This window comes from Mauremys mutica, chromosome 6 (assembly GCF_020497125.1).
Source record: "Mauremys mutica isolate MM-2020 ecotype Southern chromosome 6, ASM2049712v1, whole genome shotgun sequence".
NCBI classification, from domain to species: domain Eukaryota; kingdom Metazoa; phylum Chordata; order Testudines; family Geoemydidae; genus Mauremys; species Mauremys mutica.
In genome coordinates, this window is record NC_059077.1 from 59,894,505 (window position 1) to 59,955,452 (window position 60,948).

The window sequence follows — 60,948 nt, forward strand, 5'->3', positions numbered from 1 at the left end:
TTACAGAAAATCTCCTGTTGACTTCAGTGGGAATTTTGTCATGGTAGGGACTGCAGCCTTGGGCCCATCATGGAGGAGACAGTGATATAAGGTAAATCAATACACTTTTTTATTGACAGTTGGATGATCATTAAAATGAAAGAAATAGGATTTGTAGAGGCTCTGAAGGCCTCAGACACCTTTGTGCAGCATGGATTATTGTTCCAGGAGAGCTTCCTGCATGCTATCACGTATGGGACATTGGCTGAAGGTCAAGGTTTGGCAGAGAGTCAGAGGCACAATTACGTGGCTTCACTGGCTTTGGCCTCCAAGGAACAGAGGTGCAGTAACTTTAGAAATTACTGCAACCTCAGGATTGCTGTGCAACTGTGGAGGGCTCCAGAAACGCTCCACTATTGGGGGAAGGAGATTGTTTTACCCCCCTGCCCCAGAGGAGAATCTTGCCTGTTCAGACTGTGCACTGCTTTCCAAAATGCTTGTCTGAGGTTTCCCTACAGAGGAAGAGGGAGGGAATTGAAAACCTTCTCCTCATTATTAGATGGATGACTATCACATAGACCAGGCATATGTGCATTCACGCTGAGAAGATAGGAGGAAGGATTGTTGAATGGTTAAGGAACTAGCCTTGGACTTGGGAGAGCTGGGTTTAATTCCTTGTTCTGCCACAGACTTCCTGAACATGACCTTGGGAAAGTCACTTTAGTCTCTCTGTTCTTAAGTTCCCCAAATGGGGATGATAGGAGTGTCGTGAGGCAAAATATACTACCCCTATTGTGAGATGCTCAGATACAACAGTGAAGAGGAACCTAAGATGGACAGGTGTAAGTGAAGATGGAATTTTGGCCTCCTGATATCAAAAGGAAGGCTAGGCTGACTGGTTAAAAGTAAGCCTGGGTTGGGATCTGTGGCATTACACCAAAACTGAATTTGCCCTCGGATTCCATCACAAACTGGTGTGCTTGCTCTCTGTTTGCTCCCCTGTGGTCTTTAAATGGTCAGCCAGACTTGATATTTTTAACACTTTTTTTTAAACAAGGACATTTAAAAAATATTTTTAGCGTTGCATTTTTCAGTGTCTCCCAAATTGCTGAGCTAGATCGCTGTTTGATTTAGTTGCAAACTGGCATATAGATCTGAAAAAAATAGGACACTCCAGTGACTTGAAATACCTCTCTGCTCTGCTTAGTGATTACTGAAGTCCTTCAGATGCTTGTAAGTGCTTGACTCTGAAAAGCATAGGAGTTCTAGGGATGTACCATAGGTCGAGTTAAATGTACTGAGCTACTGCTTCAACTTTTTATCAGTTCTTTAGTTAAGAAGTGATGAGGATCCTCTGGGCTTGACCATGGCAGAATAATCTAAAATTATGTGAGAGACACGGTGATTTAAAATGCAAGGAGCTTCTCATTCCCAAAAATGTGGTTACAGTTACAGCACCACAGTATTTAAAAAGTCTGGGAGCGATTAGGACTCTGATGGAATTTTATTTTCTTTACTTAAAACTGTTTTATCTCTATGTCTATAATACTGATAAACAAACAGCGTTTGCTGTCTACTGTTTACACTGTAGATACTGGAAGAATAAACATTACAATAGTAACACACACCAATGCAGTTTATTAATAAACCAATGAGGAGACTAACACTTAAGGCCACAGAAAAAAATGTAAAGGAATGAGCAAATACAGATTCTGATTTATTTTTTAAAAGGAAGTACTGTGTAACTATCTGTTCATGTTTGGAATTAATACTGAATTATGCATGAACACCATATGCTATCTTGGCTATCCAACTTTATTTAGGTGTAGGACCTACAATAAGTGTCATATTTGGTTTTTCTTTGTTTATATTATCTCAATTTTAAAATTAAAACACTGAAAGATAAGCTCATTGAGCCACCTACGCAAATGACACAGCTGTACGGAAGTCAAGGCAGCTATGTTGATTTACACTACTGAGGCCCTGCCTGGCCCACTTTTTCTTATTTTAATATAAATGAATACCTGTGGGGCTATTTTTAATAAATTGTAGGTTGTGACATCAGTGATGCACATGTGAGGCGCACCAAACCAAGCAGAGTTCAGCAGCAATACCTATAAAGGGAAGGCAATTTCAGGCCAGACCCTCAGCTCATGTAGATGATTATACCACTGAGGATGTGACTCTCTAAGAAATAACTCCCAGCAGTGAGTATTAACTTATTACAAACCATCCAGTTCTTTTATGAGTTAATTTATATTACACCAGAAGGCAAACAGTTTGCCTCTTCACTAGTTAGTCAGTCAGTCACAATTTCCCATCATTCCGAGATCTGCGCAAGATGACTCTGTTTTCTCTTCCAGACATAGAAGGAAAACACTTGCCTCAGATTCTCTGTAGAACTTGGAGAGCTGCATTTCCAACACAGCATTCCCATTCCTGAGTGGGTTTGGTAGTGACAGAATGTACGCAGGGTGGAGTCGGGGCCTTCTTCACTAGTTGGGGCCTTTTTCACTTGTAGGCCAAAAATTTGTAGGGGAGTGAATGAGACCAAATGTGATCCTAGCACTGTGAATCTGCAGGCCAAGGGGAAAAGATAGTCACTGGTTCTGGACTGCCCTTTGCCCTTGCTCCTTCTTCCACTCCACAATGGTAACACACCTAGCACAATGCTGTAACTCCTCAAAGGTTGACTCCAGTGGGAACACAGTTAGACTCATTCTGAAGGAATGGTCTTGAAAATCCCACCTGAAGAGATTAGCTAATTCTGCTGCAAGCACCATTAGCAAATCCCTTTTATAGGACTGCAGGTGTGAGGCCACAGAAGAAGGGGCTCATTCCAAGGAAAGTGGCTCTTACTCACCTCCTCCCCCAACCTAGCCAGCACTCCATTTCCTCTGGTGGGTGAGCCATGTGGATATTTGCTGAGAGGCTTCCATAAAAGCAAAAGTGTGAGGCTCCCACCGGGGTTATGTAAGATTTGCAGATTCGATACTTAAGGTTTAAATGCAAGGGACTGCAAGGATGATTAAAGTATAATTTAAAAATTCCCTGTGTGCCAATCCCTGTCTCCCATCCTTTGCCTGTCTTGTCTATTTAGATTGAAGATCCTTGGGGCAGCATCTGTCTCTTAGTATGGGTTTGTAAAATGCTTAGCACAACGGGGCTCCAATCTTGATTGGGGCCTCTAGTCATGCCTGTAACAGAAAACTAATAATGATTGTCATATCCTTGCATTATTCATGTATGACCCTTTTGCCAACATGAGCTGCAAGTGGCCAAAGGAAGGGAGCATATAGTTCACTCTTAGAAAAACAACAACATTAGGGATCCTGAACCCTGGCTGCTGGGGGAAATGACTTATAACACACTAGAAAGCACTAGACTAGGAAAAAACATAGAGCCCAGCGCACAAAGACAAATAAAACTGCTCTGGGCCAGTGGTAAAATGGATGAGGAAGGGGCAAGTGGTATGCTGTGTGCATGACAGCTGCACATACCTCATCAGATGCACCTGGCATCCCAGTTACAGCAGCATCACAGCTGAAGGAATTTGAAACTGAGAAGATTCCAAGCAGCCGCTGCTGCTCTGAGATCACAGTGTAGAGGCTTGTCAGTTTCCAGCCAGTTCAGCAATTGTGTTATGATCGGGTACATCTGGTTTGTGTGGGATGACACAAGTGGGAAAGGGAGGCCACAGAGACAGAGGAGTAGTTCAGGGGAAAAGAGAGAGAGAACTGCTGAAAGGAAGAGAGTCGGAAATAGACAGAGAAATCAAAGGACACTTGAGAAAAAAGGCAAAAGGAGTCTGCAATGAATGGAGAAAGGAAAAGAGAGAGAGAGAGAGAGAATGACAGAAAATGGGGTGAAATGGACACAATGAGAGAGAGACAGACAGGAACAGAAATGGAAGAAACAGTAAAGAAATGCAAAGCAAAAATTGAATGGAGACCATAACAAAAGAGAGGGGAAACAAGGATTTGAAGAGGAAATTTGAAGAATAAATGTATAGGACTAGTAGACAAAATAGGGTCACTTCAATACTTTTTGAAATTTTGAAAAAAAAATAAAAAATGAAATAATTCCCACAGAATTTTGTTAGTTTTTTTTTTCAACCAGCTTTTCTGCTTACATAACGTTTACAATAACAATGTGTCAAGTCTTAGGAGTCTGTTTTCTTAGCTACATATAAAACCACACCTGGTCACTTACCTGGAACTTTACCTATTAAACATTAAAAAAAAAAAAAAAAAAAAAAACACAACCAACCACAAAAACCCAAACCCCCTGATGTTAACATGAAAATAGTAAGGCACAGGCACCATAACATGGTGAAATGCAGAGGCTACAACTTGATTTAAAACTTTAGCTGGTGTTGCCATCCTAAACTATCCAGCAGGGTTGTTCCAGTGCAGTCCTCAAAGATCACTAATAGCCTCAGTGGACTATAAACCTGAGGAGGGATGTGAAAGTCATACCCCCCCCTCTACACCCTCGAGACTGGCCAAGGAATCCTGACTGGAAGCCAGATTCCTACCCAACTCCCCTCTTCCATGCCAGAGGTAGGGGAGCTAAGGGATGCTGCAAGTTGCATGAGATGCAGAGATGTTCCCCACCCTCATCATGCAAGGCCATGCCCAGGGCCAGTTTCCAGGCAGCCCATTGGGTTCAGGGACCTCAGTCAGACACTTTCTAATGCTCCAACCACAATGGAACCCACCACATTTGTGACCATTTTAACCTAATCCTCTAAAATCAGACCTCCTTGATTCCAGGTAGGAGGTGAAAAAAATCCAGGTCGGGGAAGGGTAGAGAGAAGACTAGCCCCTGTACGCAGAAAGGAAAGGGGGCATAATGAACACTGCATCAACTGTTCCCCATCAAGATCACTTTCCACCAGCCCTGTCTCAAGGGTAGCTCCACTGCCTGCAGTGTGACCAAAGCCTCACCCGTTTAGCATAATAAAACATTATTTTTAGGGGAAAAAATCATATTTATTTACAGTTAAATTGTGCCTTTTTGCATTGGCCCTGTCATTGTGTACTTATGAACGGTAAGTTATGCCTTGTAGTGAAGAAATGAGGCCACTGTATTTTGCTAAACTTTTTTTGGTTTTCATGTTATAAAGAAACACTAGCAGATGAAGAGTCCAGTTTTATTTCTCTCTCTGAAGACAGCTAGTTTTCATGAGCCATATGAGAGCAGAAATCATTAATGTACCTTTTATTCCTGACTTTAAAAAAAAAATCAAGTAAAAATTCAAGCTTCACACCCAATTAGTATAGCAGCTGGTGTTTTGCTCTATAGGACACAGACACGTGTATGTGTGAAAGTTTGGGGCTAGAGGTGTGCGACGCCGGCAGATACCAGCCGAGCTCTGAAAAATTCATTGCTTAAAACCAGTCTGTTTCACCTGTGTGTTAATATGGTTATAACAATGAAATGCTTGTAAGTTTCTGCATGCATTAAGCTCCCTTATCGTATCTTTATCACATGCTATAAGGTCATTTTTAAGTTTTTTGCTTTATGACTGTAAAAAATGTTTGCTCTGAAATTGTGAACCAGACAGGAGGGATGGACTTCTAACCATCAAGAAGTCCCATCAAAACTAAATAGGCCATTGTAGGCCGTCACAATACTTGTTAATTTCCCCCTTCACATCCAGAGGAGGCTATGTGCAAAAAGGCTTGTACCGTCAGCTTGAATTCTGGAAGAAGGAAATAAAAACACCTGAGAAGAAAATTTTTCTTTTCTCACTTTTGCTGTTTGGACTCCCATGAGGTTGGAGCTATGAAACCGAAGCAGAGATCCCCAGGGTCTGCCTGAGTTAGTCCTAAAAGCCATTCAGAGCTGAGATTATTACAACGCTATCACCCTGAAAACCATAGACTGCAAGTCATTTGTGTGTATATGTTTTCTTGCTTTAACCTTGTAATAACTCTCATTTAGTTTTCCTAGTTAATAAATCTTTAGTTTTATTTACAGGATTGGCTACAAGCATTGTCTCTGGTGAGAGATCTGAGGTCTGGTCTACACTATGGGGGGGGGTCGAACTAAGGTACGCGACTTCAGCTACGCAAATAGCGTAGCTGAAGTCGAACTACCTTAGTTCGACTGACTTACCCGTCCAGACGCGGCGGGGTCGAACTCCGCGGCTGCAAGGTCGACTCCGCCATCGCCATTCGCGGTGGTGGAGTTCCGGAGTCGACCGGAGCGCGTGGGGAGTTCGAACTATCACGTCTTGATTAGACGCGATAGTTCGAACTCCGAGAAGTCGAACTCACCGCGTTGACCTGCGCGGTAAATATGGACCTACCCTAAGGTACATATTGACCTAAGATAAGTCCCTTGGGACTGGAAGCACCCTGAATCTGTTTGTGATCTGTGGTGTATAGCAACAAGGTATCACTAAGTCCAGCTTGCCTGAGTGGCAAGATACACTGGAATGCCCAAGAGGACTGGCTGGGACTCCATGGTAAGACTGTTTCAGTGCTTTAGGAGTTCACACTTATTACTGGGTTGGTGAAATCTAATTATAGAACATACAGTCAGTTTGGGGTCTCTGCCCTTCTTGACAGTCTGCCCTGAGGTTGGCACTCACGGTGGTGAACCACTTCAGACAGCTTGACAGGGTGCATCTAGCACATCTGTGTGTGCACTGAACATCATCAGAGAACATATATTATTTGCTCATAAATTACTAATGGAGGTTTTGCTTGAGAAGTGTTTATCAAAAGTAGGGCTCAGATGTTAAAGACCATCTCTGCAAAAATCTCACAAGTTTGGCAACATACGTGACATATTCATAGTCAGTCTGCCTAAGGGTAACAGTTTTAGGGAAAACATCTTAACTTGCTTGAAAAGTGAGGACAATTTGAGGCTTAAAGGTGGCCTGTAAAAGGAAAAAATGGGTTTGTGCCACCTTTTGTGCTTCTTTATAGGATATAAATTGTGATAGGGGTTTTGTGGGGGGGGGGTTACATTAGAAACTCAGGGTTTGGCTAGCCTGGGAGACTGTCTCATGCTGAAATGCTGACATCACAAGAATCAAGAGATTGAAAGTTGACTGTTTAAAACTCACTGGTTTTTGTGTGGTAACTTCAGTGACTAATGAACATTTTGGAGAAAATATATTTTCACTAAAGACACACCTGCAGTTTAGAGGCAATTAATCAAAACACATACCTGAGATATCCAGCAAAATCACAGATCAGACTTCACTTTCCTGATATTACCAAGGCATTAAGCAAGAAGGAAAAAAGGAAACAAACAACACAACTTCGCTGGCCTTTTCTGTACTTTACAAAGAGGGTGTGGGGAAAACAAAGATTTTAATCCTTTTCTGGTCACTATTTAGGCCTCAGTCCAGCAAGATACTTCAGTAACTTTAAACATTAGTAGTCCCACTGACCTCAATGGTACTGCTCACATGCTTAACTATACGCATGTGCTTAAGTGCTTTATGGGATCAGAGCCAGAGTGTTCAGCACCTTACAGGGCTGAGAATTTAGACGAGCCAGTCTCCACTGATTCTATCTCAAAATTCAAAATGATGCTGATCATCCCCAGACACTTATTGGTTATACTGTGCTTGTCATCCATAGGCTCAACACGCAATCTAACTAGAATACTTAATTTAAAATAACCATAGAAGTCAAAATTCTCTGTAGATCCCATGGGATTTATGCAGATCTCATGTGATCCATTGACTGTGGGAGCTGAAACTCCTACTTTTCCCCCAGAAGAAGCAAACCCTCACTCAAAGGGAAAACACGAAGGAAACAAATCAAGACTGGGTGCCTTCCTGAAAGAAGATACACTTTAGTCAAACACAAGTTACTGGGGGTCAGACTCACTACAGAGTAACTGGGTGAAATTTAATGGTCTGTATTATGCAGGAGGTCAGACTGTTTGGTCTAATGGTCCCCTTAAAATATGTGCAAAACACCAGAAAGGGAACTTCATGGCATGTGATTCAGAGTGACTGTGAAGAAAGCATCTGAGTTTGGAGAGGATACCCAGTTCTCGGCAGCCTAGCTTTCAGAGTGGGAGGTTAATCTCTCCAGGGGAGATTTTCAATGGCATCAGTAGCAGTTATTATTTGTATTACTGTAGCACCTAGGAGCCCTAGTTGTGGACCAGGATCCCATTGTGTTAGGGGTTGTATAAATCCACAACAAAAAAGAATTTCTGCCCCAAAGAGCTTATAGTCTAAGTATAAGATGAGAATGGATGTTGACAGATTGGGGAGTACAAGGAAAAACTGAGACAGCGTTGTATAAATAGACAAAGCAGAAAAAAGGTGGTGGAAACGCTATATAACACACCAGTAGAGTGAATAGTGGGAAATGCCATGTTAGTGCCATTTAAAAAATATATATATATATTTAAGTCGGATTTACTTAGGTGATCAGCTACATAGGAAGGGAGGTGGGGCAGGAGAGGAGCGGGTAAGAGGGTCAGGTGTGGCAAGATTAAGAAGCTGGTGTGAAGAGGTTGAAGGAGAAGGGGGGTTGCAGCAAACAGCCAGTCCTCATAGGGCAGAGAAAGTCAGAGAACATTCTAGTTTTGACTGGAGTTTCAAAAGGTGCCTAACTCCCATTAAAAGGTGATGGAAGTTACCTTACCTGCTATGTATGCCTTAGAAAATTTCTCTCTCTCTCAAAGACAAAGAATTGACTTTAGCTATAAAAACATTTTTAAAAATATAGAATCATCCTTCAGAAATAATGAAAATATGGCTTTATATGACAGGTGAACAACAATCAAAAATGATAACCTAAGGTTCAAAACACCCCCAAAACAGCTAGAAAATCTTGAGGTTCACCCATCTCCTGCAGCCTGTAACTCTTAGATGGAAAAGTTCACTCATCCCTGCTCCTGAAAAATGTTTTTACAACAATGCTGATTAGCATGTCAGTGCTTCATATGCCATTCACTTGCTCTACATAGCTGCTGTAATATGACACAACTTTCTTTCATCATAGCCTGAAAAGGAAGTTAATAAAGTAGATTTATTAATAACTGTTTGTTTTAGAATAATAGGGTAGGAACTATATATATATATTTTAAATGAATATTTCTTGGCAGCACAGCAGTGCAAAGCAATCAAAGGTAAAGTCTCTGCTAAAGCTCAGGTATGCACACTAGCACTGAGCACAGTGTGTCGCTATATGAAACAATAATTCATAATGTTATGGTATAATCAAAAGCCTTTTTATGTATCTCATAACAATTATGGCATAATTCAGCTAAAAAATAGACCGGAAATTCTGTGACACTAAATTACAATATAGAGATAAAAATGGAACACTCATCAAGCTAATAACAGGAGGATGATTGGAAGCTCCAAGCATTTTATCAGCTGCCTGCTGTTCTTGGAACAAAGGCCAATAATAAAAGGGACGTGACTGCAACACAGAAGCAGTCTTTCCCCTTGCATGTAAGATTGCTTTAGGCTTTTAATTTGCCTGATCAAAAACAATTTTTGTGTTTCATTTTCCCCTGAAAATGTTTTTACTTTCACATTTTAAAAAATATTTAAATAAGTGTTTTCAAAAAAGTGATATAGACGGCAATCTTAAACACCATTCTCTTAATTTCCTAGCATCTGCGTTTAGCTAGTCGTGGAACAGAGCATTCAGATAATAGTGATGGGTGTGGTATAAGTATTTAGATATACAGATTATTTGTCTAAACTAAGATTTTTTTAAATAGCTGGATTTAAAAATGTAAAGAAGAATTGCAGTTTTGTTATTTTTAAGTATCATTGTCATCCTTTTCCTCATGCAAATAGCTCAAAAAACACTGATGGTTCAGTTTACAAGTTTGGTACTGATTTTTCTTTAAAATCACAGATTATTTGGTGTTCCATACAGCCACGAATGACTGGCCTTTGAGACTTGTGAAAATCCTGCCCACACAGGTTCCTTGGTTTCTGGAAGCACCATAGATCAGTTTGTGGGTGGGCAGGCAGGGGAATGGTTGTGCTGCTCAGACTGCTGGTGATGGCCCTCAGGCTGACACATATTCCTTCGTAATCAGTTGCCTACAGCTCAGCGACTCTACTGGTCAGTCAGCACAACCTCTGCTCACAGGAGGGACAGCTCAGTAGCATGAGAAGGAAATACTAGGAGCACAGGTATGTGACTGAATGCAAAAAGTTCCTGCATTCTAAACCCAGTGCTGACACTGACTCCCTCTGTGCACTTGATCAAATCAGTGAATCTTTCTGCTTCAGATTCTCCAGCCGCAATTAAGAAGTTAGGCCCAGATCCCCAAAAGGTATTAGGTACCTAACTCCCATTTAAATGAATGAGAGTTAAGCATCTGAATACCTTTGAGTATCTGGGACTTAATGTTGATAAAGTAATGTATGTGCTAAAATTTACTAGAATGCCACACAAAATCCTCCAGTGGAGGGAGTGAGGAGCAAGCTATGGAGAACGGAATGGGGACTAAAGCCATCCAAGTCCACTTTATTCATATAATTAACCCTAGCAAAATATTTTTAAAATTTGGATGGCAACTATGCACAGGCCCCAGTTCTGCAGCAAAAGGCTGTGTGAATACAAGGACAAACTTGAAGATGTAAGACACTCAGCTATATTTGGAATATGTCCCAAAGAATCCTTCTCATCATCCACAGCCTGGTCCTCTGCCTAATGATGTGATGATCATTATGAGCAGAAGTCACTCACATATGGGAATTAGTGAAGCTGGCTACCAACAGACCTATATAAGTATCATGACACAACACACCCACTCATGAGATAACACAATGTACCTCCAGTCCAAGTTTTAGCTTTCATTTACTCAGTATGAAATTTGTTTATAAGGTAAATTGTTCACAAACAATATTAATTTAATGTTGTATTTAAAACTTTTCCCTGTGAAATAATTAACATTGCTGTAATTACTATTCACTGCAGCACAAAACAAGGGAGAGGAAAAAAAACCCCTCACAATCCTTACACTGCCCTTTTGTATAATGGAAAAGTAAGATTGACAATATTAACATTTATAAACAATGTCACATTAGTTTGCACATTTGTCAGACACTCATTTACTGTTCAGCTTATCAGACAGGACATGTAGTGTTGCTGTTTGTCAACACAATACAATAATAAAATGTTTTAAAATGTATGCAAAGTTACAGATCAGTTATTGGTCAGTCAAAGGCGGATTTACAATGAAACATACAGTGCCCTGGCATGGGGCTCCCCAATCACTGCAGGATCAGAAGCTGTGGGGGTGAGCAGAGAGGGAGCCATTTAAAAGCCATGCTGGACGTGTGGCGTGCAGTGCACTCTCCCAGCCGGTGAGCCAGGCTCCTGCTGCTGGATGGCGCTGGCGGCCAGGTGAGGCAGGCTGGTGAGGGGCTGGCCGGGGGCGCGCTCCCCTGGTGGGGCGTCCGCCCATGCCTGCCCTGCTGCCCTGCTCCTCTAGATGCCAGGCAGCGCAGGTGCAGTCCCTGGCATGCACTGCTGCTGGCGGCCCTTGGATAAAGGCCAAGGGAAGGGAGTGGCACACAGGGGGGCTCAACTCTCACATGCTGCTGCCACCACAGCTCCCTTTGGCAGCAAACAGTAGCGGCGGCAGCAGCGGCGGCGGCGGGGCAGGGCCGTGTTCACCAGCCAACCAGGTAAGGTAACCCAGCAGCTGCAACTGGGACTGCCCCAGCCCCCGCGCACTGCCCCCTATACACACACACACACACACCTGTCCTGACTCCTGAACCCCCCACCCCCACTCTGAGCACCAAACGGGAGCTCCTGCACCCCCCCCCCATCCCCACCCCTCACACCAAACAAAAGTTGCCCCAGGTAAGCGCTCCACACCCCAACCCTCTGCCCCAGCCCTGAGCCCCCTTCCACATCCTAACTCCTGGCCAGCCCCCACAGCCCGATGGTTTTTAATAAAACGCTCTTATCCAAAGCACTTTACAATAGTTAGCTAACAGTACAAACAATATTTGGAAAGATCATTAAGTGGTCCGCTGAGACCCTTAGCAATTTTCAAGTGGTCTGAGGAAAAAAAGTTAGACTACAAAAACAATCATAGAATATCAGGGTTGGAAGGGACCTCAGGAGGTTATCTAGTCCAACCCCCTGCTCAGAGCAGACAGATTTTTGCCCCAGATCCCTAAGTGGCCCCCTCAAGGATTGAGCTCATACCCCTGGGTTTAGCAGGCCAATGCTCAAACCACTGAGCTATCCCCAATCAAGGTATCTCACTTTATTTTCATTTAGTTCCTGTTACTTATAATATAGGAGGAGGATGAAGAAAAAGAGAATGAAAACAGGGGTGGGGGAGATAAGAGAAAATGTTCTTTTTCTTAGCTGGGTCCCGAGAGGGGGCCCAAAAAATGAAGCTGAGCACAGGGCCCCACTAATTCTAAGTCCGCCACTGTAGACAGTGGAAGGACAGAGTAGAAATAGAACATTTTACCATACAGCTGAAACGTTACAAGGACACCATCAAAGCCAATCTGCAGTATAGCAGTAACAAACCCAGGGACCTTGAGGACGCCGCCAGCGAGAGAACACAGTGGCGTGCAACAGTCAGAAATACCTGCATCGCCTCTGAGGAAGACTGCTGCCGGCGTCTACAAGAGGCACGCGAACGACGTCAGAGAGCACCAGCAGCGCACAACCCACTGACTGCGAACTTCCCATGCACCATCTGCAGCCAAATGTGCACCTCTAGAATTGGCTCGTATAGCCATCAGAGGGCACACCATGAGACCAACAATAGATGATTTGCTCAGATTTGTCATCATCGGATCGATGGACTACCAAGATTGAGCAGTGGTACTGACTAATAATTACAACTGCTTGACTAATTTACTTTCAAGCAATAATTCAGTGAGTTTAGTCCTTTGTGCAGAGGCTGGTTTATTTATTTATTTATTTACACACACAAATGTATTCATTTGTGTGTTTGATGGACAGTTCAGGCAGTAGTAGCTTTGGAGAGGCTCATACATTGCACTGTAATTTCAATGAGGATTTCATCCCTTCCACACCATATAGCTCTTTCCCCCAGTAGTCAGGTTTTGGCACTAAAGTTGCCCCTCAGCCCTGCAAACTGATCCACACAGGTAGACCCTTATGCTCACACACAGCCCCATTAAAGTTAGAAAGTCTCCACATAGACACATGGATCGATTCCTGTTCAAGTACCTTGGTGAATGCAAATCAGTGTAGCAGATTTAGTGTGTCTTAATGATAGCAAGACACTTAATATGGTTCCACTGCACAGTCTCACAGGAAAACTACAACAAAAATAATCTGCTATGAAAGGAGAATACAATTAGCTACTGAAAACCAAACACTGAGAATAATTATTAATGGCAATGTGGTCTGGGGGAGAGGGCATTAGATGGAAGTTAGGAGATCTGCCTTCTGTTCCTGGCTCTACCAGTGCCCTGCTTTGCAACCTTAAGTAGGTCACTTCAACCTTCGTCATGTCTATATAGATTGTAAGCTCTGGGGCAGGGATGGTTTCTTGCTATATGTTTGTACAGTGTCTATCACAATGGAGCCCTGATCTTGGGGGTTCTGAGCACTACTGCAATACAAATGGATCATTGTCAGATTGGAGAAGTAATTATTCTGGACGCAGATACTTAAACAACTTAAAGGGGAGAATGCGCTAATCAAATTTAGGGCTGTTACAATTCAATACAATATAGTCTTGAGAAAACGGAGTTAAGATTTAAATCAATAAAGTCAAGGTAAGCAGGAAATTTCCTCAACCTTATTATAGAGGAAATTATTCTGCCCAGAAGCAAGAACCTGGATGATATTCCTCCCCGCACCCACCCCAGGAACTTCTACAAAATTTCAGACCTTAGCCTATAAATCTTACCTGCCAAGGATCATCTACATCATTTCTTCCGGGACGGCCATGCTCTACCCTTCCACTCTTTTTTCCACCCCTTCTTCCTTTTTCTTCTTGCTACTCTTTTACTTAACGTAAAGCACAAAGGGGCCCATAGGTGCCACAGCAATATAAATTAATTAATTAATTAAATAAAGCATTCACGTCAATAACCTCACTGAACTGAAAAGTGAACACATCCAAATTGATGCTATGTGCCATCGCATCAATGTAACTCCAATGAATCCAATTAAATTATACTAGGATAAAACTGCTGTAATAGAGAGGATGATCTGATCCATGGTGCCAGATCTCTTATCCGCAGGTTTAACACCATTGATGATCTGTGTGCAAGTGAGATCAGAATCAGGTGTGATATGTAATCACCTTGTCTATTTTGTATTAATGACTTTATTTTCTGCTTATGTACAGTACATTCTTTATCCCATCTACATATGGAAGAAAGATTTCTTTTGCATTCAGCATTTAATAATGTACCAGATAAATTTTCCTTCCCTAAAACAAAGGGTGAAATCCTGGCCCCATTGAAATCAATGGGAATTTTGCAATTGGCTCAGGTGAAGCCAGGATTTCCCCCAGTTTGTTTAAGGAGCCTTGGTGGAAGAAGTTCAAATAGTGGCCATACTGGCTAGGAAGTACCAAAGAAAGATCTTAGTTTTGTATGGATGATAAAAGAAACATGAGTCAACAATATGATTTGGTCATAAAAGAAAGCAATAGAACCCAATATGACATTTAATAGGAGACTCAGGGGTAAACAAGAGTAATTATTTTGCTTTACTTGTTATTACATAGAGCTCACTTGAAGCAGAACAATTAGTTTTGGGTACCTCATTTTTAAAAATACAGACAAATTGGAGACAATTCAGAAAACAACAAAACTGATCAAAGCTTTGGAAAATAAAAATTATGAGGAAAGGTTATTCTGGGCACTGGGCATCACCAATCCAAAGAAAAGATGAGGAATGAGGTAATATACGTTAATCAGCAACCAATCCATCAAAAGATGCTAATAAGAAACTAGGGATCAGTTATTCCTTCAGTCAATAAGGACAGAAGTTATGGGATTACGGTAAATATTGAGAGAGAAACAATGAAAATAGGAACAGTTATGCAATGGAGCCAGCTGCCAAAGGAGGCTGTGGAATTGCTGTCAGTGCACATATTCAAGGTTAGTCCTGACACTCATTAATTAAAAAGGGTTTAAGAACAATTAAATTAATCCTGCCACAGAGAGATGGACTAGATGTCTGTTCCTTACCAAAAGGATTCTGTGAACTATTTGAGCCAAAATTAATGACATGCTAATGTTGTTGCACAGAAAGTATTAATATTCATTGGTTATCTGACATTCACAAACTAGAGAGAAAGACTCTCCTTTCAAGCAGACAATCAATCTGCCCAGGTGTCTGAAGTACAAAGAACATCTGCAATATAATTTGGAGAAGAAAAAGAAAGTAAACATAGAAAGTGCTAAATGGAAGTTGCACAGTATGTGATTCATCCTGCCAGGTCAGCTGTCACCAAGCAGCTTGAGACACAAGACTTATGTCTCCCAAAAAGAGATAGTTAATTCCATCCTTATTGGAAATACCTCATCTGGCAAAATAGAAGAAGCTAAAATTGTTCATCCTCTGGTTGTGCAACTCCTGTACCTTTCTGGACAGCCTTAGAGTTTTCTGCACTGCCATGTACCCAGGCTGTGATTCAGTAGTGTTAACCCTTTTGGCCTGAGCAATTCACCAATATCCAGGGTCTTGTGGGTTGTTTTCATTAGAAGGAGAAATCAATTATAGATATTTTTCTGATGCAATTCTGTTGATTTCCAGAGAATATACGTAAAGTCCTGTTTCTCTGAACACAGTAGGATCAAACAAAAGCAGGCAGGTTGCTCACAATTCTACACTTGCCTTTCAAGCCAAAACTCTGCCCAAAATGCTGTCTCCTGGTTTTGTCTCAAGGCCACACCACAAATGCTTCTCTTGCTGTCTCCTGGTTTCTGCTTGCCGCTTTTTTACCAACACACAGAAAGACAGTTACAAGCAAAAAAAACAGGAGTACTTGTGGCACCTTAAAGACTACCCAGCCCCAGCATTTGTAATCAGTCTAGTCTGTGGGTGGTGGCTTCCATTGTTTCAGTCACAAAGGGTCATTGTTCTCTCATTTGACCTGAATGGAAGGTGCTAACATGCCCATCAGCTGAATGAGTTCTGTGATGGCCCATATAGATCAAAGAAAGCCACCCAGCTTCTAGCATAACAACAGCATGTGGAAAAGGCTGATGCTTCAACTGGCTTCTTCCTTTTTTGACAACCAAGGCATCATGAAAAACAAGTTACCCACAAGCAAAAACAAACAAACAAAGTGTGGCTCAAGCAATGGCTTCTTCCACATTCTGATTTGTAAATCTTTGGCACAACAGTGTAGTAATCTATATGCTTGGCTGGCTGGTAAAATGTATAAACTTGTCCTCTGATGTGCTGAGTACCCACAACTTGAATGACTCCACAATAGCTGTATCCTGCAGGAGGCACTCGCCTTGTAAGCATCATTTACTTGGGGACTTTTCCCTGGACTACAATGTGTATTAAAATTAACAACAACAAACAAACTCTGTACAAGTTGTATAACTACATGTAATGCAATGGATTGCGAATGTGTTATAATATATAGCTGCTAAGTGGTAAAAATGTCTGTCATTTCATGAGAAATATACTGTCATATGACACAGGAAATACCTTGTAGCAAATAGCAGGCCAGGTTCTCAGCTGCTGTACATTGGCATAGTTCCATTGACCTCAGTGGAATTACACTGATTTCCACCAGCTGAGAATGTTTCATTCTGTGAGGCAGTGAGTAATTATCCATGTATGCCTCATACTGCTTTCTCTCCTCAAGCCAAAAAAGTCTCTTTTCCTCCCAAAGCCTAATTAGAGTCTGTAGTTTTGAAGTTTACTAGGCTAGTATCCTAATGTTTTTATTAAAAAGCATGTGAAATCTACAGCTTTGACATTCTAGGATGTGGGTGGGTATACTATATTTGTTTTGACTGGATGGATATAATTTTTAAAGGCAGAGGCAATTCTAAGACAAACAGAAGGTCTGTTTCTTACCTTACACCAGTGTAAATCAGAAAGTAACTCAGCTGAAGTAAATGGAGTTACACCAATGCAAAATCAATGGAAAAAGAGATCAGAATCAAACTCAGAGGGGAGTCTGAGCCTTCACCCTATCTGGAAAGACTGACTTTGAAGGTCTGATTCTGATTTCACTTTATATTGGTTTTACACCAGTGTAACTGCTTTTATGACTATAGTAATTCCTGATTTACACCATTGTGAGATCAGAATCAGGGTTAGAGGACATAACAAAGTGTAGGGCCTGATTCTCCTCTTACTTAGAGCGGCATACATCAGGAGTAACGCCAATGAAGAGATTTGCAGAAATGGATGGATTCTAAGTCCATTGGTAGGCCTCGAAACAAATGGCATGATTCATAGATTCATAGATTCTAGGACTGGAAGGGACCTCGAGAGGTCATCGAGTCCAGTCCCCTGCCCTCCTGGCAGGACCAAATACTGTCTAGACCATCCCTGATAGACATTTATCTAACCTACTCTTAAATATCTCCAGAGATGGAGATTCCACAACCTCCCTAGACAATTTATTCCAGTGTTTAACCACCCTGACAGCTAGGAACTTTTTCTTAATGTCCAACCTAAACCTCCCTGGCTGCAGTTTAAGCCCATTGCTTCTTGTTCTATCCTTAGAGGCTAAGATGAACAAGTTTTCTCCCCCCTCCTGATGACACCCTTTTAGATACCTGAAAACTGCCATCATGTCCCCTCTCAGTCTTCTCTTTTCCCAACTAAACAAACCCAATTCTTTCAGCCTTCCTTCGTAGGTCATGTTCTCAAGACCTTTAATCATTCTTGTTGCTCTTCTCTGAACTCTCTCCATTTTCTCCACATCTTTCTTGAAATGCGATGCCCAGAACTGGACACAATACTCCAGTTGAGGCCTGACCAGCGCAGAGTAGAGCGGAAGAATGACTTCTCGTGTCTTGCTCACAACACATGTGTTAATGCATCCCAGAATCACGTTTGCTTTTTTTGCAACAGCATCACACTGTTGACTCATATTTAGCTTGTGATCCACTATAACCCCTAGATCCCTTTCTGACGTACTCCTTCCTAGACAGTCTCATCCCATTTTGTATGTGTGAAACTGATTTTCCCTTCCTAAATGGATCACTTTTGCATTTGTCTTTGTTAAACTTCATCCTGTTTACCTCAGACCATTTCTCCAATTTGTCCAGATCATTTTGAATTATGACCCTATCCTCCAAAGCAGTTGCAATCCCTCCCAGTTTGGTATCATCTACAAACTTAATAAGCGTACTTTCTATGCCAATATCTAAGTCGTTGATGAAGAAATTGAACAGAGCCGGTCCCAAAACAGACCCCTGCAGAACCCCACTTGTTATACCTTTCCAGCAGGATTGGGAACCATTAATAACTACTCTCTGAGAACGGTTGTCCAGCCAGTTATGCACCCACCTTATAGTAGCCCCATCTAAATTGTATTTGCCTAGTTTATCAATAAGAATATCATGCGAGACCGTATCAAATGCCTTACTAAAGTCTAGGTATACCACATCCATCGCTTCTCCCTTATCCACAAGGCTCGTTATCCTATCAAAGAAAGCTATCAGGTTGGTTTGACATGATTTGTTCTTTACAAATCCATGCTGGCTATTCCCTATCACCTTACCACCTTCCAAGTGTTTGCAGATGATTTCCTTAAGTACTTGCTCCATTATCTTCCCTGGCACAAGTCAAACTAACTGGTCTATAGTTTCTTGGGTTGTTTTTATTTCCCTTTTTATAGATGGGCACTATATTTGCCCTTTTCCTGTCTTCTGGAATGCCTACCTATGGACTTAAGATCCACCTGTTTCTGAACATCTGAGCTTGCAGCAGCTCCCACTGAAGTCCAGTAGTCTGGTAAATTACAGTGAAGGTAAAGCAGTAACTATGGTTATGTTGATAACTCTAACTGTGTATGGATGAAGGATGCCTGTCCTCCTCCTTTAACAATATCCCACTTTATTTTGTCATCATCCATCACCTCCTTTTGAATTTAAAACAAAAATAGTATTTTCCTAAAATCAATATTTGTAAAAGAGTTTAGAAATGTATTACATTTTATTGGGAGTATATATGTCATTAAAGGTGTCACCCTTACTGTAGTAATGATTCATATTTGCTTGTGAAGATGAACTAAATGGAGTAATAGCAAATACTATATGATATGGATAGCATGTCAGTTAATAGTGAAGGCCCTTCCTCTTGAAGTTACAAATGCTCTTCTGCATATCAAAAGGGAGCTTAATGTGTCACAATACAGAGTAGGTTATGTCCCCCCCCCCCCCCAAAAAAAAGGCCGTTAAGCAATTTTTTCTGTATAAAATCCTTGGAAGTCTGGCAGGAAAAAAGTGAAAACATTTTATGAATGGGTTATCTTGCTTGAAATATTGATTATCTGGTTTTAGACAAGAGACAGTCCAGCTCTATTTATAGCAATAATTTCCATACTCAAATATGGACACTGTTTCTATCCAGCCTTTTCTATCAAGCTAGGTATTTATACTCTACCTTTCACTGCAGTATGTGAGGCCCTGTCTACAGTAAGGAAATTTCCATTTGTGTAACTGATGTAGTCTGTGGTGGTGGCATGGACATCACTCCAGCCCTGCTTCAGTTTCCCTTCACTCAGGTTACAAACAAGTCTAGACAGACTTTTTCATCAAAGGCCACCCATTTCCAAAAGTCTCATTTATTAACAACAACCATAAGCATAAGTAGGACCTTACTCAGATACACCCAGGGATATTCATCATCTCAGGCTCAGTCCAATTAGCAGTCTCAGGATACTTTCCTTTTCTGCACCTGGAAAGAGTCTTTCCTTCTGGGACTCTTTCCAGTTCCTTCTCTGGGTTACTCCTGTCCAGTCGTTCCTTAACCAGGAATCTCCAGCTCTTGCCTTTGGAATGGGGCTGTATTAGTTTGTCCTACACTCTCTTCTGAACCAGGAGTCATCCCCTTCACAGTGGGTTTTGTTAATCAGCTCCTCTGGTCCTTTCTAAGTAGGAGCCTTTCTAAGTGGAGCTGAGTTGTGGGTTAGCCTGCTGTGGGGCCTGTGCCATGCCAGATTCTCCCAGTCAGGCTTTTCCTTTATTAGCCATCAGGCTTCAACAAGCCAGCCTTTCCCAGCTGCTGCATCCCTTAGATCCTTACAGTTATATCAATCTATATATAGATATATGGGCCCTTTCAAACCCTTAGGAGGCCATGCCACATAGCTGGCTGGGCTCATCACTAGGAACTACTGCCCCTAAGGGCCAGACTTCCCCATCACATATCCCCTAAAGTAGATGTGAGGCACTGGCACAAATTGGGGGTTACAGTTGTGCAGTTTACGCTGGTAACATGGCAAAGGAAGCTGCACTGATTAAACTTTGCTTTGTACCAGTGCAGCATATCAACATGAGGGGTCTGTGCAAATTCCCTAATTATAGTTCAGGCCTGGGGCTCTTGCAAAATGCATTCTTTCCGTGTGAGTAGCCAACACCTAGGCTTGAGCATGTCTGGGTTTCCTGTTGTATGCTGGGGAAGATAGTCTTTTCTATCAGGGCAGAGAGTGGGGAGACAAGACAAGAGTTGGTTGGAATTTTTCATCAGAAACTGTTTTTAAAGTGAAAGGTGGCCTTTTTTAGAAAACTTTTTTCAACATTTTTAACTTTTTAATCAAAACAATGAAAACCCCAAAATCCCATGTTCTATTTTTCAGTATTGTTTCCCATTTCCCCTCCACATATCCTCCTTTCCCCTTTTTCCCCTTGTTGAAGGGAAAGGGTGGAGGGGGGCATAAGAAAAGAGGAAAGAACAAGATCTGAGAAACTGAAAAAAAACCTTTGGTATTGTATTGATGTTTGTTTCTTTGACAAAAATTCAGAAAATTTTCATGAAATTTTTTGAGAAAATTTTAAAAGAACAAACAAAAAAGCAAATCATTTTTACAAGGGCATGTCATTCTTTCTTCAGTGCTCCTACCTGTAAAACGGGTAATGTTTACTAGGTCAGCTGGGAGTGGGAATGGCTACTGAATGTGGACCTTATGCTTTCCAGCATCTAATGATCTCTCTCCAGTCTTGTGTTTTGCGATACTCTGGGTGCTGTAGTGCTTTTACCACATGAAAATGTGTACGGGAAAATACACTTGTCTGACTCCTAGGGGTGTTGTGAGGCTTAATGAGTGTTTGGAAAGCAGCACATTCAGATTCTTAGATGGAAGTTGTGCTATAAATGTAAAATATTAACTACCTTAATGCTGGATCACAGTGTTAAGAGCAAACATCAATTTGTGACTTATAAAGATCACTGTGAATATATAGAACATTTCAGGTGCCTGTTTATTAACAGCGCAAATGTAATTGTGCGGCGTATGCCCTTTCTGGTTCCCCAGAGCCTAAGGAAACTCCCCTGTGAATAATTTGCCTACGTCGGTGTCAGAAGTGCTGGAAATCAGACAAAAATCATAGGAGGGGCAGCTGCCCTAGCCAAGTTGGGTTGGCAATGAGCTAAAGGGATCTATTCTAGACCAAATTAAAATGTATTTATTTAATTGTATTTATTTTAGTCCTGACTTCTAAGGTGGTTTCTAAGACATATTGACTAATGTTTCAGGAGAGAAGAAAAGAAGCATGCCTTGCTCGATTATCTTTGTTGCACTGGCAAAAGCCCACGAAAGAGAAAGAATAGTTAAGGGCTGGGATTGCATTAGAAAACATCCTCTCAAAACAGCTTTCTGGGATTGCTTTGAACTCTCACTCATCATTATTTCATGCGCCGAATCTTCTTTGTGCTTGTGGAAGGGGGAAAAGAAAAACACACGAGATTTGCCTTTAGGATTTTTAATCAAAGCTACTGCTCTCCTGATTGCTGCAGTGGATTTCAAAAGCCAAAGCAAGTGGGTAAATTAAAATCCCATGTTCCTGTGGGCTAGGAACAGAGCTGTTTGAAATGTTCTTTAACGAGAAGAGCATGTTCCTATTGCCCTAGCCGAGAAGTTCCAAAGAGATCCTATATCCAGGGCCACCTCGCAAACGGAGACAGAGAAAGCGAAATTAACTAAGGGGAGAAAAGGGCTGGGCTAGGGTTGGTTGCTCTCTCTTATCAAACTGTTTTAGGACCTGATCCAAAATCCACCGAAATCCATTAGGAGTTTCCATGGATTTCAATGGGATTTTAATCAGTCCCTCAATCGCTAGGCTGAGCAAATGAGGGGCCGGGAATTCACACAGGAAAATGGGGGGGGGGGGGGAGCGGTTAGCACTATCGGTGCATCTTCACTGTTTGCAAGCAACGCACAGTCCAGAAAACAGGAGAGCCACATCCAGCTCCTCGTACCCCTTCTCTGGCACTTAAAAAGCGATATTCTGGTTGAAAAGGAGAGGGGTCCGGACTCCAAAGGAGACTTGCAGGGCTGGATCCTGAGACTACACGGTAGCGTTTATAAATCGCCCCAACCCCAATAATTTTGAGAATTCAAAACAATGAGCATAAAGCCAAATTTTCTTCCTGTTAAATGTAGCCACTTATTCGCTAGGTCAGATTTTCAGCCAAAAGTTCTGTGCTGATTCATTGTTGTTATTTAAATTCAATGTTAGCCCAAGAGCTGGACAACAATGTACATAATAAAACGCCATCAGGAGAGGGAAGGAAAACAGATTGTCCGCTGGCAGCAAAACATCTGGAGAAACCTGGCAGAGGCTTGGGGCGGGGGGCGGGGAGGACCCGTTGAAACTGCTTTGCGTGCTATAAAAGGTTATAAAAGGGCTGCTAATACCTAAATAAATAAGGGGGTTGTTGGAGGCTCGGGGGGCTTTGATGTTGTAACACGCTGCCTGCTTTTGCTGAGGAAGTCTGATACTATGTCGTGAACAAGTGTGAGGGGGTTGTAAAAGGCAGGCAGAGTACACTGAGGCAGTGCTACGTGGGCCAGTAAAAGGCTCCTTTGTGCAAAGCCTCGAATGGGAAGGGCTGGCGCGGCCATGCCCAGCTGATCATCCAGATGTGCAGGTACATTCCAGAGGTTGCAGGAGCCACTGGCAGGGGTCTGCGGATTTGAGGAGGTGGAGAAACTGTGCTACTGCTCCAGTGTCCCTTGGAGGGGGAGCAGTTTCCCAAGCGGGAGAAGGGAATTATTCTGCTCGCTTCCCCTCCCCCCCGATTTGTTTTCTATAGGTGGCGGAAAGATCACGCTGTCATTAAAGGCACATCCCCTCCCTTTGTGCCGGTGCCAGGAAGGGAGAGACAGATAAACAGTCACTCCGCGGTGGTGGGGGAGTTCATTGGCGCCCCAGATGAAGCCGATCGCTCGCGGAGGTGTCATTATGAGTCCTACCTTCCAAGGGGAAAGGGGCTGCTCCGTTGTCCCTGCCCTCTCGCTCTGCGAAAGAGCTGAATGACGCGCTGTGCTCTTGCTATTATTGTTCCAGCTGGCAAGCGTCAGGGATGAAGACACGGGGATGTTTGTGGTGAGTTGTTTGTTTTGTTTTGTTGGAGTCAGGGCTCGGGGTTTTGTGTGTGTCGTCAATCCACCTGTCTTTAGTTTTCGAAGGAGCCATATGTGAGGAAGGAAAACATGCTAAACAATCCAGCCGGACATCTGAAATTACTTACATGTTTGCAAATTACAAATTGCATCTGATAAAATAAACACCTCTTGCTCTACATTGTTTCCAACTGATGTAACCCTGGAGTGTTTCAAGAATACTATATAGGTCTGCAGCAGGGGTCTACGTAGGTTTCACTTTTTAGCTGACAACAAGAACAACGAAGGGTCAGTTATTAGCATTTAGAGGAAGAAAGGGCACAAGATCCAGGGAACTTGCTCCGAAGGATCCAAAAGCCAGTAGGTGTGTGTGAGAGAGAGACTGTGTTTCTGTGCTCCAGACAGTGCTGGGCTTCATTTCAGGAAGCCCTATAGGAGCCCTAAAGAAGGAAGAAGTGGCTGGTGTGCTTCCTTTTTTGCATTGACATTTTCATGGCAGCTAAATGCAAACTCAGGTGCGTTAGGAAAACCAAAGTGTAACCGATGGCAGTAATTGCATTGCCTGGAAGGGGGGGCGGGGAGCTCTAAACATTTTAGATAGAGATTGCAAAGGTTTTAAAGCTTTCTTGGGAGTTTCTGGCTAATGAGAGGTTAATTTTGTTTCGGAGGGAAGCTTGTGTTGGTTTTCTGCGATAAATGGGCAGGAAGAGCATTACCTCCCCGGTTCTGGCAGGCGGTTTCCAAATGCTTTCTGCACCTGCTATGTTCAGGCTTTAGTCAGTATTTGCAAAGTCCAGGACCACGTCAATATAGTGTCTAGGTCCAAGCAATGAACGCTTCCTAGGCCTTCCGAAGACGGACATAACGTTTTTAATTATTTAATATACAGGTCTTAATTTGCAAAGTATCCCGTCCTCTAGGAGAACAGGATGCAGCGTTGACTCCACCGATCCGCGCAACACCCTCCTAAGGGTTAAATATGATGTAAGTACAAAAATATTTAGAAGTCGATTTATTAAGTACTTATTGCTGATGCTTCTACCTTCGTTACACAGGCAAATAAAAATAGTGGGGAATATAATGAAGTGTTTTGCAAATTGAAACCCCAGGTTTGATTCCCAGCTAGTCTTCCTCCACACACACCAATGTAATAAGCAGACCATGAGGATATTCCTGTTGTATTTCTGGAAACGGAGATTATAGCAACAGGGGAACAGTTAAGGCATCACACATGCCCTTTTGGAAAATAAACCACAGCTTGTTTAAAATGCAGTAATGCTTCTTGCATGGGGTTGACTTTTAACCAGTTACATGTTCATTTAATTTATCTTTTTTTGCTGGGTCACTGCTTGTTTTGCTATTTGTTTCCTTTTTCCCTCGGGGTAAAAGAAAGCGAGAAAGAAACGTCCGAGCCTTTTAAAAATCTTGACTTATTTTCTTGTTTTACATTTTCAACTCACAGCTGGGACCCTCGTTTTGGTGAGCTGTACTTTCATGGGTTGTAATATTAAATGTAAACCTCAAATCCATGCAGACAAATCTGGGACTGTTTATAAAAATAAAAAGTTTGTGTGGATTTCAATTAATTAGTAATTGACTTTCATTCTGAAGCACAGCGCACACTAACGATGACCTTTCCATGCCAATATCACAGCTAATTTAGTTCCCAGTCTGAAGTGTCAGGATATTATCTCGCAGTGTAACTGTAAAAAGTAACACCGTCTGCTGGAAGGCTATAGATTTTTATAATACTAAACACGCAAATACTAGGCATCTGAATCTCAGGCTTGACAAAATTTACAATTGAACAATAAAGCACCCCAGAACAAAAATGTAGTTTCTCCTTTCAGTGAACAGTTATATTTCATGACCCAAATATTTGGAGTAACTCAAGAGCGCCCTCTATTGTCAAAGAGCCGCTCATAGAACAGAACATACGAGCTCAGCGAAAGAATTGGAAGAAAACCAGAAGTCCTGATAGGCAAAGCCTCCCACTGACTTCAATGAGAATGTTTCAGTGGGGATTTCAGAATCTGATTGTAGCCCGATAAATAACTTAAGAAAAAACCTACATTAAAACGGCAACTCACAAAAGTCAATGCAAGCAAGAAAACCAAGTCACTGAGTTTTCTTGGCGCAGAACTCTACAGAACTAGCCTTCAATTTTTCTTTAATGGGTCACCAAATGGGAAAAGTTAAGGATGGAGTGAAAGATCTATCTTTGAAATTCGTGATTTTTGTCCACTTAAGTCGCATGTTTTGTTAATTTTTTTAACTAAAAAGAAAATCGCAAAGCATAATTTTGTATAACATCTGATATGACAATTGCTCCAAAGGCAATGGTTAATGTCCGACTTGTGTCTAGAACAAATCATTCCTATGTACAATACTGGTGCCACTCTGATGATATTGTAAATGTAAAATGCAAGATTTGAATTGTGCCTTGGGGTAATCAGATCTTTGTCATGGGCACTCAGGATATAGCCGAGAAAGGACACTGTAAATATATTTAGTTTAATATATAATTAGGATCGCTTGATAAAAGTTAACTATGGCAGTCTTCGTAATTCATAGCAAATAGACACGGAAAATTACTATACTTACACGGTAGTTTGTACAGACATAGCTTTTATTTATATATGTGAAAACAGACAGATTAGTCCAAGAAATGACTATTTCTCAACTTTATTATTTTCTTTTTTCGTGTTTCCTAATGCCTGTGGTTGGGGTGGAGCTATGGGGAGGGGGCCATGGCCAAATTTCAGTACAACTTAACAAAGAAAAGGAGGTGAGGGAATTGCTGTGGAGCCGATCACTGCAAAGTTCAGACCAAACACCCAGGGGTGCTGGAACAATTTTTATAGTGGGGGGGGGGGGCGCTGAAAGCCACTGGAAAAAAAAACTATAAACCCTGTATATTGTAGAAACCACTTCAAGCCAGGGGATGCAGCAGCACCCCTAGTTCGAGCACCTATGCAAACATCCTTCATTAAATGAGGCCTATTGGATAGGCCCGCTATTTTTTATTATCATAATTATCATTAAAAGCTCGAACAGTCATTACAAAACTCCCATTTTGCTCGGTATGCTAACTTCTCAACACAGAGCAGTTCTGGGAGAAAGAGAAGAGAAAGTGGATTCAAATGGTAAAGCAATTCATGAAGATTAGATTTCCACTTCACACCTACCAATAACAAAATCGGTCACAATTCCCCCCTGTAGTCTGTGTGTATTTCCCCTCCTTCCGTCTCCTTGTCTGAGTTTCCTCTCAGAGGCCTACTTGAGCGTATACGAGCCAATCAGCAGTTCGCCTAGAGGCTACAGCAACTGCACGCAAATTAGCAGCGTTACAACGGTGAGATGCCTTAGTTCTTAGCGATGTCGCTAAATCTTAAATTCTCCTTAAATAACCAAGATGTTAAAATTCGCCCAGTCTAGAGTAAACTCGAAGTTCACGAACCCGACCTGTCTGTTTAACCACAGCGTGCGGATGCGAGGCGTCTGTCCCCCCAGGCCGATAAAGTGTTTCGATATTAACTTAAGGATAGAAAGTCACCGGAAACTAGCTACAGCCACGGACAAGAAGGTGAAGTCATTCCCTCGGGCGGAGTCCTCGGAGGCTCCATTGATACCCTCCGCAGCCAATCACAACCCCGGCACCGCTGCGCCTGCATTCAGATGAGGAATGCTGGCAAACCCAACGTTCCAAATCGGAACGCTCGGCGCAGGGGTCCCAGGGATGTAATTAGCTGCTGCGAAGATGAATACAGCTGAATCACATGATTTTGGAAGGCACTTCTTAGATGATACAAAGCAGAGCCGGCGAAATTCCTCATTTAGAGACTGGACTGAATCTGTATCCGTCGGAAAGCAGCATTTTGCGAGGCAGGGCTCCCAGCAAGAAGGGGGGGAGGAAGGCAGAGCACTAGAGTGTCTAAGGGACCAGGTCTCTCCTCGGGAAGAAAGACAGTTGAGAAGGGAAGGGAGGTGCCTCAGCACAAGAAAACGACCCAGGCAAGGCGAGAGATCCCAGCACCCGAGCGGGAAACCAGCAGGAAAAAAGCTCTTTTCGCTCCCACGGGGGCTGCTGTGTGCTTCTTGAATCCACGGCAGGAAAACAATAAGCCCAGGAGGCGGAGAAAGCAGGGCGGGGACCCGCCAGCAAATCACCTCGGCCTCCTCCGCAGTCCGCCCAGCTCCCATCGGGCAGGAGGGGGCTTGGCGGAGGCGGGGCTCCTACGAGACTCGCGTCGGGCTTGTTGGACGGGCTCGGCCAGCCAATGGGAGCCGGGTGGGCGAGTGCGGAGCTGAGATTGATTGGCTGGCCGGGGCGCCGTGCGGGAGAGGCGCCCGCCGAGCCCGAGAGCTCCGCGCGTCCCGAGGGCGGGGGGCGAGCCTCACTCTTTGTGTTTGTGTCTCTCCCCGCAATGCCGCGCTGCCCGGCTGCGCCCGCTCCCGCCTGGCCTGCCGCCGGCCTCTCCCCGCCGTGGGGCTGAAGGAGGAAGCGGAGGAAGCGAGGAGGCCGGCTCGCCTGCCCATGCAGCAGCCCCGTCCCGCCGCCGCCGGAGTCCCGCAGACCTGCATGGACGGGCATGGGGAGAGCAGCACCTTCCTGCGCCGCCGCCGCCGCCGGGGCTGAGCAACGCCACCGCCGGCTGCACCCGCCGCCGCTGGCCGCCCTGTTTCTCCTCTTCAACGTCGGGCTGCTGCTGCGCACAGGTACCGCCGCCGCGGCTTTCCCCGCGCAGCAGCGCTCGCTCGCTCCCTCCCTCCCTCGCCGCCTGGCCGGGCTGGCAGCCGGGCACGCCCCGTGCCTCGCCAGAGCCCCTGGCCGGGGCGGCGTTCGGATCGGGGGGCCCGTTACCTGTACCCCCGGCCAGCCGCTTTCTCTCGGGACCAGCCGTTACTGGGCTAGGATGGGGAGTCGCTTGTTTGGGGGGCGGGAGTCGCCTTAAAAGGGGAGCGAAGCCCCTGCTTGATCGGCTTGTGGGGGAGTCTGACTGCTTCCCCCCAGGACATAAACCTTCGGGAAACCCCAGCTCCCCAACCTGTCTAGTGATGGTTAGAGGGAGGGGAGCTGTCTCCGTTTGGGGAAGGGGGGTGTTGTGTGAGCTTTAGGCCCATGGGGCTTTATTGCTCACTGCGGTGATGTTTACTGAAAGTCAGGGCTGAGATCAGGTTTCTCTTTCCACCACCACCGCCTCCTCCGTGGGGAGAGAGAGGGGGAACCTTGTGCTTTTCTTCTGTTCCCTGCAGCTGGAGTTGGGGGATGGTCAAATTCATTTTTAAAATTTCTAAAATCGCCCCTTAATACTGATTAGTAGTTTCATGGTGTGTTGCCCTTCTCTAGTAAAACTTGATCAGCCTGGTTAGTCTGTTTGGGTCTGTAGGGTTAATGCCCATCAGCTGTGCGCCATCCATCACATTTGTGATGTACAGCTTCCTTCAGGGTTTATGTTTCTTCTAAAATATTTCTTTGGGGAGTTGCATTCCTCTGCTGAGAAATGTTTTCATGTTTGGAGTAAAGGAGGAGGGAAAGTAAAGTTTAAAATGAGTTCTTAACAGGATTATCTCCTAAATGTGAAATTGCTTATTAAGATATAAAAAACAAGATTTTCAGTTGTTAATGGGAAGAAACATGATTTAAAGCTGTACATTGACTATAGATAAGAGACTATACCTGCAGCCTGTTGCAAGAAGGTGTCGTGGAAACATGCACATTGTGTAAGAGATTCAGAAAAATAAATGTCACTGAATCTGTCTTTGTTCCCTAAAATACACACTCATATTAATGAATTGAAATTATAGAATTTTTATTACTGTATTAGGGTTAGCAAAACAAAGAAATTAAAGATCAGCCCTATAAAGAGGGCCCTAGAGTGACAATCCTTAAGAAGCAGAGATCTGTATTTGAAATCTTCTTTAGATTAAGAAGTTTTTAGAATTCATATGTAGAGGAGAACTTGATCTTTTTTCCCCACTGTGTAGGTGGAGAAGCTGCTTTAATGATGATGATCAGAAAAAAAATTAGAAAGCCATGTATGGTGGCTTTTAAATTGTTCCAGTATTATTTTTTTAAATCATTTTAGAGAACATGGCAAACTCTTTATCAGATCTCTTCAGGAATGTCTCCTAGAAATATCTTGTATCTCTCACTATTTGTGATAAAATTATATTACCTATTTTTAGATACCTAAATATTTCTGTGCTAGAGTGATGGGCAAAGTTATATGTCCTGTTCATTTGAACTGTCCATTAGATAATGCAGAGTGAAAAGCCAGCCATATTCTACTAATATTTTAGCAAAAGTCCCAGTAAATAACTGGATGCTATGTAGAAGACAGTGATAAAATTCATCTATTTACTAGTCCACCAGTGGTTAACTGGTGAAATTTAGCTGAGAAGTTAGTTCTATTTTGTTACAAGAACTACTTGCTTATCTTAAGAAAAGTTGGAAAACGTAACATTCCAAAAAGCATCCTCATTAAAGTCCATATCGTTTTCAACCAGAAATTTGCTAGAGTGATTGTTCATTTTTGTTAAAGAATGTTCTCTTTAGCTAGTAATTCTTCCAAAATATCTATAATTTTAGTTGAATTATTCACATGCACAAGTGTTTGCAGGACAACATCCTTCAGATTTAATAAAATCACTTGCTTACTGTACCTTCTGGCAGTGATGATCCCCTCCAAGCAGTGCTTTTGAAATGAAATGGTTTCTGCATATTTCACGGTGCTTAGCCAAGTGTAGTTTTGCAGATGGGAGCAGTAATAAAAGCATATGTCGTCCATGTCACTTGCCTCATCACCATTATAGTTTACCTTACATTAATAACACTTCTGTGATGCATGTTCTTATAGCAATAAGAATGTATAAAATGTGTATATTGATACTTTTTAAAATCTGCATTGTCTTGGCATTATGACGAGGTTCACCAATAACAGGCGAAGTGTGCACTGTCATTATAAATTCATGAATACTGGATATTTCTGGGTGTACGAGAGTTAGTCATTATAAAGGAGGGTCATCATAGGTTAGGAGATGAAACTAATAATCCCATTTTCTCTCCACTCTCCCTTTTGAATATCAGGTAACAAATAGAGTTAAAATTACTGACGGGCTTGCTTTCTTCCCCACCACCTTGTGTGTTGTATGTAGTTTAAGAACACTTTTTAATCAGAATTTTGAAGACCACTAACCCCCGCTCATGCTGAAGCCAAGGGAAACAAGCAAAAAGTGAGAATAGGTATAAAGAAGGTTCGATGGGTAGGGAAAGGCTATTTAAAATGGTATTGTATTTTTGCCTTTTCTCCCCCGCTCCCCTGAGCATGCACATATTATTTTCATAAATACTTCCACACTCCACTTAATCCTCATATTTTATGATTTTGTAATTTCAAACAAATTTATACACAGCTGAATTTTATAGCTCATAAAAAGAACAAATAGCCAGAACATATTTTTAATGGAAGCTGTTGGTGCTTGGACAGCTAGCTATTGTGTGAAGTCCTAAACTATACATTACTAAGTTCCTTTAGCCATAATGGTTGTCTTCAGTTCTTTGCCTCCTTTCCAGTGTAAATATGATTTTTGAAACTCTTCTTTCTCTGGAGTAGAGTTTAAAGTAGTGCATGGGTAGTAGTGGGACAACTCAGGGATTTTTTCTAGTTCGAATTAGAAGAAACATACCTTTTATTTTATTTTAATTTTTTAAAACTCTTAATACTATAGAGTAGAGGTAAGTTTTTAATATACTGGAGTGTAGGGTATTTAAACTAACATTGCCAGTTTTTTTAATAGGAAATGTATCCAGATCCACACACCAGAGTTGGAAGGAAATTTATTTTTTGGTGTAAGGAAGGTGGAATAATATTTCAGATGTTTCTTCTTTAAGTTTCCCAAGACAGGAATGTTAGCTTATGAAAAGCTTCAGTGTTCATTAAAAGCATTTTCATCTTGAAAGCACTTATACCTTCTTGCTAAAATTTGGTGGCAGGTAGGAGTATCTAAATAGTGGATATAAGCCTATAGCTCTTTGTTTTTTAACAAGATGCATAACACAGTATTCAGTAAAAGATTACCAAAAACTGGGTAACCTATAGAATATCAATAACTTTTCCCCTTCCTTACACCCTTCCCTCCTCCAGGATGCTAGGTGAATAAACAGACATTTTTCGCTTGTTTTTTTTTTTCTAAATTATAGTGTGTTGATTCTTCCTAGATTGTGAATTCTTTAGGGCAGAGATTATGGTCACAGCGCTTAGTATGCTATAGATGACACCAGAATAGAAAAATAAAATAGTATGTAGATTACTAAAGTAAAGCACCTGACGTAACATTTTTAAGATAGATCTATGTGTAGCCAAGTAAGTGTTGCACCAAAGATGTCTCTCTTGAAAGTTGGTTTCCAGTTAGTGGACACAAGGTGTTCAAGTGGAATACCTATTTGCTTTTCTTGCCCAAGTCCTCTTCACCTGGCATTGAATAGCTGATTAAGTCCCCCACTCAGTGCAATTCTAAAAATAGGTATTATAAGAATGTTCCAGTTTATTGCTTCAAATAAATGTGGTTGGATGTTTTCTGCAGTACAACGTGGTATATATTATATACAGAACCAGGTCTTCTGCTTCTAATTGCAATGAAAGCTGTCTGCATTCATACCTCCTTCGGTACTACATGCAGTTCTTTGTCTTGTTTTCCCCTCCCCCGTGAGTTGTTCTGTGATAAGTGTTGTGTGCCGAGTAAGGTTAGAGGATTCGAAAGCAAGACATTAAGGGCTGAATGGGCAGGGAAAGGGAGGGTTAGGGGAAGCAGTTACTTGCCTGGATTGTAGTTATACTTCCTCTCCAGAAGCCAGGTGACCATGGCATTCTGTGAAAGTAGTCTGTTCTTTATAAGAACTAAAGTGTAAGTCTGCCACCTGCATTTCATGATCTGCCTCTGTTTCTTTCCCCACACACGCCCTCCGTATCCCAGGTAATAAAGTGCTATTGCAATGCTTGTTTTCCACAGTTGACAAACCCTTACCTGTAGTTTTAAAGTATAGTGTAAAGGGTTTTTTCATTTGTATAAAGAAAATGACTGATGAAACACTAGCTATGGCAGTGCCCAAGAATGAAAGTACATTGAGTTTTATGGCCTGCATTTTTTCCCCTTCTTGAAGAGTGTGTAACTGTGATCTCTGCACCACGTGGGTCATTTCCTGCAGTAGAAGGCTTAATCTGTACGTTTAAATTTATGGCAAAATCTCCTCTCTTCTCAGGAATATGATTTACCAAAAAACTAAAACCTTTAACTAACTTGTCATGAAAAAATTAGAAGATTAATGGAGATATAGTTTATTGGCTAACTGATTAATTTAAGCATGGGTTTGCAATATCATCTTGGTATAATATGGAGAAGAAACACTGGGTTTGTATTTGGCAGGATATAATTTTTTAAATCAACCACCTGCCATTGTTTTCATGGAAACTAAGTCTCCTGTGGGTCACTTGAGCCTTTTGGGAGAGGCAATCTATATTGCTACTTAGTTTTTTAAACTTTTTTCTTTTAAGCAATATGGCAGGAAATTTCCCAATGAGAGAAATTATCTGCTGAGTAACCTTCAGGCTACTGTCTGTAGTGTTCAGGGGGGGGAAATGAACTGTGCTCTAAAATGTTTCTCTCTCTCTCCCTTTTATTCTTGTGCTTAGGTGACTGCCAGCTGCAAACACCATGTCGAATCCAAAAGTGCACCACAGACTTTGTGTCATTAACTTCGCATCTAAACTCTGCTCTTGATGGCTTTGATTTGGAGTTCTGCAAAGCCCTGCGGGCATATTCTGCCTGCACCTATCGCAATTCCAAAGTCTGTCGTGGAAACCTAGTTTATCATTCTGCTGTGCTAGGGATCAGCGACCTCATGAGCCAGAGAAACTGCTCCAAGGATGGGCCAACATCTTCTACTAACCCTGAAGTTACCCACGACCCCTGTAATTACAGTGGCCGCATAGGAGCCAGAGAACTTCGGGGAGGGGAGGAAACCCCTCCTACTTACCTCTTTTGTGGTTTGTTTGGTGATCCTCACCTTAGGACTTTTAAGGATCACTTTCAGACATGCAAAGTGGAAGGTGCCTGGCCTCTCATAGACAATAACTACTTATCAGTGCAAGTGACGAATGTGCCTCTAGTGCCAGGATCCAGTGCTACTGCTACAAATAAGGTATGGATTGTTCTCTCTTTTCTCTCTTGCCCACCACTCCCCTCAGTGTTAAGTGGAATTTGAAGCTTGAAGCAAAGATAAAAAATACAACACAGACTAAACCATTTATTACTCCTACTTTTAGACTTATGGGGTCATGGTGTTTTGTGCAGTAGCTTTTTGATGCATGGATGACTGGGCTTTGCTCCAGAAAGCCTCTCTAAGCAAAAGGGCCATTTATTTATTTATTTATTTTTGTAAGTGGAGGAACCACTCTCACCTCATAAAAAATGTTCGAGATTAGAGATTAATACTTAAATTAGCTATGGGTGAAACTGGATGTAAATTGCAATTCTTTGAGGTGTAGGCAGGGGGTGACTGTTCTAGCTGCTTTGCTTTAATCTACAAAACTGCAAGATATGAAAGTGTTGTGGAACAGTACTGTCACACACCCCCCACCCACTCCTGATTGGTGCAAATGGAAAGGTACATAGGAATAGAGAGCTCTGAGCTGAGACGGGAGGAGGAAAAGGGGCTATAGAGTACATTTGAAAGGAGGAAGATGTGTAAAATGCAGCGGTCTTAAGAGAGACCAAATGGTAACTGAAATGGCCCAATGAATTCCATGAAAATTCAAGTATCAGAGGGGTAGCCGTGTTAGTCTGGTTCTGTAGAAGCAAGGTGCCACATGAAAATTCAAGGAGCAGCACTTTGAAAATCTTACTTATCTGAACTTTATTACAAGAGACCCTTAAGACTGCTGTTGCTAAAGGTGGTGGAGTGGCATGGGGAAATATCTCTGCATTTGGTGGTGTGTTGTATTGCCAGTTTCACTGTTTTTGTTGATGGTGCATGCCCTGACTCCCAACCCAAAGAGGGTGCTTCTTACCAGTAACCAGAACAGAAAACTGAAAGGGAAACCAAGTGAACAGGCAGCAAGCAGGTGTGTGCCCAGGGAGGGATTGGCATGGGCATGTTCGATGTTGGTCTTAGATCATTCAAGGTAGCATAGGAGCAAAAATATCCTTGTTTGTTTTTTTTTGTTTTTTGTTTTTTAACTACAGAATAAACTGTTTAAACGGGGTGGTAGCTTTTTTTTCTGATATCTTTAGAAATTAATACCAAAAAAAAAAGCAAGCTGACTGTGTGCCTTTATTAGCACAGTGGTTCCTAATGGAAATGACATACAATGGTGGTACAATAACCATTTAAGGCACAAACTGGGGGAAAGTACCATAATGTTTAAGCTCTGCTTACCCTGCCCAGATACCACCACCCACAATCTAGTCCTGGGGTGTTCTCTTTGCAGTCACAGGGTATAGAACTAGATCAGGATCTGCATATTTAACCCCAAGGCAACTATGCTGTAATTATAATAAATGAAGAGCAGCCTTGCTGTTCAGTTCTGTGATGGCATCCAGTGTTGACACTAATACAGGTGAGATAAAATCTCTGGGTTGAACAGTAGTGGAGTTATGTAAGTGCTGGACTGACAAAGCATCCCCGGTTCTGAATTTTTAGTAATGAACCCTCATGTCTAAGCACAAGCTGCATGCTCAAAGAAACCTTAAAAGATGCATACTTTCCATAATCTGCTTCTCAACATAGACTTGCAACTTTTTCTTCAAGAAAATGCTTACTGAAGCTGATTCCTTAAAGGCACTTAAACATAGGAATACAAGAAGGGAAAATATTTCAAAGAATACAAAATATTTTTTCATACTAAGTTTTGCTAGGCAGCTGTAGAAAACATCCTTGCAACAGTGAGATTCTCTCGGTAGGGATAGAAGAAAGCGAGAACACATAGGTGTGTATACAGCTGTGCGGATAGCCCAGGTGGAGTTTTGTGTTAAGATAAATGTGGAAGTAATGTAAGAGGGTAAATCTCAGTAACATGCTGGGGTAGAGGAACTTGTTCATTTCTAAGCATATGGTTTTTGTATTACTTCCAGTGTAAAGCCATATAAGCAGTATTCTCCCCCTGGCCCCTAAGTCCTCTGGAGGAGTGCTGTTTGACGCTTTCTTTTTATAATGAGTATGTTAATGTTAAAACCTGACCTAAGAATTCACCTCAGCACCCACAGGGATGTTAAATATGCAGAGGCAGTTAGTAAGGGGGCTGCAAGTGATAGATGCTGTGCAATACGTGAGGTTTTTCTTTCTTTGCCAGGCAATCAAATTTTGATCAGAACACCTCTTTGTGGGAGTTGAAGGCTGTGTACCTACTGCACTGGAAGCATTGCAAGATATTTATGAACTAATGCATCTTTCTGAGCCCTAGATTTTTTTTACAAAGCACAGACTCCTATAAGTGAGAGAAAAGGCCTCTTAAGTTATCTTGTCAGTGCAGGATTGATCCCTACAATATATTTTCTATTGGCTTGTTCCATCTAGTTTCCAGTGAAGGAGCTTCTACCATTTTGTGGCAGGATTTACTCTCATCATAGTGGATATTACTTAGTTTAATTTTAAAACTAATTACTGGTGTTGCTGATTACTTAGATTTCAAAAATTCACTTTAAATCTAACCTTTCACTACTTAGACTGTTTGTTTGCTGCATTTCTCTCAGCTTAGAGCATGAAATGAAAACAAGCTAGTCAGTTTCTCATCAGCCTTACTTTCAGGACTGCATATGCTAGCAGTCATGCAGTGTTTTGGATTGCAAAGAGTCCAGAGGAATGTTGTGGGTTTTTAATAGAGAGAGATTCTTTTTCTCTCTCTGCTTTCAGTTTTGCAAAAGCTTATTTTCAACAACATTCTGAATTTTGGATCAAATGCCAGCTGATAATGAACCGCTTGACCCATTCCACGGGGAAACTAATGGAATGGATGCTCCCCTTGCAGTTTCCTCTGCATGCTTTTCTCGAGAGGGGAGGGGTTTGGGGCATTACATAGGATTAGGATGGATCAAGGGAGATGTTTGTCTATTTGATAGATTCTACCTGTACTCCCCCTTGGTAGCATGGCTCCCTCAAGAGCCATACAGTTACTGGTTGCGTCCACTTAACCTCGCTTTCCCTCCACCTTGACAGGCAGGTAGGGGGATGTGTGGCTTGATGAGCCATAGCTAGCTTACAGATTTATTCTGGGAAATCTCCCTGCATTTTAGGTGCCTATGGCATGTATAATGCTTTGCTTCCTCTTTCCCCACCCCCAAACCCTAACTGTAACACAGGGAGAGAGAACCTGCTGGGGTGGCATCCTTTTGCCATTTTTTTAATTTGGGGGGACTCCCCCTGCTTTTCTTGCCCCCCACTTCTCCTCTGTGGCATGAATAAACGAGAGCATGGGGTTCACTGTTCCTGTCATTCCCTACATGAAGGCTGTTTCCCAAGGGTGGAAGGAGGGTGCTTAGACACTTGGTGCTGTTGGCAGTTTCAGTTTTGTAGGTGTTTACATATTCTTGCTTTTCATGCTGCAGACCGCAAGGAAACCTTTTTCTTCAGAATTAACTAAATTAGAGGCATTGCATAGTCTGTAGCCAAGATGGGAATAGTTGGGACTTGTACCTTTGCTTTTTTTCATACCTAGTTTTTATTTATACTGTGACCATCAGTGTGGGAACCCAGTGCCTTTCAGATGGAGGAGGAAGGCTAGTCCAGTGGGCTAGGGTACTAGCCTAGGACTCAGACTTGGGCTCAAGACCCTGCTTCACTATGGACTTCCTGTGTGACCTTGGGCATGTCACTTAGCCTCTCTGTATCTGTTCCCCATCGGTAAAATGTGTATAAATAGTACTTCCCTCCCTCACAAAGGGCAGGGTGCATAAATATATTAAAGATTGCGGGAGCCTTATAAGTACCTTGAAGGAAGACTCTACTCTTTTATAGTGGGTTTTTTTTATTCTAGGGGAGGAAATGCTTACTTACCACATCCTTTCAGCGAGTGGTCTAGATGCCAGTAATGCATTTACTCTCTTCTCACCAATAGTTTGTCTCTCTTCTGCTAATCAGCAGGGCTTGGAATGGTGTAGAAGCACAGTCCCATCTGTGCTCCTACATGGGAAACTTTCTTCTGATGTAGCAGTGATTAGGAACTGACAAGGACTGTTCTCTCTAGTTTGGGTGGGTGGGGAGGGGAAGGCTAGTGGTAGAGAAGGGGAGGAGAGTGGGCAGTGGGGGAACACAGAGCTTTTACTACAGTAGGCACAGTTAAAAGCCTTAGGTGATTGCAAATACAAAGGATCTTGGTCAGTTGCATTAGAAGTATAGTGAAACATTGATAAGTTAAGTGATCTGTCTTCTTGCTAAAATCCTTTCATATATTTTGCAGTCTGGCTTCTGTTTTGCAGGAAGAGCTTTCATTGTACTGAACTTGCTCTGCTACTCCCCTTTGAATAATTAACTAGAATGAGAACATCTTATCATCATCATTCTATTGTCATTCTAGGGACCATGAGATTGTCAGCCATGTAAAATGACATTGACCTTTGTATGCTTCTTGCAGTGGTGCTAGTGTCTGAAGTCAGGATGAACTCAGTTTTAATTTTCAGAAAGGGCAAAACTTGCCTCTGTAGAGTGAAATATCTAGGAGTAGTGTGTGTTTTTTTAAAAAAAAAAAACTTGTTGGAGCTGATAACTCCAACTTGATCTTGTATAATTGCCAACAAAGCAAATCTCTTTAAGAGGGGAAATAGTGTGCAAACTAAGGGTTAAAAATGAAGGGTCTGAGGCATCCTGCCTGTGCAAGTAATTAGAGCAGTCAGGCATGCAAACTGGGTAGTAACCTGGGCAAATGGCTTGTTAGGCACCAAACATCCATTTGTGTGTGCACTTAGCCAAGTCTCACATGCAGTCACCAGAGCAACTTTCATGCAGCCCTGGGCCTCTGACTTTTGGAAAGGTTTTTGTTAATTTACTTAAGATCAAGAGCTCCATCCTGAGTAAAAAGAAGTTCCTGTGTATGTCTATGCTAAAATGAGTATGCTGGCTCTTTAAAATCTAGCTGAATCCTTGCTTGTGAAGGGTCAGACTGACAGCTCTGCTTGAGACTGAAGTCATCTGTTTACCTTCAAACAGGTAAAGCACAGGCTTTGGCAGTGAATGGTTATTTCTTCCTAGTACCCTCTCAAATGTGCTTCAATGTGAACCTAGAAGAGCCACCTCTAGTGTTGAATAATCTCTGCTCATTCAGTCTTTTTTTTTTTTCCCCCTTTTCAGTTATTTGTCTTTGCGTGCGGGGAGGGAGGGATATCTAGGGAGAAAATGTACTGGTGAGTTCCCAGCTCCCACACTACCCTTCCACTCCTAAGGAATTGGCATTGTCCTGGAGCCCTGTTTGAGGGACCCCTGGCTTTCAGCTATGATAACGAAGCGACTGCCAGCTCACAGCATGGAGTGTGAGCAAGAAAGCCATTAAAAATGAATGTCTAACTTCTTGAAGGTCCCATAGAAGTACATATTAAGGATCAGTTTGAGAAGGGTGTGTGGCAAAAGCTGGAAGTTAGTTATGGGAGAAGAAGGCAGATGTGGTACTGAGGCTGGCTTTGTGAGCAGGAGCAGAAGCAAAAGAGAATCTTTCATTGTGCTAAGAGCAGTTGCAAAATTCTCAGTGTTGCATGTTTCCTTGCCAGTTATTATATATAACATAGAAAAATGGAATTTCACAAGGAAGGAACATCTCATACTGAGTTAGCAGTGAGGTCAAGAGATCTCATCACCAAACTTACTGAGTACTTCTGTTAACATTATCAGCCTTCAGGTTTTCCCTTACTAAGTGGCTTTTCTTGTCTTTTCCCTCACTGAGCTGTGCTTTATTATTGTTCATGAATATTGTGCTCCTTGCATCATTTCTATTTCTGAGGGGATAAAACTGAAGCATTTGTTGTTGAGGATGTGTGGAAAGTGCACAAAGAACAGTATTTATTTATTTTTTTCAAAATGATATGGGTGGGGGGTAGAAAAGGTAGGTCAGTCTAACTTGGAGCCTGCTAACCTTGGCCATGTTACTTGATTTACTTAATACTGCTTTAGAATATAAAACTGGTGTACTGGGTTAGATCAGTGGTTCATTTAGCTCAGTGTCCTGTCTCGACATTGGCCATTACCAGAGCTTCAGAGGGAGTGTACTGAGCAGGGCAGCTTTCTTGGCCTCCTGTCTTCTGGTAGTCAGAACTCCCTAGACATGGAAGCTATGAAAACCTTTGAATCAGTTAACCCAAGTATCTAGTTTCATGAGGTCCTTTGCTGAAATGCTAGTTCTGTAACTTCTTAAACCAGTGTTCGGTGAATTACCCCAGTGCAGTGGTTTCCAAACTGGGGTTTGTAAACCCCTGGGCGTTCATGAAATGTTACAGGGGGTTCTCAGGGAAAAATTCCCTGATGGTGGACAGAGTTGTCCCTAGGAACCCCGGGCAGCATGGGGCCAGCAGCCCGGAGCGCCTGGACTTCCAAGAGCTAAGCAGATCAAAGCAAGCATGTCTATCACACTGAGGAGATTTAAACTTCAAGACTCCTTATAAGTAATGGAAAGGGAGGTGGATCTTTTTTGCTTTTTTAAAATTAAATGGGCAGTCAGTATTGTTTTTTAAATTATTATGAAGAACAAGTTTAAGCTTTGTTGTAACGTGCGTTGTTTGCCTGGACTGCTCAAAACATGAATGCTTGTGTAGGAGGAACTCTTTGAGTTGGTTTCTTAAATACCTTCATGCTGTTTCACATCTGATACTCCTTGATGAAACATAGGAACCTTGTCTTATAACAGGCTTATTCAAAGTGATACAAGCTACGAAAGTGAGATCTTGGAAGAGTGGTGCCATTTTCATAATGTAATGAAAATACTGTAATGATTAATAATAATAATAAAGTGTGTAATAAGCATGTCATAAAAATAAATTTAATATTTCCAAGATCACTGCTTTTATAACTTATACTCAGGTAAAGGAGAAAATCCCTGGAAATATTCATTTTTAGGAGAGGGTTCGCGAGACTTGACATTTTAGTGAAAGGAGTTCACATGTTGTTAAAGTTTGGGAACCACTGCCCCAGTGCATTAGTAGGATTACATTTCTCTTCACACATTGCTCCTACCCCAGTCTCTTTTCATGGACTGGAAAAGCACCATATTAAATCAAGATACTGCATTTACTTCCAATTTTGCCAATAGATCATGCACTTCAAACTGCAGATTTAAACACTAATGATAAATCCTAATTCTAAGATGCAAGAAGCACAGATAGTGTTTTCTGCTGATTCAAACTGCATACTCGGCAGTCTGCCTGACTACGGAGCCTTTGCTAAGATACAGAGATACCTCAGGTAGATAGAACTGTTTCTGGATCACATTTATTTGCATGCCATCACTTGCCAAAGGGAACTCTCTCTAGTAAAGTATACAGTATTTCTTATGGCACAAGGGTGATGCTACTTTCATGTTTTTAAATATAAATTTAAAATGCCTGCACCTTAGAATAATTGCATACGTTTCTTATTGCCGTAGCCTTTGTTCTTCCACATGTGTAACTGTCTCGTTACATATCTGAAATCCACTTGTAAGCTCTTCAAGGCAAGGGATCCTGTGGCTTTATTTGTGATGGCAGGCATTTATTAATTCTTGTATTACAGTAGCATCTGGAGGCCTCAGTTGAGTTTCGAGCCAGTAGTAGGAGGCTGCATGCAAAGGTGTAGTGAGATACAATCCCTGCCTCAAAGAGCTTATGGTTTAAATAGGCAAAGGGTGGTGGAACAGAAACAGGCACAGAAAGATTAAGTGACTTGTCCAAATCACAGCAGGTCAGTGGCAAAACTGGCAATAGAACTTGGTCTCATGGCTCCCACCATGATTTTTAATTCTGTAAATAGTTTGGACTATTCTATAGCAATATCTAAATTCAAAATGAAGAGGGTTTGGCCTGATCTCATACAACTTGTGCAGGCAAAATCTTTGACTTCTGTAGTGGTTTTGCCTGCAGTAGCCATAGAAGATTGGGCCCTTAATGTTACATTCTGATATGGGAGCTGGGTTGTACTTAATATCTCTTCCTTGTTCTTGTGGGTGGGGACGATCACAAGGAATGAAATATTGAAAGTGAATGAGCAGAGCCAGAGTAGTTTGGAGGTGGGGGAGGGGGGAGGGAGAAATGTTTAACAAAGGCATTGAGGTTTTAAATGCACAGCAATGCAATCCATCAATAATAAATGGTGTGGTATAGTGCAAATGTGCCAAATTGAGTTATTGCAGTATATGGATTAGTTCATAGAAATAAGTAAGCAATACAGATGTGTTGAGGTTCACTCTTTCAGAGACTAAAAAGTTTCGAAGGACACCAGGAGAATTGTGTGTGTGGTTTTGCGTATACGAAATGTGCTGTTTCTATAACTCCTAAAGAGGAGAGGTGAAGGGGAAATCTGGTGTTCTCAGTGATGAGATAGCAAATATGAAACAATATATTAGTCACGTTGCTTAATGCACTCCTGGAAGGTGTTCTGATACTTTGGTAATGAGAGAGGTATAAGAATCTATATAGACTAGAAAACCAGATATTGGGGGGGAGAGGAAATGACTAGGAATTCCATGGAGGTGGCAAACAGACATAGTAAGAGAAGGAGGTGGGTGTTTAAATGTTGGTACTTGAGGTCTTGATAATGTTCTCTTTTTAAGAGGAAAAACAGGAATTAATATAAGCATGTGAATACTACATATTGGTTAAAAAAAAAAAAGTCTTAACACTTGTTTGGGCTAATAGCTTGCATGTCTCTTATGCACAAGGGAGGAGGTGATACAATACAAGCTGCAAAACCTCATGTATAAAGTAACTTTTTTGCATTTGGTGATGCAAGCTGAGGAGCTAACTGCACTAACGGTAAGATATTAAAAAAGCCCAGGTTCCAGCAGCAGTGCTGGCTCACTCATGTTGCACGTACTGTTTTACAATCTGCCATTAACATTCCCTCCCCCCCCCACAACTGGCCAAATTCTGCTCCCCCCATGTGCATAACTCCCTTTTCAAATTAATGTGACTTTAATTTATGAATCTGAGAAGATAATTTAGTATGTTTAACGTGACTGAGTCTGGGTCCTTAAGGAAGTGGAGCTCTTCAGTTATCTTTTGGGTTGAAAATGTAACTACAAAATTATTTACTGCATTGAATTTCCCTGGTATTTGTCATGTGCGTGAAGCAGTCTCTTTGCTTCCCTGTGGTTTTGCACAGTTACTAGTACTTAAGAACATTTGAAGGCTGAATGCAAGAGAGTTAAAGTAAAGCCTAATAAGGAGCTGCAGTACTGGTAATCTTATTAAAATGTCTCCCTCTTGAAGGAGGAAGATTAAAATGTTAGCTCCTTGTTCCAGTTATGGAAAATTCAAGTGTACACAGCTGTGGAACTCTGCAATGAAATAGCAGCACCAAACCACTCCAACTAAACTCTGATTCTAGTACCGTAGTTACATTATGGGGCTCATCTGGACTAGGATTGAAAGTATTTTTAAAATGTGTTGGCTAAAATGTTTTAGCTAACATGGATAAAAAGGTATATACTTTTATAAATAAGCCCACGGAGAAGCAGTAGCTGCTCTGTATTTGAGAACCCATAGAATCTTCCTGTATTTACAAGCAGCTTGGGAAAGTTCCACCTTCAAAAACTCAGCTCTTCGTGAGGGTTTTATGAAAAAGAATTTGTTTTTTAAAAAAAACCTTGTGTTCAGCAAACTGAAAGTGGAGAGGATTTTGCTCATTCCAGAAACGCATTTGTCTTTCATATGAGATCAAGCAGCGGAAAGTTTCAGCCCAAAACATTGAGTAGAAATTTACAATTTTTGTACGTAACCTTTACGTAACTGAGGCTGGCTTAGAGCTTTTGGTTTAGAGTGGGAATGGGAAGTGTTATTTTTGAGGTGGTTCATCCTAATAATTGCAGTAACTTTTGAGAGCACCACACATGCCCAGAGCACTTGGTTGGCAGACTGACTTTGCTTTATGAAAGTGGTTCCTTCATACAGATGCAAATACATTAAGGTACTTCCGGCAGTTGGAATTCCTTTTTGGCTTTTTTTTCTTCCTGGTCTTTGAACGCTGTAATAGATCAACAGCTGTGTGTGGGAGTGTACTTGGGTTGAATCAAGTGTATGTGCACACAGGAACAAATGGCAAACTTAGATGCAAAGATTTTGAAATGATTAAATATCCAACTGTTGTTTTTTAAATACAGTTTGATGCAGCAGAGGTGGGGAAGGGAGGGATTTAGGATGAAATTCACCTCTCCCCCCCACCCTGCCCCCAAATGGCCAGAAATAGAGTACTCTACAGGTTTGGGTTACAGAGAGAATCAAGAGGGAGGAAGTTGGGTAGAGAGTATTAAATCCACCACAACCCTACAGACCTCCCTTTTCACTATTCGACTTTGTGGACTGGACTGGATGTTGCAGCCTCTCCTTGCCACCACAAGTGGGTATTCTAGCCAGTGCTTAATCTATAATTGCTTGGGCTCAAGCGATTTTTTTCATTCATAACTGATGCAGGAAGCCCAGGGGTGCTGGGGCTATGAACTGCCAAGCCTAGAGATGCCGGAACTCAGCTGTGGCAAGCCTTGGCACTCTGCTTCTAGCCCACTGTATCTCTTAAGTGTGGAGCCTAGCACATTCCAGTGGCCTTCTCATTGCTAGCCAGTTTGGGGACGTTGTGGAGACCTCATAGAGTATATACCCTGCTCTTTCATAGCTATTGAGCTTGTGCTCCTTGTGCAACACCATTGCAGGGCTGGAGTGGTGTGGAGGCCTTTTTCTCCCTATGAGTTTTACCCTTGATGAAGAAAGCAGAGTCCTAGTGAGAGCAGTTGGTGACTGTTCCTTATTTCTGTTGTTGCTTTCCAGAGCAAAAATGTTTGTTTCCTTCTGTCATATCCAGATTTCCTCATGGTCTTCAAGCAGGACCAACTAATTGAAATTTAGGTTTGAGAAACTAGAGACAAATTACTTAGTGCTTAGAGAAGCATTGTCAGTCATGGAGCCTATTGATTGTTAGGGAATTAGTGTGGGTGGTTATATGGAAAAGCAAGTTCTGTGTGGTGTCATTAAAGCAATCTGAGCTGTTAACCTCAGAGTCACTCAGGTGCTGAGCAGTCTTGCACAGAATTTTCCTTCAGCTGAGGTATAAATCATTCTTTTCTTGCAGAGTGTCACAAATGGGCCTAAAGAACATTACCACTGCTGTGCCGTTTGTGTCCAGGGCCATTCATTAATCTGTTTTGCAGTCCTGTGTTAAAGCAGCTTTGTGGAAGCTTCATGTATTGAGGCACAGGGATCAGATGCACAGCAAATTACTTGAGACAATGTCCAAGATATCTTCCTTCTGGGCTGCTGGACTAAACTAAACATAAAAGATTAGAAGTAAAGTGGAATGGTGGGCTCACTACACTAGACAAAAGCGGTGACTGTCTAAGGGGGAGTAAGTAATTGGTATATTGTCTGGATTTTGAACAAAATCCTTCAATCTCAGCTGTGGCTCAGGCATATGAATTTCACAGATTGCAGACTACAGCTGGTCCCAAGCTTGCTGTATAACTTGATTAAAGCAAAGAAAAATCGTTGGAAAATTCCAGTCAGGCCGTACCAGTGGGAACATGTGGAACTAAAATAGTGAGTGCTCTGTCTGTATGTGTGAGAATGTAATGCTAACTAACTGGGGCAGATGAAACATTAAAACTAAGTATTGTGTGTTTGAAGAGGGTTTGGACTGAGGAGAGGAGGTGATAGTAAGGGAAATCATCACTTTCATTTACTAATAGCAAGAATACTGGCGCAAAGTTAATGTTTAATCTTCCTCCTGGAAGGGAGAGGAGGTGTTCCGATTGCCTGTAACCCAGCTGTTTATGAGCCTTAACTCTTGTATTTCAAAGCTGAGAGGTAAGAATCAAAAGCTGCTGTGCACTAGTGTGGTGGCTAACTGAAACTAAAACATTCAAGGGCTGCTAGAAACTCAAGACATCGATGGGGCTGGGAATGTTCATGAACACATTTTGGAGAACTTTGAATCTCTTGGCAATGTACTTAAAATTGCTTTGCAGTGTGTCATTTTTCTCTTGCTTTATGATGTATATAGTTGTGTGAACATACAGACATTAAAATACTCTTATTTATGTATTTAAAAAAAACCCTAGATTGTTCAGGTCAGTATTTCCTCTCCTCTTCACTGTTGGAAGGAAGCTGCAGACATGCCATTTATTTAAATAAAAATAAGATACCTCTACAGAGCTCTAGGGACCCTAACAAATAACGTAACAACATAACCCGCTTGCTTCCCCTGTGAAAAGACTGGAGGAGCTGATTTCTATTGTGTCTGGACTTTAAATAACAAACATTTAAGATTCAAGATGCCATTAGTTAGCATCATAAAAAGGTACAAACTTCCGGGTATGCTTTGCAAGGCACCTCTTAAAGCAGGCATCGGCAACCTTTGGCCCGCGGACCGCCAAGGTAAGCCCCCTGCTGGGCCAGGCCTGGTTGTTACTTGCCGCGTTTGCAGGTTTGGCCGATTGCTTTTTGCCGTCCCAGGCCAATGGGAGCTTCTGGAAGAAGCACGGGCCGAGGGACAGACTGGCCACTGCTTCCTGCTGCCCCCCATTGGCCTGGGGCGGCAAACCGCGGCCAGTGGGAGCCGTGATCAGCAGAACCTGCAGATGCGGCAGGTAAACAAACTGGCCCGGCCCACCAAGGGGCTTACCCTGGCGGGCCATGTGCCAAAGGTTGCCGATCTCTGTCTTAAAGCAAAACTTGCTCTGTACTTTTATTATCTTGTTCAGAGTGGTGCATTTTCTTATAAGCCACCTGTTTTATTCCCCTTCTGCCTGTAATACATATGTTCTGTAGCTGCTAGTGGACTGGAGGTGTCAAAGCTCTCAGTTTATAAAGGCTAAGTCCAAACACTGAGTAACAAAATGCAGATTGTCAAATAATTACAGAAGAGAGCAGCTAGTCACTGCTTGCATATTGAATTGATGGATGAAATAATACTGTGCTTTTTCTACAGCATTTTCAGGTTGTGCAAGGATTAGCTATATATTAGAGGGGTACCGTGAATATTCTCTCCATGTTCATGTAGTCAGTGGCACCCCTTGCACTCTGATTACTAATTGCATTAGAGCACACTGCTCTCTCCATGGAGAGAAACTGGTTCTGCCACAGAAGATAGTGGCATGGGAATTATTTGGCACATACAGCTCCATGAGATTGAATTCCAAAGTGTTAAGGGAGCATTAGGAGAGGGAGTTGTGGCTCTCAGTGATATATACAACCTGTTCCCTTTTTGGCCTCTTTTTCCAGTTGCTGTCCTCCACTATTGTGGGTTTCCTGCTAATTTAAGAACTCCATTTAAGTTGCCCTCTGCTAGACTATGTATTAGTTTTGGGTATGGGTGCACAGTTAGATATACTTTTCTGTAGGAATGAATGATGGCCAGCATGGGCTTGGTGGGCAGCTATTCAGCCCTTGATCATTCTCAGTCTATATGGTGATAATGGTTTTGAGATGAATTTCCCCTCTAATTTCCTTGTTTTCTTCCAGATAACTATTATCTTTAAATCATACCAAGACTGCACAGAGCAGAAGGTGTACCAGGCAGTGACTGATGACCTACCGGCGGCTTTTGTAGATGGCACAACAAGTGGAGGTGACAGTGACACCAAGAGCTTGCGCATAGTGGAGAGAGTCAGTGGCAGATACGTGGAGATGCACGCCAGGTACATCGGGGCCACTGTGTTTGTGCGCCAAGTTGGACGTTACCTAACGCTGGCCATTCGCATGCCAGAAGAGCTGGCCATGGCTTATGAAGAAAGCCAGGACCTCCAGCTGTGTGTGAATGGCTGCCCCTCAAGTGAACGCATTGATGACAGTGGTCACTTACCTTTGCCCGTTATGGGGCAGCTTCTTCCACATGCTGCCTCTACTCAGCCCCGGTCTGTGTACACACTGGAGAGTGCCACTACCAAATGCCATGAGAAGATGCTGGTGAAGGACATCTATTTTTACTCTTGTGTGTTTGATCTGCTCACCACTGGTGATGCTAACTTCACGGCAGCAGCGCATAGTGCCTTGCAAGACGTAGAGGCACTGCACCCCAGGAAAGAGCGCTGGCACATCTTCCCCAACAGTGGAAATGGTGACATGGGCAAAAATAGCAAATTGTCCGTTAGTCTTGGACTTGTGTGCTTAATCCTTCTTGCGTTTTTGTAGGGTTTTTTGTCTATAACAAAGTTTTAAAATATATATTGTCATAATATATTGAGTAAAGCTAAGAGTATATATGTATATACCATGTATATGAAGGGATGTTTGTCTTGGGACACCCGCCAGATTGTACATATCGTGTTTCTGTTTTACATGTATGTTGGATGTAGTATTCTTTGATTGTATCAATTTGTTTTGCAGTTGGTGAAATGTTTTATAATGTCCCTGCATTGGGACCTCATAGAAAGCACTTTATTTTTTATATATGAAATATTTATGTGTGTATCTGGGTAATATGTATAATATACATGTACATACACCACACCCAGTGCTCCCTCTAAGTATTACATAGTTTAACAAACTTTTATATGTAAGTACTTTTTCTATGTTCCTCTTCTTCCGATCCTTAATTTCCTCCCAAGACTACCAGTCATTCTACTGTGAATACAGCACTAACTTGCTGTTCTCTCTAAGTGGATCATTCAGAACTGAGTCTGCTTATGATTTATACAGCAATGTGCTGTATGTAGAACAGTCTTGGATGTTTCTCTAGCTCACTTGACAGGTTTTAATTGTATAGCAGGATGTTCAATATTGTCCTTCCCTCAAGACCATTAGTTTTATTCTGTGAATGAGTTGAAATTGAGGGATCATTTGGTTGCCTAGGCTCAAGGAGAGCACCTGAGATTTTTTTAATTGCCTAGGCTGTATCACTGTAGGATATCAAGGAGCATGCTAGGAGATTTTCCCTACGAGGGCACCCTACCTAAACACACTTTTCCTTAACAGTCCCTGTCACAGCTGTCCACCTTCTCTTGGGGCTGACTGATAGCTGCAGTGTGAATCTAATCAGCTAAGTGACCCAAGAAATTCCCTTCCATAAGCAGTGCATCTACCAAATGTGTTAGAATATAGGGAGAGGGAGATTTCAACAGAGTCCTCATGCATGGTAGGGATAAAGTTCAACCATTAGGTCACTGAATCAATCTAGTGCCTTAAATTATTGCAAGAAAGAGGTAACATCTTACACAGTAAAGATTTTCAACAGTAAAAATACCCACATGTGCGTCCCCCCCCCCCCACTGTCATGATTGCTAATTGGTCTAAGTGTTTGTTTTTCTCTTGGAAACAGTGTAGCCTAGATTAGTGTCTCTAGCATTCCAAGGGTATGTCTGCACTGCATTTTAAAGCCTATGGCAAGGAGGCTCGGAGCCCAGGTCTACAGACTCGGGCTTGGGGGGTCACTCTGTGGCGCTTAAAACCGTAGTGTTCTGAAACCCACTCACCTCCAGGCTTCAGAGCCTGAGCTCCAGACCTAAGCCTGAATGTTTGTGACTATTTTTAGTTCTGTAATGTGAGCCCCAGTCTATAGACCTAGGCACTGTGGCAGGTTGATGGGGGGTGATTGTGGGTTTTTGTGGGGTGGGAGTGTTGTGTATACATGAATAACAGACTGGACTAGTCCTTGCTTTCATTACTCTAAAGTTCAGTAAGTAAACTTTACAGTGTTTGTTGGGTAGTGTGAGAGGTGGTACTTGAAAGTTAAATCTCTCCTCTTTTTGCATGGAATGATGAAGGGCTAGACAGGTTAAGGATGGTCTCCTTTTAGCAATTGCTGGGACTCTCTGTTGGCAGAAAGACTTAACTTGACACTGGAATGGGTGGAAGATTTACGTGCCACTTACATTGGGCTGGGAATGCTGTTTTGAAAACCAATTAAATTAGCTTGGTTTGGCTAGCCAGTGTGGAAGGCAGAATGCTGTACTAGACAAGAACACTCTAATCTGTTCACATAGTTTGCCCCATCCTTTCTGCCTGGCCACACTGTTTAAACTGAGTTAGCTGGAAATGGTTTTCCAACTGCTCTAGGTAGTGTGGTTTCTGGCCTACTGTAGAATTAGGTAGAGGAAGGGAGCTTTCCTGTTTTGCTGCTCTAATGTGTCTGGGGGAAACCCTTGTATTTTGGGTGGCTGAATTTCCCCATTAGTGCACTGAGTTTTAAAAAAATTGTGGTGGCTAGAGTTGCTGCCCCAGTACAAGTACATAGTAAATGATGCAGTCTACTAGCTAGTTCCCTGTGCCCCCAGTCCCACAAATACTTGTGTGTGTGTGTGTGTGTGTGTATACACTAGTAGTGAATTGTGAGCCCCATAGACAAGTAAAATTTCAGAAATGTTGTGCTTCCTTCAATGCGTTTTCTTGTTCCTGCTGTGGGATTTCTTGAGGAAAATGTTATTTGCACATGTTGGTTTTTGAAGTCCACACTAGCCAAAAGATCTTTATTTAATGCCAAACATCTGGATATTTTGAAGCTTAGTGAATGGTCTCGGGGGAGAGCTTACGCTTAGAGGGAACACTGGTTTTCACAGACACTCCAAATGGCTGTCTTTTAAAAAAGGCTTCAAATTTTATTTTTATGCTTGGAAACCCCACAATGTGTCAGTCTTTGCAAAACCTTCTAGATGTGGTTCATGGATATACCAGTAAGTATATGTTTGTGTAAAAGAGTGACTGTGCAGTGTGTAAATACTTTAAATTATTATGATAGAAAAATAAAGTTACATACCATGCTGTGGAATGTTTGTAATGTGGTATTAGTGACCCCTGGTGGTTTGACAGAGAAACTTGGGTACATGTAGTTAAAGTAGCTGGTAACCCTTAAACCAAAGCCCTGTATTTATTTTCTGCTAGTACAAGACTGTGCCGTACACAATCTCCATGCTCCCTTACACAATTTATAAGAGGCAAATAAATTAGCAAGTGTAGTGAAATTTATAATCAGTAATAGCAAAACAGGCCAATTTAAATGAGTGAATAGTGTGTGTGGCAGCTGATCTCTGGAAACATCCACTTAGCATCTCACTTATGTATACTCTTTCCCTGCACTGTGTGGGGAGACATTTGGCAAATTGTAAATCCAGTGGTTTCCTTTTGCTGCTTCTGTTTGAGTAAGATTTATCAAGTCCATCAGTGTTTCCTATCCTGCAGCTATGCAGTGTCTACCAAATCAGGAGAACCTTTGAAAGATGTAGAAAATCCACCACTAACTGTATACGGATGTTTACATTTACAAAATGTCCAACTCTGGATTTTACATAAGTTCACGGTATTCTGTGAAAATGATTTACTAAACAGTCATGGAAACATAATATATTAGCTACAGAGCTAATACTATGTTGCACCAAGCTTGGTTATATTTGAAGCATTAAAAAAAGTGAATGTCTTCTGGTACTACTCACTAGGGCTGAAAAGTAACATCTAATAAATGGCAAATGCCCCATTTAGAAGAGCTATAGATGGAGACTTTAAATGTACATGTGCCACTACAGGGGCAGCACTAGAGTATAGTTGCAAATGTGCATGACTTACCACTACTAGATTTGTAGAAGGTCATACATAAGACGTCAGCAGTTTAACTTGTACCAAAGCTTAATTAAACTGAAAATAGCCACTGTTTTTCCTTTGCACTTACTTGGATTTTTCAAAATGTTTGGTATCTTGGATGCTATTGTTTATTCATAGGATTAAATGTTAAGCATGGGCTTTTTTGTAGCACTGGTCACCATGAGCTTTCCCAAACCTATGCTGATTTATCTTCGTGACATTGTGAGAGAAACATTATTTCCATTTTACAAATAGAAAAACTGAAGCACAGAGTGACTTTCCATAGGCCACACAGGCGGAGAACCCAAGATTTAGTATTTGCAGTGCCTTAACTGTACATTCAGCACCTGATGCAATAGTTTCTGAGTGGAGGCCTTTGGGTGCTTCTGTAATATGAATGTCTTCCCTGTCACACTTCCCAAAAAGCTTGGTAAGGTAAATTAAACTTTGCACTGTGTAGACTCTCAACAGATTGTGGTTCTTGTGGAGCAAGAGAGAAAGTAAGTTCCAAGAACAAGGCCATGTCCCTGAAAACACACTGGCTGTGGCCCCTGTGGTTGAACTAAGGTGCTCAAGCTAAAAAGTTTCTCATTGTACAAGAGAGCAACGATCTTGTTGGTAAATAGAGCCCAAGTTATTTAAACTGACATATGTTGTTGTTTGTTTGTTTTTCCATGGCTTCTTGAAGTGGTGTAACCTTCCTGATGAGTTTAAAAAAAAGAAAAAAAGCCACTTTCAAACTACCAGACTAATCATTGAAATTTGCAACAGTGGGTGTTCCATCAGCAGACAGGCTTATAGAAATCTTTTGCCACAGCTCCTGGATATTCACCAGTTTCCAATCTTGTGATCCAGAGATACTCATCTGTCTTCATAAATGCATTTTGTAACTGTTTTCCTGCATTGGGATGGTTTTGGTAGGTATTCATGTCTCAACTCAGAAATAGCACTTCCTTCCCTCTCACCAGACTTCTGGCTATTAAAAAATGTGATCTATGTAATGAGACATGTAATGGGTGAGGTAATATCTTCTATTGCAGTAGTTCTCAACTGGGGTGTACATCAACTCATTTAGATATTTGCCTAGTTTTACAACAGGCTCCATTAAAAAGCCCTGGTAGAGTCAGTACAAACTAAAATTTCATACAGACAAAATGAGACAGTAAGCAATTCTTCAGTAACAGTGTGCCATGACACTTTTGTATTATGTCTGATTTTGTAAGCATGTAGTTTAAGTGAGATCAAAGTTGGGGTATGCAAGACCAATCTGATTCCTGAAAAGGGGTACAGTAGTCTGGAAAGGTTGAGAACCACTGTTACATTAGACCAACTTCTGTTCGTGAGAGAGACAAGCTCTTGAAGAGCTCTGAGTAGCCTGAAATCTTCTCTTTCACCAACTGAAGTTGAAGATATTACCTCACTGACCTTGTCTCTCTAATATCTTGGGACTAAGATGGCTACAACAACACTGCAACTAATCTATGTAATGCTCAGAGATGCATGTTTGATTTTAGCTATTCAGTGTTTTGATCTGTTTTCTTAATGTGCTGCTAGGTTCCCTCCACCTCAAAAATAAGGATAATTTGTGTTAGTACCAGACACACAATCAGCTAAAATTATGCAGACATTCATTGTAATACTGGCAGAAACTAATCACATCTGATCCAATTCAACTCATTTGTAAATTACTTTGAGACTAAATGCTGTTAATTAGAGAATCACTAGGGAACAGGTAAGATGGATTACAGCCTTTGAATACGCAGAGCTATTAACCAGGTACAAAAAAAACCTTCAGTATATGCAATTTTAAGTGATACTCAGGGATTGTTTTTAATCACTGCTGCTACTGTTATGACAATTTGTGTGTACAAACTACATAAAGAACTCACTCAAAAGGAACAATACCACCTGCTCTCATATTGCCCCATTTCTGGGTTTTTGTATGGGATTTTTCAGTATGGATCAAGAACTGCCTCTGAACAGTACTAGCTTTGCATAAGCCCTGGGTTGTAGGTGATAATGAGGGTTCATTTTACATTGTATAGTGGCAGGGTGGTCTGTACCTTAACACCCTGGAGGTTTCTCAATGGAGGAGAAGAGGCAGTGGCTTGGGAATGTTTGTGCATTAGGGCCTCCTTTCCCAGATAGATTTGAAGAAACCAGAAAAAATGGGAGGATATTGTGTGCTTCCATGTACATACAGGATAAAGCCCTTGGCCCAAGCTGAGGCCTGTGGGAGCAAGGCAAACTCGATAGTGGGGCAAGAATCATAGAATATCAGGGTTGGAAGGGACCTCAGGAGGTCATCTAGTCCCACCCCCTGCTCAAAGCAGGACCAAGCCCTAGACACTTTTTTTTACCCCAGTTCCCTAAATGGCCCCCTCAAGGATTCAACTCACAATGCTGGATTTAGCAGGCCCATGCTCAAACCACTGGGTGGAAAATAAGTGAGATAGGACAGTAATGTTGGTTGTATGGGAAGTGAGAATGAGAGGGATGGAGGAGATAGGCATAAGTCGCAACATAGTATTAAACCTAAATATTGCAGCACTTTACAATTAGCTTTGTCTAATGTGCCTCACTGTTGTCACCCATCATGCTGCCCTTGAAGCAAATACCCATCCCTCCAAACCAAGATGATGTATCCATCCCTGTTCCCTTCTTTCCAATGTAATTCCTACAACCTCTTGCATCAGATTTAGATTATAAACTGTTAGGAGAAGCCAATAGCCAGAGTTTCTAGGTTTGCACTGAGAGCTGCCTGAGTTCAGGGACTGGCTTAGCCAGTTCTCAGCATAGGCTTAGTGCCTAGGGGCAGGTCTCCATTAGCACTTATGTTGATATAAGTTACAGTGCTCAGGGTGTGAAAAAGCCAACCCCTCTCCTGCCCCAAGTTGCACCAACCTGTGCCTGGGTGTGAACTGTGCTATGTCCTCAGAAGACACTCTCCCACAGAGGTGAAGTAATTATGCTGAAGGAGAGCTCTCACCTGTCCGCATGGGGTGTCTTCACCAGCCATGCTACAGCGACATAGCTGCATCAGTGCACTTATGTTGCTCTAATGGAGATTAGCCCTAGGTTTGTAAAGCACCATGTTAATTTGTGGCCTGGAAGCACAAAAAGACATAGGCATTGAAAGACCTAACTATTAGACACTGAGAAAAATCAGTGGAATAACACTGGGCTCCACAAAGGTTCCTAGGCTCCCTGTACAATGCATGGGGAGAGACAGGAGGCCTAGGAATGGGATCCCTGCAAGCCACATCCAGGAACTGTCTGCTGGAGTCAAGTGGTTTAGGCATCTAAGCCATTTCTGCAAGAAATGCCAGAAGAGGTGGTACTACCTCCCTTATAGCTTTTAATCCATGGGTAAGAACACTCACCCAGGATGTGGGAGACCCAGGTTCAAGTCCCCCATCTGCAAGGGAACTGGGCCCTACCTCCCAGCCTGTAGAGTCTCTCACTGATTTTTAAATGATTATTTAAGTATTTATCCAATGAGAAACAGGAGCGAGTGAGGGAGCCCCAGCGCACATTATCCCATAGTCCTGGGGTTAGGCAGCCAAATGCCCCCCCTTCTACTCCTTTTGCCCCCCTCAGACAGAGGAGGGAATTGAAGATGGGTCTCCTATGTTTCTAGGCTGAAAGGGGTGGCATCACTTCCGGAGCCTGGTTTTTTTAATGGGGCCTGAGCCAGGAGGTGTGCTCTGACCCCCACCTACCAGATCTAGTGCTGCAGGCAAGATAGGCAGAGGAACTCCTAGCTTCCCTGTTTGTGGATTGTCCTACATTTTAGGCATGAGCTACTCATCCAGATGCCTAAAGTGAGGAAGCAGTACACATGCTCAGAGACAGACATAAGCATCTAGGAGACTTTTACAGTAAAACTTTAGGTGCCAAGTAAATTTAGGCAACTATAGGGTTAAGTGACAGTCACACAGGGGTTGTGTGGATCACAGCGGTACCAAAAACCTGGGGCTTGGACACCTAAAACCCAGTTTTAGGGACCTAACTCCCTTTGTGGAGAAGAGGGCCCCATGCTTTTGTATACATCGAGGGGTTCCTATCAGTTTCCCCCATACTTAGGCTGTCTCACATCTTCCATTATAAAATGTGTAACCCTTTTAAAAAAGTGCTTATCGCCACTTTTTGCAACAGGCCTTTGAAAATTCAACAGGGAGAAAGCCTTTGGGCTAGCACAGTGCCTTGTCTTTGTCTCATTAAGTGCCGTTCGATTGCTGGGGAACAAACTTTTGAAAACTGCCCTTTCCCTTTTGTTGCTTGTATTCCTCAGGAAAGCTTGGCAGCATGCCAAAATCACAACTGAGCCTGAGTCTTCTCCAAGAGCCAGGCCCAGACTCCAGCACACACCGTACTGGGAATGCCAGGCACCTGCAGCAATGGAAGGAGGGGGAGAACCAGGCTACATTCCCCAGGACCAGCTCATGGACCCAGCAGCCCAGCCCCCCTGTTTCAGACCACCAGGAGTCAGATGAGGTGGGGAAGGGGCTGGTACTCTGCCAAGTTCTGTCCTCAAAATAGGGTCTGCACATGTGTGCCAAAACCACAACTGAGCCCACTCACCTTAGATTGTACAGCTTGATGAGCTCTGCTGGGCTCCTCATCAGTGTATTTTGCAAAGATCCATGGGCTCTGCTGGGCTTGGCTTCATGGGGGGAGGGGTGGAAACGTGGCAGTACCTCCCAACCACCACCCTGTGGTGGCACCAGATGAGCTATCACTACAGTACATTGATCTGTGACCAGCCCACCCGCTCTTGCCCTTCTTACATGAGGAAAGCTCTAGTTAACAATGCTGCCATCTAAATCATCATCATTAGTCCTCAATGTTGATGGCTCACTGAGATGAACTGGACAGTTCATACCTTGCAGTGCGATTGTTCCAGGCTTGTTGCAGACTCACATTGACACTACTAGCTTAGATCATGTTTGAAGTTTTCTTCATAACCATAACAGCTAGACCCTTAATTTAAAAAAAAAAAAAAAAAAAAAAAAAAAAAGGAAAGGTGAGAGTCTATAGAACAAAAGAGCATATTCAGCGAGGTGCTGGTAGAGAGCAGAGGTGCTGAGTTTTATTTTTCCCCAGAGGTGCTCCACCCCCTCTCAACCCTTTTCCCTTGCTCTGCCTCTTCCCGCCCCACCCTGGATCCAACCCCTCCCCCCAGCCCTCACCCACCCACTGCTCTCCACCCTCTCCCAGCTGCCACACAGTGGCTTGAGCCCCAGAGCACCCATGAGTCGGCACCTATGGTACAGACTATGGCTGTTCCCAAGCACTGGGAGCTACCACACCAGCAGAAGCTCTCCTAAATTACCAGGGAGCTGGTCGGGGTGGGGGGAGAGAATCAGTCTGGGCTCCTCCCCACCACACTCAGCACCTGGACCCAATAGCTCAACAACCTTCTACTGGTGACAGCCAGAGCTGTCCCTTGGGTACGGCAAATTGGGGCCACTGCTCCAGACCCCCTACTTTGGGGGGGGTGGGTGGTGCAGGCTGCTGCTGTAATTGGCCAGAGCCCAGCATGGTCAGTTCCGGAAGTGACAGGTTAGTCTCAGAAGTGATGGATTTGTCACTTCCACCCCGGGCCCCACGCCCCCCCATAGGGATGGTTCTGGTGACAGCTGATGTAGTTAGTTTTGTAAATCAAGGGGTAGATGACTGTGCTACAATAGTGAAGGTTCAGGTTTCTGCTGCTGATGAATGATGGAGGTGGCATAATATTTGCACATATATATTTTTAGCTTTTTAGGGAATCTAGGGAATTACATCTGTGTTAAAAGAAGATTGCAAGCCAAGCACTCAAGTTAGGAATTGCCAGGATTGCCAGTGCAATTTTACTTCTGTCCTTTTGTGCATCAAGCCTGTGCACTGAATGAGGCAGAGGTATATGGGAAATAATAATAATAATAGAGTGCACGAGCAGCAGAGAAAAGCATGTGTAAAACAGGGGAGGGGGGAGAAGCGGAATTGTTCTGGGAGGATGAACATTTGCTGGGTTTTGTGGTGTTTATGTTTACTGTTATTAATGTGTTTCGCAGTACATGGAGTTAATCTAAGGGAAAACAGACTCAGAAAGGGACCATCCACAGGAAGGAAATAAAAGTGGTGTGAAGAAAAAGAAAAGAAAATAAAGAAAGAAAGATCCTCCACGAGGAAGAATCCCTCTTTATACCTTCCTTGAAAACTGTTGCTGCAGAGGAATCCCAATACATTTTTCATAGCTTGAAGGATAAATACTCTATTACACCTCTACCCCGATATAACATGACCTGATAACACAAATTCAGATATAACATGGTAAAGCAGTGCTGAGGGGCGGGAGCAGGGCTGCACACTCCAGTGGAGCAAAGCAAGTTCGATATAACGCGGTAATGTTCGATATAATACGATAAGTTTTTTTGGCGCCGAGGACAGCGTTATATCGGAGTAGAGGTGTATATGTATGTAAGGCTAAGGGAGGTGCTTCCTCACCTAATTCCAATCTGTCTCCACCCCCATTTTCCCTCCCCTCCCAAAAAAGAGGGATAAAATTGATAGACAATACTTCATACGAAGAGCTAAAAATAGTCAGTGCTGCATGCTTGTCAAAAGGATGCTGAGTTAGCTTCTTGTAATAAATCAATACTGAATTAGGTGCTGATATGCTGAAACAGATTTTTAAAAATTCCATTCCAGACATTTGGATGCAGTGTTGTAGCCATGGCAAGGATGGTGTTCTGAGGGAGGTAGTTAATGCTGCACAGTTTCTGGAGGAAGCTGGCCATTTGCGTGGTGAATGGCTTGAGGATGGTTTCTATGAGTCACAATATTCCTTCACTAACATTTCTATGGCCAGATATCATGGGTCTGCCTGGGTTCTCCCACATACCCCAAGAGAACCTGCTTCAATATGGAAATTAAACCTTCTCCTATCACGCATCTCTGGTTGTCACACTGGACCCCATACGGGATATCGTCAAACAATTACAACCCATACTCAATGGGGACCACACCCTGAAATAAATATTTCCTGAATCTCCTTTTGGAATTCAAACAACCCCCTAGCCTGTCCAAGCTCATTATCAGAAGCAAGTTCCCTACAGACCAGGACACACCAACACAAAGCAGCACCAGACCCTGCCAGAACAACAGATGCAAAACCTGTGGACATGTCTCCATTGCTATGATGATAGATACCTCCCACAACATACCTTTCAAGATCCATGGGTCTTACACATGCTTATCACAACATGTGGTGTTCCTCATTCAGTGCACTAAATGCCCCAACAACTACTATGGGGGTGAAACTAGACAATCACTATGTTTTCAAATGAACTCATACAGGAAAATGATAAAAGACAAAAACACCACATCACTTGTGAGTAAACACTCTTCAAAAAGCAATCCCTCCATATCTGATCTCTCGGTCCTCATTCTCAAAGGAAATTTACACAACACCTTCAAAAGATGAGCCGGGGAGCTTAAATTCATAATTTTGCTAGATACTAAAAACCATGGACTGAATAAAGAGACTGGATTCATGGCTTATTACAACAATCTATAACTTACTAACAATACCCCTCTACAAGCTTTCATTCTGCACTGTTCTCTGTTCTTTTCCCTGCTGCGACTGGAGGGGTGCGGAGTTTTCATGCCCCTGAGTGACATAGTTATACCAATATAGGTTTGTAGTATAGACCTGCCCTGAATATGTTTCCCCGACCTAAAGAAGAGCACTCTGTAAGCTCAAAAGTTTCTCTTTCTCACCAAAAGAAGTTGGTCCAATTTCAGATATTGTACTAAGTACTTAGATCATATAACAAAAAACCAAGACACTGGACAATCAAATTGTGGGTTGCATGTACCATATTTTAATCTCAATAAGCTTTATTGTGTCCATCATGGATACCCCTCTTTACAGAGTTATTTTAAATCATTTAAATCATATTTTAAATCATCAAAAGATTCGGTGATGGGGCGGCTGCCCCTCACTGGCAGAAAAGGGGTTAAAAGCAGCTGGAGGGAGGCTGCGCTGGAGGCAGCCAGTTAGAAAGGGTCTGAGAGGAGTAGCCAACCATGGCCTGGCAGATTCATATAAGAAGGTCTGCAGGGCAGAGCAGAGGTCACTAGCTGACTGGAGAAGACTAGGTTCCTAGAAGGAGGAAGAAGTGCCAGCACCTGGGACAGAGCAGTGCTGCAAGCAGGGACTAAGGGAGCTAGAGAGAGCTCCTGGCTGGCTGCTATGGCCCGCAGGCTGAGGCCCTGAGGTAAGGGCAGAAAGGGGGCTGGAGCCACATGGGAAGTGGCCGCAGGACAAAGGACTGTAATTGCCATTGAGTTAGTGGCTGGATAGAGATTGCAGGTCCCCCGGAAGGGGAGAACACAGAGTATGGCACAGCTGGAGAGCAGTGTCACTAAAGAGGATGCTGCAGTCCTGGGAGTGGTGCGGGTCCTGGGACGAGAGTGACGGCAGCAAGGCACCACCAGAGGAGAGTGCCCTGGGGAGCAGACCTAATTCCCATGACAGCCAGCAGGAGGCACCAGAGTGGTGAGTCCAACCACATCACAGATTCCTACCACAAAACTTGAGTATTCAGAGATACAAGATGAAACTGTTAAAAGAGCATGAAACAGCCATCATGGATTGTGGCTCAACATTTGGTTTTCACCGTGGCTTTATCATTTAATTTCAATCCACTTAGATAAGCTCGACACTATTGGTGTTCCTATTTCGCATAGGGAATAGAGCGCTTTAAAAAGTGAAGACACTTGCTACATCTGGGCTTAGGTTATATGGTAAAATATCTAATTTTACAATTATAAAACAGGAACTGAATGGACTTTTGTTCAGCTGTGCTGCTATTGACCCTCCTAATGCTGGAAGAACTCCGCTGGGCTGGCAGTGCTGAACAGAAGATTCATTCAGTAACTTAAAAATTCCCATGCTGTGTGACAGCTCTTTGTTTTCTTACTCAAGCAACTTGTTTTGCAAGGGAACCAGTGGGTAAAATTATAGCAAGCAAGAGGAGAATTCATAACATGGTATAACAATGTTCATGTTATGGTCCAGAGGACAGAGAGCTAGAGGAGGACTCAGGAGACTTGGACTGTATTCTCAGCAATGCTCCTGACCTGCTGTGACCTTGGGTGAGTCTCGTCACCACTGCTTGCCTTTTTCCACTCCAACCTGATGTCTGTCTTGTCTATTTAGCAAAACTGACATATACCACTGCAACCTACCTGGATAATAATTTAGGTTTCATTTTGAGTCATTTAGCCTCCAGCCAAGTTCTCAGTAATTCAATGTTAAGGATCAGTATGTAAAGTGGATAGAGTGGCTGCTTGATTTTTAGATTCAGGATAAAGTTTTCAAAAGGACACGGGGTCCAAACCCTCAAAGGTCTTTAGGTGCCTAAATCCATCATTTAGGCACCACGGATATTTTCAAAACTGCCACTCAGCTGCCCCTAAGGCAGTGAGGTAACAATTTCTGGTGGGTGGCATTCACAAGCTGTCCAAGTCCTGATACTACTCCGCAGCTAATGAGCAGCTCAGAGCCCAGGCTCAGGCTGAAGCTTCAGGGGCTCTGAGGAGGGATTCTCAAAGTAGATGGGAGAAAAAGCATCTCACTAACAGGGCCCGGTACTCAGGTACTGTGTATGTGCTTTGAGCTGATATCTGTCAAAGAAGTACCTGTGAATGAGATGGAGGAGGACAGGGAAA

The 60,948-nt window shown here is 42.5% G+C and overlaps 1 protein-coding gene across 3 annotated transcripts; it reads left to right on the plus strand.

The window, feature by feature from the left end:
* Positions 1–23,064: 23,064 nt before the first annotated feature.
* Positions 23,065–51,241, plus strand: RGMB (repulsive guidance molecule BMP co-receptor b). 3 transcript variants are annotated; one of them, XM_045021895.1, is made up of 5 exons: positions 23,065–23,485; positions 24,392–24,486; positions 28,001–28,221; positions 33,195–33,703; positions 47,179–51,241. In XM_045021895.1, exons 2-5 carry the CDS (start codon positions 24,482–24,484, stop codon positions 47,845–47,847), a joined length of 1,404 nt encoding a protein of 467 aa, XP_044877830.1. In that variant the 5' UTR covers positions 23,065–23,485; positions 24,392–24,481; the 3' UTR covers positions 47,848–51,241. The 3 variants fall into 3 exon arrangements, with proteins under 3 accessions (XP_044877830.1, XP_044877832.1, XP_044877833.1); XM_045021897.1 differs by having other exon boundaries at positions 24,423–24,486; XM_045021898.1 differs by lacking the exons at positions 23,065–23,485; positions 24,392–24,486 and having other exon boundaries at positions 26,410–28,221.
* The last annotated feature ends 9,707 nt before the right edge of the window (positions 51,242–60,948 follow it).

What these genes read in the sequence shown, in the direction of transcription:
- RGMB (XM_045021895.1), top strand. An exon ending in CGGGCTGCTGCTGCGCACAG is followed by an intron (nt 28,222 to 33,194) that starts GTACCGCCGCCG and finishes TCTTGTGCTTAG; the next exon opens with GTGACTGCCAGCTGCAAACA. An exon ending in GTGCTACTGCTACAAATAAG is followed by an intron (nt 33,704 to 47,178) that starts GTATGGATTGTT and finishes GTTTTCTTCCAG; the next exon opens with ATAACTATTATCTTTAAATC.